This window comes from Silene latifolia, chromosome 5 (genome assembly GCF_048544455.1).
Source record: "Silene latifolia isolate original U9 population chromosome 5, ASM4854445v1, whole genome shotgun sequence".
NCBI lineage: Eukaryota > Viridiplantae > Streptophyta > Magnoliopsida > Caryophyllales > Caryophyllaceae > Silene > Silene latifolia.
Window position 1 is genome coordinate 7126890 of NC_133530.1, and position 72089 is coordinate 7198978.

Here is a 72089-nt window from a genome sequence, read left to right on the forward strand (position 1 = left end):
TCGAACTTAATCGAACTTATAGGATCTCGAATCGAACTTAAATTAAGTGACGTATAGGATCTCGAATCGAACTTATAGGATCTCGAATCAACTAAATCGAACTTATAGGATCGAATCGAACTTAAATTAAGTGACGTATAGGATCTCGAATCAACTTATAGGATTCGAATTGAATCGAATCGAACTTATAGGATCGAATCAACTTATAGGATCGAATCGAATCAAATTATAGGATCGAATCGAATCGAACTTATAGGATATGAACTGAACTTATAGAATCTGAACTGAACTGAACTTAACTTATAAGATCTGAAGTTAACTTAAATTAAGTGACTTGAAGTCCAAAAGAACAGGGCCTAAATCCTTACTCCGCCGCTAAAACATAGAAAATGCATTAAATTGGTACGTGGAAATAAGGGCGTAACGGCCTAGCACAAACACTCGAAGATTTTGCCGCCACTCTTTTTCCTTATTTCCCATCTCTCTCTTATTTATACACCTGGAATTATTTTCTTATTTTACTAATTTATTTTTCAATTTCTTTCCTTCTTTTTATTCCACCACGCAAATACTAATATCTTCCACGTTGCACTCTTCCTTCTTACACCTACCTTAAAAAGATCCCCTTCATTTATATTTATATTAATTAATTAACAAAAAAAACGTATGAATTTTAAAAACATACTCATATAACATTACACTCACTACTACTGTACTACGTTACTACTCATTTGTGTTTACGTTACTAGTACTCATTTGCGTTACTTGTGATCAGACATGAAAAACATGTTAAGCGAATTAAAGAGCGAGCATAACGTCCCCAATAGTAGTGATATTACACCGGAAAAGTGTAGGGAACGGCGACAACGGAGGATGGAGAGCAGGAGACGTACGAAATACGAGAGGCCGGTGGCGGAACAAGTGGTGGTGGCACCAGTGTGGGGGATGGTGTCGATAGCGGGTCGAATGAGAGTGATGGAAGATACGGTGATGGTTTGTATGGATTTATGTCGTCCCGAGATTGCTCAATTTCATCCTGTGCATTTCTTTGCTGTCTATGATGGTCACGGCGGCTCCCATGTATAGTACTCTATATCCTCTACCTTTTATTTATCTGTCTTATTCATTTCTTTACCTTTAATTAAAATACTTTTTATCAAACGTGGAAAAAGATAAACAAATAAACTAACAGAACCGATTTCATATGTTTTTGAGCGTTATCAATGGTGCTACTCAATAGGGGTGGTCAACAGCTTCGGGTCGGCCCTTGCTAACCCGGACTCGGCCTGCATGTGACCCGTTGATGAAACCGACCCGTCAGACCCGGACCCGCCCCAACTCGCCCCTATATCCGGGCCAGTTACGGGTCCCCAAATGTCAAACCCAGCCCGTCCAAACCGGTCCTAGACCCGCCTCACGGGTCACTTCTAACCCGGCTCGCCCCGACCCGCCTCAACCCGGCCCAGAGCGACCCGCCTCAACCCGGCCCACCCTACCCCCTTACTCTGGCCGGTTCCGGGTCTCCCAAATCCTGACCCGCCCCTTCCCTGGCCCGTCCCGAACCCAGTTGACCCGCACTGCTGACCACCCCTACTACTCAATAGTAAATTTTTGACTCAATAGTAAATTTTTGGACAAGGCAGTTTTAAGAGTGAACGTATTACTCCGTATATTTAACGTTTTGATGGCATACCATCTATGTCATATAACGGACATATCGTAGACTCGTAGTTGATGGAACATGTTAAATGACGTAATAAGTATCCTGTTGAAAAATTTTCGTTACTTCGTAGCCTATATTGAAGATCAGTCGATCTTTTTTAAGACGGCTCTATTCGTTTTAAGTGTAAAATAGATCATATAGAAGTATTATCTTATATTGGTGGATAAGATGAGAATTTATTGAAATTTATTAGACGACATGCTTTTTATCTCATTTATGTATTTACATAGTACTCTGAATTTAATTTAAGTGTTTGACAGAGTTGATTTCAATGGAAAAAACGTGTTTAGAGCATATACAATAGAGAGTACATTACCATCCTCTTATCTTTTCTTATACCCTCTCATTTTTTAACACATCAGTTTTTCTACGACCCACATTCATTTCCACTATGGTCATCGATCCTCTTGTTATATATTTTTGTGCAATAGAGAGGATCTTTTTATTCATCCTCTACCATTTTAATTATATTTTAACTTCTATTAAAAGGAAAAAATAAAATATAAATACTAAAAATGGAAAAATGTAATTGGATGGTTGACACAAGGGGCAAAGTTCTTCTTCCTCTAATTTTAGAGGAAATGGAGTCTTTCATCTATCTAAGAGGATATCCATTTTACTCTACAATAGAGATGGCCTCCTCTTAGATGACAGAGAGTGTTAAGAGGAGGGTAAATCCTTTTTATTGTACATGCTCTTATAGGTCTTAGTTTCATACCCTTAGAAAGTTGAACCCAAATAATAAACAACTAGTCTTGCTTGTGACGGCTAATCCCGTCACAAGCTTGTGACCTCTCACAAAAAGGGAGAGGGGACAAGGTGAGGCACCCCCCATGTGCTTCACACTCACCTCTCAATGGGCATTTTGTGAGAGAAAATGATATCTGTCACAAGCTTGTGACGGATATCGCCCGTCTTCAATGAGATTTTGTGAATAATAAATGTCTTTTTTGAGTGAGCATATCATCTTCACAAATGGTGGTGATAAGTTCCATTTTTGGGGAGATGTTAACTAGTTTGCCATAAACTAGGTCTAAATTTACTTTCGTCATAATTAAATTTGTCCTTTTAATGTATCAATTAGTCTCCCTTGTGACGGGTTACCATTTGTGACGGATATTTTGTGAGATAAAATGGTAATAAAATGGGTTAGTGGAGAAAGAGGACCACATGAATAGTGTTGCAGAGAGAGAAAAAGTGGGTACATTGTGAGGTAAAATGGTATCCGTCTTCAGCTTGTGACGGATATGTCATGTCTTCAATGAGAATTTGTGTTAATGTATTTACAGATAAAAAGTCCTCGCCTATGTCATAAAATGTGTGTTATAAATCAATTATTATATGGAGTATATGTATAACGACTTTATACCATAATTGCGACAATTTTTATACTATAAAAAAGAGTTATGATCCTCATTATTTTATTTCCGTTCCATTTAATCACGGGCAGCTAAGAGGTTGAGCATTTCAGCTCTTTGCACCGGGGCCCAAGGAGAAATAGGGCCCCAAAATTTTGAGCCCAATCCATACAAATAGTCAAATATTACTCCGTAATACTTAGTGTTGCATTAGCATTAGTGCATCTACTTTTCCTACTTCTTTGTTTCCTCCTTTCCCCAAATTCATTTTCTTATTATTATTATTGGGATCCGATTATTATTTAATTGGTTCATAGAATACACGGTAATAGTACACTAGTAATTTTTTTAAGACATTTTTACCATTCTTGATTCTTGTATTCTTTTTTTTGTGACAATTTTATCTATCAAATTTTAAAGTAATTATTGTATAAGACGGTTTTATATTGTAAGACGGTTTTATGGAGTAAAAACAAATCATTTATTAGCATTAAACGAATAGTTATTTTATAAAAAATGGATCATTTCATAGTGTGAGACTGTCTTATTTTATAGTAATTGGTTTTTTTTACAAATGCCTAAAATATTTCTTAGCATTTTCTATATTCAAAATTTCCTTTTTTTCTTTTGCTATGTATAAATGTACGATGATGATCAATTACTATGAGTCAGTGAACGGTGATCAATAATCTTCGTTTAGTACCCTGAGTAAATGGTAATTTAATTTTAGTTTTGGAACCTCTACTTAATATTCGGAACAGGACGTCCCGAACTCATTGGCCGCCCCTGCATTTAATATACTATTTTACTTTCATCTCATCATCTATTGAGTAAAATTCTTACCATTGGACCATTTTCAGATAGAATCTACTCATCTAAACTGTTGGAAGGAAACGGAGAGGGAAAAAATGGAAAAGATGTACGGAGTAGTAGTTAAAAGTTAAAAAGTTAAAAGTTCGGTGAATTTTTTTATTTTATTTTTTTGATGACGAGGGGGTTGAATCCCCCGGGCCCATGCATTCCCGCACCACCACATGGACCATGTAAGTCACCCCCTTTGGGGGCTGCAGTGGTCAAGTGATCATCGCCCCAGCTGGTAGTCGAACCCGGGACCTCTCAACTCCTGCATTTGTACAAGCTTCAAGGTTTAATCCGGCTACCATTGAACTAACACCACTTGGTTAGTTTGGTGAAATTTTAAAGGGTCTTGAGTTCTCCTGTTCAACCCATTAATCTCATCCTATTAGTGAGGGATATAAATGGGAAAAGACCAAACTTTAAAAAAAAAAAAAAAAAAAGATCGATCTATTCAAACAAAAATATATTGTTATATGTAACGCCCCGATTTTAAAAGAGCAAATATAAATACGAAGGGGTGTACAAACAGTACCATTATCTTATTAAGCAGCGGAAACTTACACAACGATAAGAAAAAAAGTTATTTTACAGAGACGTTACTGACGTATTTTCCCTACAGAAAATACAAGGCTACCTATAAAACGACGACAGTCTTAGAATTATAACTTGCCATTTTCTTAAAGAACTTAGCACTTTCTTACTCGTTTTTGGAATTGTTGTTGTTTCTTAGTGCGCCTCGACCATGATTGCCGCAAAATTATTCAAATCAGATTGCTCATTAAAGGCGAGTCGGTTAATATCGATTTTGTTAAACTGAGCCATCCTTTAGACACAAAGAGTAAGTCGTCATGCTCCTAGTTATTATAAACAAGCTACTTATATACATACATATATCGCATTATTATATTACACATTATTCTACATTTACATCTACATATACATATTTATATACATTCCTAAAAGAAATAATTTTACCTGTCACCTGCTACCTACCAGAGTCGGGTGACTACTATGCATTACAAGACCAGTAATACTACTACTACTTCTATCAGCTCTAAACCACTCTCACACCATATATTACATTATTTATACACAATTTCCCTTTCCCATGGTTCCTCACTCACTAAGCTTCCTAATCACTGTTTTCAGGGGTACCGACTTCTTCCGGTTCTTCTTCTTCTTCTTCTTCCTCAATATCTGAGCCACCCTCTTCCTCAAGTTGGTCATTATTCACATTGTCATCCCCTTCATTACCCTCGTTATTGTTCACAGGTTCATCTTCCTCATTATCGGATACATATATTACCCTCTCTCTTTCAACAGTGATAAGCTCCCAGGCTAGAGCCTCAAAGGTAGGGAACCAGATATCATAAAAAGCTCCTCGATGCAAATACTTCGAGTGATTAGGGATTCCATTTATTATCAAGTCCTCATATCTATCCCTGAAATTTTTCCACAAAGGAAAATTGGGTAAAGTTTTGATCAGACAATCTGCCTTAAATGGTTCACTCATCCGATATTCGGGAAACAGGGTATTGTATTCAGTCAAAGCGATTCTCAGTCGTGCTATGTGAATGGACACTTTCTCCGCTGGATCCATGGCTAAACCATAAGGAGGAGGTAGTACCATTTTGTCTTCTAAAACATATGACATTATTAAAATATCATTAGTACCACATATGTAAACAAAACACAATAAGAATAGTAATAATAATATAACCATTTAAGGCAGATTGTCTGATAAAAACTTTACCCAATTTTAAGGATAATAATGTTATTCATATTATTATTACTATTCTTAGGGGTTGTTTGGTTGCCTTCCAAATTCATAGGAATTGGAAAATCATGGGAAGTAGCTAAATGAAGGTTTGTTTGGTTGCCCAATTCATAGGAAGTAGAACTTCCTATAGAACTCCAATTCCTACATAATGTAGAAAGTCACTTACCTAGCTCCCCCTAGGTAAGTGGGAGTTCCCATATCCAACCAAACAAGATTTCTACAATTCACATGATTTTCAACTTCACATGAATTTAATCTTCCCGGGAATTCTATCTTCCCATGGTGAACCAAACGACTCCTTACTGTGTTTTGTTTACATATGTGATACTAATGAGATTTTAATAATGTCATATGTTTTAGAAGACAAAATGGTACTACCTCCTCCTTATGATTTAGCTATGGATCCAGCGGAGAAAGTGTCCATTCACATAGCACGACTGAGAATCGCTTTGACTGAATACAATACCCTGTTTCCCAAATATCGGAGGAGTGAACCATTTAAGGCAGATTGTCTGATCAAAACTTTACCCAATTTTCCTCCGCGGAAAAATTTCAGGGATAGATATGATGACTTGATCATAAATGGAATCCCTAATCACTCGAAGTATTTGCACAGATGAGCTTTTTATGATATCTGGTTCCCTACCTTTGAGGCTTTAGCCTGGGAGCTTATCATTGTTGAAAGAGATAGGGTAATATATGTATCCGATAATGAGGAAGATGAACCTGTGAACAATAACGAGGGTAATGAAGGGGATGACAATGTGAATAATGACCAACTTGAGGATGAGAGTGGCTCAGATATTGAGGAAGAAGAAGAAGAAGAGGAAGAACCGAAAGAAGTCGGTACCCCTGAAAGCAGTGATTAGGAAGCTTAGTGAGTGAGGAACCGTGGGAAAGGGAAATTGTGTATAAATAATGTAATATATGATGTGAGAGTGGTTTAGAACTGATAGTAGTAGTAGTAGTAGTAGTATTACTTGTCTTGTAATGCATAGTAGTCACCCGACTCTGGTAGGTAGCAGGTGACATGTAAAATTATTTCTTTTAGGAATGTATATAAATATGTATATGTAGATGTAAATGTAGAATAATGTGTAATATAATAATGTGATATATGTATGTATATAAGTAGCTTGTTTATATTAACTAGGAGCATGACGACTTACTCTTTATGTCTAATAGGATGGCTCAGTTTAACAATATCGATATTAATCGACCCGCCTTTAATGAGCAGTCCGATTTGAATAATTTTGCGGCAATCATGGCCGAGGCGCTAAGAAACAACAACAATTCCAATAACGAGGAAGAAAGTGCTAAGTTCTTTAAGAAAATGGCAAGTTATAATCTTAAGACTGTTGTCGTTTTATAGGTAGCCTTGTATTTTCTGTAGGGAAAATACGGCATAACGTCTCTGTAAAATAGGTTTTCTTCTTATCGTTGTGTAAGTTTCGGCTGCTTAATAAGATAATGGTACTGTTTGTACACCCCTTCGTATTTATATTTGCTCTTTTAAAATCGGAGCGTTACATTATATCTGTATTTTATTAGTCTATAAATTAACCTAATTTTTTGTCATTAACTTTCTCTCTATTACCTATCCATTTCGTAGTAGTGATTGGGATTTTGACACAGCAAACAAGGTTAAACTAGACGAATAAAATTCATAGAAGACACTTCAATCACCACCTTAATTTTTTCCATAACCTAGTTAAATCTAGTCTATTTTTGTCCCCAAAATTAAATCTTTGGGTATCAATTACTCTCACATTTTGTACTCCCAAAATATTGTTTATGAGTTTTAAAATGAAGCTTAAATAAAATTTCAAAAATCGATTTAAACCTACACAAAATGTATCCCACTTACTTCGGTTTATCCTTAAATTGAATTTAAAGTCCGGTAATAGTCACTTCAGAGTAGAGGTGTTAATGAGACGTGACAGCTCGCGAGCAATTCGAGATCGGCTAGTACGAGCCCGACTCCGGCCCTAGCATGGCTCTGGAGCTTAACGAGTCAAGTCGAGCAAACGCTAGCTCGACTCGAAATGCTCGCGAACGACTCGAACTTGTGTGATTAGATAAGACATTGCTCATATGTTGTAAAAATATTCTATCATGATTATATATTTATATCACACAAATGAAATGTCTGACTAATTTGTCAAATATTTTTACATATAATCTTTCGAGCCTTATTATTAAAATTGTCGGAAGAAAAAAAATCAAAGAAGTAACAATTATATAAAGGCTCGAATTGAGCTCGAGTGCTCGAACTCACATTAAAGCTCGCAAGCTTGATAACGAGCCCATTTTTTTCAAGCCCGGGTAAGCTCGAGATCGGCTCGAGCTTTGGTTCTTGAGCACAAGCCAAGCAAGGCCAAACTCGGGCTCGACTCCCCTCGTTAATAATTGACGCGGTGTATCCCTGAGATTTGACATTTTGCATGAAATACTCAATTTTTTATCTGGTAAAGTTTAAGAGGCCATAACTTGTGTTTACGTAATATGATTTGGAATTTTTTTTTTGCCGAGTTTAGAACTCGTGATCAAGAGATATGGTCACTCAAAGTTTGTTCAGTCAAAAAAACTTTGACATACAAACACTCTTAGTCCCGAGATCTAAATACGACAAGTTTTGTTTTTCAAATCGTAATTCTTGGAAAGACGACTGATTTGAGAAAAGAATAATTGTCACTATCTAAACTCATAAACACGAGTTGTGCCTTCTAAAAGTTTTTTGGATAAAAAAATTGATTATTTTGTGCAAAATGTCAAACTCAGGTACCAGGTGAATTTTCCGTTTTAAATAATACTCCGTATTAATTATTTTTATTGGTTTAAATGAGCGTATTATGTCGCCAGTGAGAATTGAACTAGTAATTGACCTCTCCCTCTTTTCTCGGCATTTGTGCCAAATCAAAGGACAATAAATGACCGAGACCGAGGGAGTATTAATATTACCGTATATGTGGCTTGACTAAACTGGTTTTCAACAGGTGTCAACACTATGCAAAGAAAAACTCCACACGCTTGTTAAAGATGAACTCATGCGCATTACACCAACACCATGCGCCATCAACAATCATCCTCAAGTTTCCGACGAAGAAGACTTGTTATGGAATCAAGCACTGAAGCGAGCTTTCATGAGGATGGATGACCTTGCTCTATCCACCTGCGCTTGCGGTGTCGCTGCCGCCGCCGTGCACGATTGCGATTGCGCCACCTCCACCGTCGGATCCACCGCCACCGTCGCCGTCGTTACTCCTGATAAGATTATTGTTGCTAATTGTGGCGATTCTCGCGCGGTGCTTTGTCGTCGCCGTGCTCGCGATTTTCCGCTTTCTGCTGATCACAAGGTTTGTCAATTTTTGTCGATTTCAATTGTAGATTTTGCCTAATTTATTTGCTGTTTTGCTCGATTGATTCGAATGTTGCGATTTTTCTTAGGGTTTTGAATTGATTGTGTCGGAAGATGCTTGGCTATTGTATACTGTATTTCAAAATGTGATTTGATGTTGTTAAGATACTTCCTGTGAAGTTCATGTTTACTGGGGAGTATTATTTAGGATATTTGATGGATAGTACTTGAGAATTGAGATTAGTGTCTTGCATTTGCAATTGTATGCTAATGTTAAACTAGAAGGGAGATGATCTTTTGATGATGTTCTCGGCTTAGCGGAATGCTACCTCGTTTCTAGGTCGGCCTGTGATGCTAGTTTATAGGGGGATGTGTAATGCACAATGATTTGAACCTTTTTTTTCCTCCATAAAAGGCATGGAGGTTTGTATGGAAATGTCAGATATATGTTTAAAATCAGACGATTTTTGCTTCATTAGTTGTCTAGTAGTAAATGCATTTTCCGGTAACTTGATGCTTAACTTTAGGAAAGGGTAGTGACGGAAGGATGGAATGTCTCTAAATTAACTCAACTATATAGGATGATAATGGCCACTTCAATGACTAAAAGTTTATATATGGTGGCAATAAAGGTTTTGCTAAAATGATTGTGATGTATTTGGGAGTAATGATTAAATCATCAACTTTGTTTCAAACTTATGTCTATGAACCCTCAAGAAGGAAGTCCAGCTCGAGAAAGATGGGAAATCCATGGCAAACTTAGATAGCGCCAAGGAAATTTTTAGATCGTTCAAAGGTCTTGAGAATGAAATCTCCATTTTACTGTTCTTGTTGTGTGGCAGAATCACAATGTTATTTCCTAGAGCTGTGTAATGTTGGTCTTTCTCTTAATCCTAGAATTTCAAGAGAGGATGTACGGAAACCAATGATACAATATGAAATTAAGGATTAATTTTCTCCCTCCTCGAATTGCCCAACATCCATTACACTAAGCAAGTGGATAGATCTTGCGGTCTTGCTAAAACTAAATGTATTTTCATGAACTCACCATAGCAATATTAGTTTACCTTCAAAAGGAAAAAAGGTAGATGCAGATGCTTAGAACCATCTTTCTGAGTCATGTGATCGAATGGTTTGGGCTAAAGAATACGGTGTTGAATTATTTTCAATGATTAAGAGGGGTTATAGTGATGCAAAAGTTTGCCGATAAAGAACATTGAAGTTTGATGAGATCTTACCATTGTGGAAGAAGTCAAGAGCAAGGTGCATTTCTTAACAAGCAAGAAATTTTGGTGGACCATGCTTTGTTAAATCACAATCTTTTGTTATTCATGAGATGGCACCGCCGTCTACATCAAAAGCTTTATCCACGTGTCTTGTTCACCCTTTGAAGAATTTGTTGTGAAACGGAAGAGAGTTGAAGGAATACGGTGTCATCAATCCTATTCTTATTTTAATCACTCTCAAGAATGCATTTCACCTAACGCGAGCAAAGTGCTTGAAGCAACAATCAAGATTATAGGTTTAATGAGAACTTTCCTTCTTGTAGGGATCTCATCCTTTAATAAGGTGTAAATCATTGTGTAGTATTAATTGAAAGGTTTACACAATGGCTTTATTGAAAAGGCAAATGAACAAGACCATCATTTTGCTCAAACTACTCGTCTTCTCGTTTTTCTATTATATTCTTAGTGGCAATTTAAGAAGTTAATAAGGCAAGATAAGATCAATTCATTTCTTATAAACAAAAAAAAAATGGAGTTGTGCATAGGCATGATTATGTGGGAACTTCTCCGTTAAAGAGGATTCATTTTCTAAAGGAGTGTTTTAGCGATGGCGGTTTGTCTCAAATAGAAGGTTGAATACACGAATTCTTTGTGTCAACACTCGATTAAGTAGAAGGATGAATCGCCTTCATTAGCACAAAATTGCGTACGAGAAAGTCTAAGAAAGGAATACACGCTAACGAAGCGAAACAAGAAAAAGGTATTTCTATTTAAGTCTTCACACGTGGATTCATATTGAAATTTGTTTTATTTTTTTTTAGTTTATCAACAAATAAAAGAATTTAAAGCGGTATATTGGTCATATGGGAAAACTTTCATATAACTCAAGTTTTTATAGTTTTCTTGGTCATATAGTGACTCCAATAACGAAAAGAATTTTACTTGTTGGGATCTCATTCTTTTCTAGGTTAATGAAAAATCTTCCATGTAACTTAAGTTTTTATAGTTCTTGGGAATATAACGGTAAGACAATGAAAATTATGGGTTAGAGTAAACTTGTTCAATGCATTAGGGCATTTAAGCAACAAGCCACTAAATAGCGGGAGTGATCTCGCTTTAGTAATTTTATAGTTATTTCGTTGTAAAGAAACTGATAAGTCTATTTGAGATTTGTATCTTTGTTATTTCCCGTTGCTCTAAGGAGGCGAATTAACCAGAGTAACTTTGGGATAGATTTTTAACGATTGAGATCTCTTGATGCTGGTCATGGAACATTGAAATATTATAAACATGTAAGCTGCTCAAGAACTTTTCACGTTGTTCAAACATCGTCATCAATTCCCTGCCACGAGGAAAGTTAGTCTCTAGAAAAGGAGATGAGGCATAAGCGGTAATGTGGCCACTCTTTTCGTTATTGGAGTCACCATTAAGAATGCACTCCGTATTTAGTAAAAGGATGGGCTTGTCTTTGCTAAATCATCAAAATATTACACTTTCATGATATTGCAACCTCATAAGAGATTCAAAAGCTTTGAATGGAGATTTAGCAGGTTTATAACTAGTTCTTTCCTTACCTTGGTCGCCTTAAGGTGTAGTTCATTGAAAGAGTTGGTTAGTAATCTTGTACTCCCTTCCATTCAATAAAACCATACCATTTGCTTTTTGCTCCAATATTATGAAAAATGGATCACATATAGATAGTTTATCAAAATGCCATTTACTTTATCACCATGTCACCCACCCTACCAAAACACTATGAGTATGTAATTATTGGTCATTTGGGATGTTTATTTTTGCTATTTTAGGAAATTATGAACCAAAAATGGCAAGTGGTTTGAATCCAGAGAATGGGATGGAGTATCAACTACGTAGTATTGTTTACCTTTGATGATCTCAGGGGTCGTTTGGTTGCCCACTAAATTACACAGGAACTTTAATTCATGTGAATTGCAAAATGGGTAGGTTGTTTGGTTACCCCAATTCACATGAATTGGAACTTCCCATGAATTCCAATTCCTCCATAATGGAGGAAGTTACTTACCTAGATCCCCCTAGGTAAGTGGGAATGCCTACATGAATTACAATGCCTATATGTAACCAAACAACATTTTCTAATTCACATGAATTCTAAATTCATGTGATATGACACTTCCTAGGCATTGTAAGTTCCCGTATGTAACCAAACGACTCCTCAATGTTTAGGAGGATGGCTGCTAGCGCTGCTAGTTTGGAATTTGAGTGTTCAAAGGCAATGTTTCCACTCTTTCCAGCCATAAACAAGCTAGTTTGTCACTGACTCAATTCCTCATTTATGCATGATTTCAGCCTTAATGAATTATGATACTCTACTTCTGAGAAGTTGTAAGGTAAGAAGGGTTCAAATGCAAGTTGTGATTTACTCATCCTTTCCTTGAGTTAATTAAAGGTGGATTAACCTATGAACGTGGTGTATATTGTTCACTACTAGTGGCTAGAAATGGAAATACTTCGCAACAGTTTTGAAGACTGAGATCTATTCGTTACTTTACTTTCTTAAGTGTTAGATTCAGTTGGCAAACATAGACTAGTTCTCATTAATACATCGAAGGATTACTGGCAGTCAAGTAAAGGTTAGATGGTCACAACAGATAGTACCTTATTGGGGGTGTTTAACATTGAAGGACAAGAAGTGTATATCGTATTCAGTCTGATATTGAAGATTTGCAGAATGTCTTTGTGTTCATCAACCACAGGGTAATTACGCTATTTGGTTGCTCTTCCCCGGAATTAAAATCTTGGTTGCTCTTCCTGCTGTTTCTGTCAAACAATGTAGTTATCTCTTGCTTTATGTACATGTAGGCTGATGAGGTTATTAACAATAAGACCCTATTCGCGATACTTGGTATCATTTATCATTTATGTGTTACATAAAGTCTGGACATGCTCAACATCAGGGATCATCATATATAGTTTTATCAAGTTTAGGAAAAGAGGAAAAAGTTGGTCAGGGCTGCAGCATCTCCTTCCCCAGATACATGCTTCCTTTAATGAATCCACTATGTCTGGAATCTTTACTACATATTTTGGCTTGATAACGGATAACCATGATTATAGTGAAACCTTGAGATTTTTGAGCCACTATATTTATTTGCATTTGTCAATTCTCTTATGCAAGAATCTGTGGAATTACAAAAAATTAATTAATAACTTGCCTTGGGTGATAGCCGGATAGGCCTGATGAACTAGCAAGAATTGAAGCTGCGGGTGGACGAGTAATGTATTTGGACGGGGCTCGTGTTCAAGGGGTCCTCGCAATGTCCCGTGCTATAGGTAAAGTTTTTTGCCTGTCTGTTATTTTCTTCTAGTGCTAATGTTTTTGTGACCATTTGCCATGTAGTACTATCAATGACTCTCACAGCAAAGTTATGATTCAGATTCTTTTGTAGACTAGCACACATATTTTCTCATTCTCATTACTGTGCTGGACGTGTGTGGCTTTATCTTGTCAACAGACTGCATTGTCTGCATTTGTCTTTCCTAAACATAGATTGTCGTCGTTCATTGGGACTACCAATGATTGAAGGAGTGCAGTTTTGCCAGTCTCCCTTGGCAGTACATGAATCTCTGTCAAACCACGGGATCCTGGGACATTAGGCGATTATATTTGTGTATGTATTTTCCCTATTATCTGTGCTAAGCAATTATAAAATGGCCTTGACAAAATTAAAAGAGCCATATCTTTCAGAAATCCAAGCAATTGCTTGGATTTGTGAAAGATATTGCTCTTTTAATTTTGTCAAGGCCATTTTTTCGGCAATCCTAAGAGGTTATTTTCTCCACTTGGATGCTTTGTCAACTTAGAAGATGAGGCTTTTAGTGTTGGTGCTACTTCAACACCCTAGTTAAGTTTTAGTTGTTTCCAAAAGCTCACATCTTATTCTTAGTTGATAGCAGAATAACACTTATTAGCTGAAGTTTTTTCCCTAACTGTCTCTCTCTCCTGTTTTCCGTGAGAATTATTTTGAACGATCTTACGATTTAGCCATAATTTCAATTTAATATTCATCAGCTCTTTTAACTTAAAAGTTTCTGCTGCCGTGAGGCATCTGAAAGTTCTGCATAGTTACCATACAAGCAAACCTGCTTGTCCTTTCCCGAGTCTATGGCATTCCTAAGCTCATAATGACACATTTACTTCTAGTTTTCAGTTATGTTAAGGCAAACAGTAATATTTGTTGTATCCCCCGCTAACTATTATGACGCTGGTGTACCCAAAATCTCGACCACTCCTAGATTCTGATACACAAGTACAAAACCTTTCTCATTCTCTGAAATTTTTAGCGTGGAGGGGGTAATGCAATGGGACTTTATGTGGTTGGTTTCAGCTTAAAAATATTTAATTTGGGTGCTTGCATTTCCGTTTCTAAAATTCATCATCATTAATATTTTAGTTACATCCCATATTAAAGATTACCCTCACTTTGTAAACTCCACCATAAGTTACTTCAGTGCTTCATATCTAGTCCCATACACGTGTTCGACATGAATACACGATACCTGGTAGGCTGGTACTCAAGGGTAGTGGTGTAACCGAGCCGAAATCAGCTCGAACTTGGGTGGAATTAGAATTGGCTAAGGTCCAGCTCGACTCGAGAAATTTGACCTCGAGCTTGGCTTAGAAGTCTCCAAGCTTAAAAAGTTAAAGCTTGGAATTAGCTCGGAATAAAGATTATTTTCCTTTCTTTTCTTTCACTTTTTAAATCAAATTAAAAATAAATATATCTTAAGATAAATGTAAGTATAAAATACTTTATCAAATATAATAAAAATATAATCATAAATGCTAAAATTACATTTGATTAAGTTCAAAATCTTTGAAGAATAAATAAATAAAAGAGCTTCCAATCCGAGCTCTACAAAGCTCGGATTTGGTTAAGCCAACTCGGATGATCGATTTCGAGCCGAGCTTTGACCGAGTGCCTCTACGAGCCAGATCCTATGGATATTCCATAGGATCTATACCTGACACATAAATACGACCCTTCTCTACATCTTCTCTGTCTTGTTTGGATAGGAAAAGAAAAGGGAAGGGAAGGGAAGAGGAGGGGAGGGGAGGGGAGGGGAATGGAGGGAGGGAGTTTTCCTTCCAAATCTCTCCTTTGTTGGAGGAAGTTTAATTTGGCTTGTAGAAGAGAAATGGAGGGATCATTTCTCTCTTCCCTCCAATTCCCTTCACCTCATTTTGCTAACCAAACAAAGGAGATTACATCCCTCTCCTTTCAATCCAAATCCCCCTATCGAAACACGTTCGTCGCTCAGATGGAAAGATGGAAAAGTTGGTTTGTGTAATGCCCCCATTTTAAAATAGCAAATATGAAATACAAAGGGGTGTTCAAATATCTATTATATATCGGAAATTTACAAAAAGTAGAGAAAAATAAAATATTTACAAAGGGGTTACCGCTTGTATTTCCCTTACGGAAAATGCAAGGCTACGCTTATATTATTAGACGTCTTTGTCTTACTACCGTTACTAAAAGCCATTTTTTCTTTACATAACTAGTAACTACAACTACAAGATCCAAGCAAGTCCCACATTTTATGTTACATTATTTATTTAGAATCCTCAAAAAGGTTGCTCACACCAAGCTTCGTAATCACCACTTTAAGTGGTAGTGGCTTCTTCTTCCTCCTCCTCTTCAATATTTGAAGCACCCTTCTCCCTCAAGATGATCATTATGATTATTAATACGACTATTATCCACATTATCGCTCACTTCATTACCCCCATTATCACTTACATGCTCATTTTCGTCATCGTGAGGTATATAGATAACTCTCTCCCTCAAAATATGTTTAAATCTCAAAACACCATTATCTTAGCATGTGCCCATAAATTATTCCCGTGTATAGTAAATTCTATCTTAAGAGTCATATATATAATTCTGATAACTAAAAAAATTGATATGCTAATAATGTAGGATCAGGTCGTATAATCGTAAGATCAGGTTAAGATTCTACTTTAAACAAATTTCAGACAAGTTGAATCGTAAGATCCTACAAAATTAAGATCCTATCTAGGATCGGGATCAGTCGCCACTTTTTGGATCGTAAATCGTAAGATCCTACAATCTGGATCGGGAGGTTTAACAACAATGGTCATGACTTCGTCCGGGTCCGGTCATATCGAGTCATGACTAAAAACATGGTTTTTAGTATCGGTAGTAAGACAAAGACGTCTAGACTTTTAAGCTTAGCCTTGTATTTTCTAGAGAGGAGTGTGAATTATTTTATTTTCTGTTATTTTTTTAAGCTTCCGCGGTATAAGAAATTTGTATTTTATATTTGCTATTTTAAAACCGGGGCGTTACAGTTTGCACGACAAAATTTGTGGAAGAAATTGGTATAGTAAGGTCTTTTAACAATTTGGAGCCCTGGCTCACCATCTCTCCATTTCACTTTGAAAACTCAAAAATATTTCATTTTGAATTTCAGTATTTATTTTGAAGGCATGCCTGTACGCCCCTTTTGCTCTTACTAGGACAGAGTCGTCGCGTCTCAGAATGAGTCATGACTATTCCGGTACTTGGTTATGTACCTGTGTTTGGTACTCTTTCCTCTTTCTCGAGTCTGAATGAAATAAACTACACCCTTGCCCCTTGGATGTGTTGGCAATTTTCCAAAATCTTCGACTATAACCCAGGTCTGTAATAGTAACACATATTTCTTTACATCTAAGAGGTGTGTGATTATAAGCGAAGGTGCCAGTCATGGACTCATGCCATGGTTGCGGCAAACTTATCCATATATTTTTTCATGTTTTGATATATTAGTATTTCTCGCTTGTTATCTGTCTTCACATAAAATGGAAACTAAACTCTGAAAGGGCCCTGAAAAAATGCGGAATGATAGGACGGAAGTGCAATCTGCTATCCAGATGGCTTTTCGTGTTCTTAACATCATTCTATTAGAAGTTCAAGTTAAAACTTTTTCTCGTCAGATACATCTTTCAGTTGTTAAGTTTAGTTCTGTATTCATCGTGTCTTAGATGTGAGACGGGCTCATACGTGAGACCAACCAAAAACTTTTATGTACTTCTCATTCAATTATAGGGTTGGTGAGTTAGTCTCATATGTAAGACCGTCTCATATAAGTTTTTGTACTCTTTATCTTGCTCATTATATTTACCTGAATCACTTTCTCATTTGTCTGTTTTTAGCAGGGGACAAGTTTCTGAAGCCTATTGTGATTTCAGAACCCGAAATAACCATCACGAGACGAGATCCAGAAGACGAGTGTATAATCCTTGCAAGTGATGGGTTTTGGGATGTTATACCAAATCACATAGCTTGCAAGGTAGCTTTACAGGGTCTTCAAGAAGCAAATATTGCCATTGATAATCTGTTGGATGCTGCTTGCACGGGTTTGGACGAGGAATGTCCCACTCTAAGCGCTCGAGTAGCAGCCCTTCTTACGTGTCTTGCCCTGGGAAAAGACAGCACCGACAACATCAGTGTCATCGTGGTTGACTTGAAGAGTAGATAGAGCTCGCAACCTTAACAGACCAAGGTAAAAGTTAACTGAAATTGAGGTAGTGCTTTGATGTATAGAATATAGAAGCCACCTTACATATAAACTAAGAAGCATTGGGATGGGACTAATTTGTCCGAGTAGTTTATATAAAAAGAACATATAAATTTGTCAAGAGCGACTTCTTTCCGGCATTAGCATTTGTAAACGAAAAATGACTAAAACTCAATGCTTTCTGTTAGCTTTCTTGAAGGATTTTCACTGTAACTGATGTTCTGCTTGGGGTTCTAACTCGCCTATTAAGAATGGTTGTGATCGGGCATCACCATGTCGGAATAATGAACCACAGATAGTAGACCTAACAAATGAGTTGATCAGATAAATTCTAGGTTGTATCTGGTATTACTCTATTAGTTTGGACCTTTTAGACCACAGTGTAACCGACTGGGTTCTCTTTTATCTAGTCTAGTCTCTCGATTATACATGAGCAGATTTGAGGGCTTTAGGTAGAGGGGCCAGTCCTCCATCGTTTGGCACTTCAAGCTCCCTTCTTCCAAGTCATTTACATGCTATTTACTCCGTACGAAGTATTATTGTTAGTCACTGTAGCAGAGTTGTGGACTTGTGGATTTACACTTTCCAGTGATGAATGGTTTATAGCATGTTCTTCGCTTGCTTATTTTGCTAGTTATCACTTCCTTTTATGCAAGTTCCGCCACATGCTGTGTTTTCGGGGTGTTTGTTGTGCGGAAGCATGAACACCTCGTGTTGGGCCTCTGTGTTCACTGCTCATAGTAGTACGATATTGTCCGCCTTGGGCCAAGCCCTCACGGATTTACTCTTGGGCTCCTTTCCAAAAGACATCGTACTATTATATTTTATGGCACTTATAAAGATGAGCTTTCACCTTTACACTACCGATGTGGGACATGAATTTACAAACACCCCCCCCCCCCAAAATAAATGGTTAGATAGTTCATTTCAAAAATGTAAGTGTGCATGGTTTGTTACTCGCATGGTTTTAACCCGCTAACCTGCTTATCTTTGTGCTACAAAATTTGTTACTCTTGGCCCGTTTCAGGTTTAAATTCGTATTTGATTACACAATGGTAACACTATAATTTGACTGCCTTGAAACAAAAACGAGTGTTAACATTGTGTATGGTAATTTTACATGTTAAGACATATTTCATTTTTACTTGAATATCCGCACATAATTTCGCTTATTGACTACCTTTTTTGTTGATGATGTACATATCTTTAGTAAATCAATTGCCATTAATAATTTAACTAATCTAACGTAAAACCTTTTACATAAGATTTGCAATAGAGCAAGTCTTCCTTAGAATGAGTCATTTTGGGCTGAAACAATAAGACGGGGTATTGTGATCACTTTACAGCCAAATGTGACCACTTTGGGAAAAACAGCCACCATAAGTTGTACACTCTAGTTGGACCATTATGGTCACATTTGATCATAAAATGGTCTCAAACACGTTTTATTATTTGAGACGAAAATAGTCCGTCTGAAACAAGAATTTGCGTTGAAACTTTTTTAGATATCAGACTAACAAAATGACAAAACTACTAACAGCTGGCCGACGTGATTATAAACAAGCAATACTTGTAAATTGTACTCCGTAATTTTGATGGTATGTCCAAACAGTTAGTCTTTTAAAACGAATTCGGAGCAGTTGAGTGACGGGTAATGCCACTTACAAAACGGATAGGGGATAAGGCAAAAGCACCCCACATGTGCTTTCCTCTCTCCTTTATTTGGGTAATTTGTGAGAGGAAATGATATCCGTCACTTCAAAGTAACGGATACGTGCCGTCTTTAATGAGATTTTGTGATGTCCAAAACCAAAATGCACGCATGTAAGCTGTAATGTGTCAATACGTGTGTACAGAATTGTCAACTTAATGTGTCACCAACGTTGAAGAATCAAACTTGTTGGTCTCACACGATTATTGTCACTTGTAACTTTCCACTTATTACAGCCAGTCAACCAGACACATTTATGCACCTTTACGCATCGACCTTGAATTTCAGACCTCTCTAGTTTTCCACATTTGTGATAGATATTAGATAATATCTCTTATAAGCTTGTGACGGGTCAAATAAAATACACATGGGTAAATAAAGACAAGTCATATGTGATTCGTTAGACACTCATTTTTTGTTAAGAGTAAATCTCCAGAGAGACGGTCTCTCAATACTCTCAATAAGCTTATTGAGAGACAATTTTAAGAAAAAATGGCACTAAAGATAATAAAATAGGTACAAATCATGGTTAAAGATAAAATGGCTACATTTATTATGTAAATAGGTACGAAATTACTACTCCCTCCTATTCCAGATAACCGTCCCATTATGAAGATGACACAAAAATTAAGAAAATGAGTTTAGACCACACAAAACGGACAATTGGACAGTTATGTGAATAGAAGGAAATGGAATTGAATTTGAACCACACAACACTTACCAAAAATGGACAATGGACATTATTGTGAATAGACGGAAATAGACAATGAGACGGTTATCTGGAATAGGAGGGAGTATGTCACGATCAACAACAAAAGGGTCACAAAATACAAATAAAAGGGTACGGAAGACTGATCTCTTAATAACTTATTAAAAGACCGTATCTCCTAAGTTTTAGTATTTTGTTTTACCTATCCATGTGAGAGAGACTTAGTGTTTTTTTCACTCCTTTATTTTTCTCGAAGGAATTTCAGTTCCTCTTCTCTAAACCATTGTAGTTAGTACATGTAATGACAACAACTTATCTATATACGGAGTAACTCATTTGATGATAATAATTAATGGAGGTGTAAGATTTATAAACTACTTTGAAATAGTTGTACATTACGCAAAGGATTCTATTTAAGAACTTGTGATTTAACGCACAAGATGATGCTTGCTTTTATGGTCAACAATCTCCCACCAAAGTTGGTTGATATAAGTGATCAAGACTCGCATCTCTTAAACAAGTGGCTATAAGTTTTGAATGAAGGAGTCTCTTATCGATTAAGGACTTGTTTGGTTGACATAAGGGAACTAAAGTTCCCGGGAACTTCAAATTCACATGAATTTCCAATTCATGTGAATTCCCAAAAAGTGTTTGATTTGCATGTGGGAAGTTAATTCATGTGAGAAGTTCCAATGACCAAGGGGGGCTTGGTGAGTGACTTCCCACATAATGGAGGAAGTAGATTCATGTGGGAAGTTCTACTTCCCATGATTTTGGCAACAAAACAACATCATGGTTTTACACTTCCTAGGAAGTTTAAAATCCCATGATTTTAATGGGCAACCAAACAAGTTGCCTTTTAGTACCTCATTTTTCAGTACCTCGAAGGAGATTGTTCGTGAAAAAGTGGAACGTGGAGAAGTTCGTGTTCATCATATTCCCTCGCGTTATCAAATTGCTGACATTTTCACGAAAGGGCTCACCTTGATTCTTTTTGATGATTTTCGTGACAGTGTCAAAGTCCAGCAACCTCCCGTTTTGACTGGGGAGAGTGATAGGATATATGCAAATATATAAATTATTTTGTATTAGTTTGTTACCTTCTTTGTAGCTAATTAACTCCTTAATTTTAGCCTAGAATATATTCTTGTACATCTATATTTATACGTTGAATCAATAAAAGTTAAGATAGGCATTATCTTCCTTCAAGGAGATATTCCAGATCACAGGAGTGGAGAATGGATACCACTTGACTCAAAGAATCCTTCTAGACATCGAAGCTTGCTTTCCTTTTTTTCACTGTCTTAGTTTTAGTTTCATCCCTAGAAACCTTAATTCAGTGGCCATCGACTAGCTAAAAGGGCCATGGTTATGTAAGACGGATTTCCTTTATAGCTGCCAAAAAAAAAAGGAGATACTCCTTGTCAAAAAAAAAAAAAAACTAGCCAACCATCTCTTAACAGTTTTAGGCCCTGTTTGGTAATCAGCAGATTGATATTAGCAGAAGCAGGTTGGTCAAGCAGATTATAAATGACAGATTGGATTAACAGGTTTGACTAGTATATTTCAATTAGCAGATTTAGTAGAAGTGTTTGGTAATTAGCAGATTTTGGTTAATTGATTGTTGTATTTATGTGTAAATTGTTGACAGATTCATATTTCACAATCTACTAATGTGAATATGCTAGGTAGAGCAGCATATTGGAAAACAGTAGATTGAGCTCCAATCTACTCTGTCAATATGCCATTTATCAAACATTAAAAATAGTAGATTGGTAAGTCAAACATGCTAAAAGCCTTGAATATGCTGAAAATTTTCCAATCCACCGTTTACCAAAGACCCCCTAATATTAGTTAATTTTTATTGTCAAATTAAATTAGAAATGACAAAAAGTCATTTAAGGCCTAGAGTTGAAGGTAAAACTATTTGATCAGAATGTTTGCCATCAACCGCTAATGCTGCTTTAATTTTCGATTTATTGCTATTGAAGTAATACCTTTACGGGTTTTTTTTCTTCAAAAAAGAGTCATTTAATTCATTTTTAGATTAATTTGGATAAGGTTAACCTTAATTTCGATTTTAGGTCAAAATATTATTGACTTGTGTGTCAATTAATTGACTCAACAACATTCATTATTTTTTAGTAAATAAAGTAGTGAGAAAAAACTCATAAAATTGGAGTCTTTTTATAAGAAAATAAATCTCTTTTAATTCTGTCAATCGATTGTAAGAATAATTCTTCAAATCTCTTGGTTAGTAACAACTAAATATAAATCTCCGTTAAATTATTTGCCAATTGGCATACATTGATCTCAAAAATATTGATAAATATGAAGCATTTATAATTTATTTATACCGGATTTTCAACTTCTTATTCTGCACCGTTCATAGCCTCACACTTTTCAAAGTAGATTATATTAGGAGTATAGTATGTTTTAATTTCATGAAAGAAATTGCCAGAAATATAATTTCGACTTTTTATTTGTATAAATATAAATACATTAATTAATTATTTTCATATATCTAAAGTGATATAAAAAAGTACATAACCTATCTCCACATATTAAAATAGCATAAGAAAAGAGTGAGTATTAAATATTAGTCAATAATATCGTTGCCGTCCAACACGTTGATTACGTCTCAGTCATATCTAATGCGACAATGACCCATTCGCACATACCATATCACCACCCCATGCCAAAAGAAATACTACTCGAGTTTATAAATTGGTATACAAACATCACTTTCCATATACCCCAATTCTTATTTCAGACCAAGGTATCCGTCTTATTAATAAGACGGATACCATATTCTCTCACAAAATACCCATTTAGGGTGAGTGGAGAAGCACATGGGGGGTCCCACCTTTGTCCCCTCTACCCATTTTCTCTCACACAATGACCCGTCTTAAAATCCGACCCGTTTTAAGCAAGACTTACTCTTCCATATAAAATGACCTTGGAATGATACGATTCTCAAGTCGTATCTGCCAATTAACAAATCCCATCAAGGAATTCAATATTTTGACTTAGTGAATATATAAAGTTGAAGATATTTTGGCATTTTATAATATAGCGACCTTAATTATATGACCTTAATTCAATTTAGTTTAGCCCATCAAATACCTTGTTTTTTCGGTTATAATGGAGCTAAACTGAATTGAATGGAGTTGAACTGATAAACTGAACTGAAATAGGAGTAATTTGTGAAGAGACTGACTGAACTGAACTGAACCGATTGAAGTTAACTAAACTGAAATGAGCTGAAGTTAAGAACTTCTATAGTCCTATACATTATACCAATAATTTTAAGGTACGACAATTGTACCGTATAATTCACAAAAATTAACCATTTTATAATATATAGTGACCATTTTATGTTATAAAATGGTGATTTTAGAGTAATAAATAAGTGGTCATTATTTATCATAAAGGGTGACAATTTACCATAAGATGGTCAATTTTTGTGTCATCGCACGGTGCTACCGTCATATAGTAGAATTTATGTATTATAACATGATAATAATAATCTTATTTAGTTCATAAATTATTTTAATACTGACAGTAAATTATACTTTATCCCAAAATAAAATTAGTTTAACTTTTGTAATGGAGCTAAACTTTGGCCATTAATAAATTTAAAAATAATCAAAATGTAACATGAAAATGAAATATTTATTACATTCATCTTAAATAATTTTTTCAGAAAAGTAATTTTTGAACGAGAACTTTTATGGAAATGGAAAAAAAAAACTAGTCAAATTGATGGTCGTGTCCTAAAAACTGTGGAAGTCAAGTTAGAAAGATTATTTTCGGAAATTTTATTTAAGAATGTAGGAACAAATTGCTACTATTTACAAATTACACTCGTAATACTACTAGTCAGTAGTCACCCCCTGGCCCCTACTATATACTAACTGAATAAATCTTCTCAAAATTTCCCCCTCCAAAAGAATCTGCTTAAATAAGGAACAAGACTGTACTTTAATAAATTATTATTTTTTCATTAATATATAATATTTTCTAAACTCTAAATGATATTGTGTATTCGTCAGTCCGTCTTGCTTCAGACCGCCTTATTTCAGACCGCAATAAGACCTCTCGCAAGTGAGAAGCACATGGGTGGTGGGACACCCCCATGTGATTTCCCACACACACCCTAAATGGATTTTTTGTGAGAGGAAATGGTATCCGTCTGGCCATTTCAAACGGATATAGCGGTCTGAAATAAGAATTTGTGCGTGTTCCGGGTGTAATTCCAGAGCAGTTATATGGTACCACCCGTGCTTGTAGAATGACGTCTTTAGTTGAATCCTCCTTGCGGTCTCCTGAAACGATGAACAAACTGAGGGCTCGGCTTTGGACCGAGCGAACTCACTCCGACGCTCAAGTCAGTAACTTAGAGAGATAAGTTGTTGTTACTTGGTGAAGTATATATTGTAGAGAGATAAGGAAGATATTACTGAGGATGAATAGTGATTCTTAGGTTAAATTGTGGATCCCTTACTCAATGAGAGTAGAGGAGTATTTATAGACTTTCACCTTTTGTCACGTAGTGGCCAAGTGGCTAGCAGGTGGAAAGACTGATCTACCCCTCGGCCGAGGGACCCATGGCAGGCCGGCGGGCCCTGTTGACTCACCGCCGAGGGGTCTTGGATATGAGTTCGCGGATATGTGCCCATTGCTAGTTGCCCCGGCCGGACCCATCTGTCAGCCGATTGTGCCTCGTCTTGATTAGGGTTGTCTAAGCCGTTGACTTCTTGTGGATATCTTTGACCTTGCTCAATATGCCGATCGGCGGGTGTGCGAATATGCCCCATCAATTTGCCCCAGGCGTAGTCTATGCCGTGGTATGGGCTCCGATGTATCCGAGCGTATATTCTCGCGCAAGTAAAAATTTTCTCGCCCGCTTCTTCTACCTCGGCTTGTTTCGCTTAGGCCGTACCCTATCCCCCTCCACATGGATATGTAATGGACATCCGATGTGGAAAAGAGAGAGACGTTGGCCGAGACCAGGGTTGAGAGTGGACCGTTTGGCAAGTAGATACCAAGGAGCGTGTTGAAGAAGATACGTCGATTGGCATTCTGTCAAGGAGCGTGTCCCAACCGCCGTTGTAAACATGTTAGCGTATCGGTCGTTGTGGCCCGCGCTTCCGGCCTTGGCCGAGGGAATCGGGGTTACGTCGCGACGCGTTCGTATCTATAGACCATTATTGATTGCGTCCTCGTTCACGCTCGGTCTTAATTCGCCGAGGTGTCGTTGCGTCTCAACGGTACTTATACATTCTTAAGCTCGGTCTTAATTAGCCGAGGGCAAGTCGTGGTTCCCTCGTCACTCTCGGTCTTAGTTAGCCGAGGTGATCGAGTTTACGTTCTGACTGCCGTTGTAAATATCTAGGCATATCGGCTCGTTCCCCCGTCGCCCTCGGTTTTAATTAGCCGAGGTGATCGAGGTTTTGGCTCGATTGCATTTACCGGCTCGTTCCCCCGTCACTCCTGGCTTCGGCCGAGGTGATCGAGGTTTTGGCTCGATTGCATCTTTCGGCTCGTTCCCCCGTCACTCCCGGCTTTGGCCGAGGTGATCGAGGTTTTGGCTCGATTGCATCTATCGGCTCGTTCCCCGTCACTCCGGCTTTAGCCGAGGTGATCGAGGTTTTGGCTCGATTGCATTTACCGGCTCGTTCCCCCGTCACTCCCGGCTTTGGCCGAGGTGATCGAGGTTTTGGCTCGATTGCATCTTTCGGCTCGTTCCCCCGTCACTCCCGGTTTTGGCCGAGGTGATCGAGGTTTTGGCTCGATTGCATTTACCGGCTCGTTCCCCCATTACTCCCGGCTTTAGCCGAGGTGATCGAGGTTTTGGCTCGATTGCATTTACCGGCTCGTTCCCCCGTCACTCCTGGCTTCGGCCGAGGTGATCGAGGTTTTGGCTCGATTGCATTTACAGGCTCGTTCCCCCGTCACTCCCGGCTTTAGCCGAGGTGATCGAGGTTTTGGCTCGATTGCATTTACCGGCTCGTTCCCCCGTCACTCCCGGCTTTGGCCGAGGTGATCGAGGTTTTGGCTCGATTGCATTTACCGGCTCGTTCCCCCGTCACTCCCGGCTTTGGCCGAGGTGATCGAGGTTTTGGCTCGATTGCATTTACCGGCTCGTTCCCCCGTCACTCCCGGCTTTGGCCGAGGTGATCGAGGTTTTGGCTCGATTGCATTTGCGGCTCGTTCCCCGTCACTCCGGCTTCGGCCGAGGTGATCGAGGTTTTGGCTCGATTGCATACCGGCTCGTTCCCCGTCACTCCGGCTTTAGCCGAGGTGATCGAGGTTTTGGCTCGATTGCATTTACCGGCTCGTTCCCCGTCACTCCGGCTTTGGCGAGGTGATCGAGGTTTTGGCTCGATTGCATTTACCGGCTCGTTCCCCGTCACTCCCGGCTTTGGCCGAGGTGATCGAGGTTTTGGCTCGATTGCATTTACCGGCTCGTTCCCCTGTCACTCCTGGCTTCGGCCGAAGTGATCGAGGTTTTGGCTCGATTGCATTTACCGGCTCGTTCCCCCGTCACTCCCGGCTTTGGCCGAGATGATCGAGGTTTTGGCTCGATTGCATCTTTCGGCTCGTTCCCCCGTCACTCCCGGTTTTGGCCGAGGTGATCGAGATTTTGGCTCGATTGTATTTACTTTGTTCCTGGGCCTCCAGCTACATACTTGCTGAGGCTCCCCTTCCGGATCAGTTCTTCAATGACATTCTTCGATGCGGCGAGTTATCGTTAAGTGGACCCAGTGTATGGCCGTGGTACTCGCGATCGGCTCGTGTCACCGTCACTCCTCGGCCTGGGAGGTCTTTCCCCTTCGACCCTCGCTCTTGCTCGGGCGAAGACCTCGCAAGCAGAGACTCGAAGGCCTCGGCATGGTCGCTTGGCATGTGACCATACCGACATGTGAGACTCGAAGGCCTCGGCATGGTCGCTTGGGTCACCTTCTCCTTTGTATGATATGGGCGGCAACTTTAGCTTAGTCGGCAACGGGACGTCAAGGACATAGTCATTGAGGGGCTGTCTGACCACGTGTCAAACGACACGCGGCGATCGGCTCCTTGTATCCTTAATCCGGCTCCCCTCCCCGTGGCGGGTCGGGCTTCTTCTCCGACTCTGGTGAGTCGGGCTTCTTCTCCGACTCTGACGAGTCGGACTTCTTTCACTCCTCTGAGGCAGGCCTCGTCGGTGCCGCGGCGACGCTGTCCTCCTGCGGGTGCGGGAAGGACTTAGGTCTACCACCGGCACTCGGGCTCCTCGGCGTCTTGACGGGGCCGCTTCTTCCGAGTGCTCCATTCAAGTCTCTTGGAGTCACATTCGGGCCCTGGTCTCTCGGACGGGTTCCGCCGCTCTTGTCGGTGTGACGGTGTGAGCGGCGTGCGACAATTATGTCCGGGAGTAGCTTCGGCTTTCTTTGCATCAACCACATGTCCCATGATGGTGACAGTCGGTGGCGGCGGACATCTTGTTCCTTTGGCGTCCCGTTCGTCGTATCGGTGATACTGGCCGGTGGGGACTGCCCGATTTCTGAGTTGTGGAATGTGTCGTCTTGGTAGAATTTGTTTTCCACCAACACCTTCTCTGGTTGTTTCGACATCTTCTTAGCTTTTTGGGTGGGTTTTTGTTTTGGTTTTTTTTTTTTTTTTTTTTTTTTTTTTTTTTTTTTTTGGGAATGAATGTGACTAGCTTCTAGTGTCTATTTCCCACAGACGGCGCCAATTGTTCCGGGTGTAATTCCAGAGCAGTTATATGGTACCACCCGTGCTTGTAGAATGACGTCTTTAGTTGAATCCTCCTTGCGGTCTCCTGAAACGATGAACAAACTGAGGGCTCGGCTTTGGACCGAGCGAACTCACTCCGACGCTCAAGTCAGTAACTTAGAGAGATAAGTTGTTGTTACTTGGTGAAGTATATATTGTAGAGAGATAAGGAAGATATTACCAGATGAATAGTGATTCTTAGGTTAAATTGTGGATCCCTTACTCAATGAGAGTAGAGGAGTATTTATAGACTTTCACCTTTTGTCACGTAGTGGCCAAGTGGCTAGCAGGTGGAAAGACTAATCTACCCCTCGGCCGAGGACCCATGGCAGGCCGGCGGGCCCCGTTGACTCACCGAGGGGTCTTGGATATGAGTTCGCGGATATGTGCCCTGGTGCTAGTTGCCCCGGCCGGGACCCATCTGTCGGTAAAGCCGACAGCCTCGCTTGAGTTAGGCTGTCTAAGCCGTTGACTTGCTGTGGATATCTTTGACCTTGCTCAATATGCTGACTGGTCAGCGGGTGCAGAATATGCCCCATCAGTGCGTATTCGTCTAATTAAAATAAAAACAAAACTGGTATAAATCTAAAAATAATTTGTTAAATCTTTTATAAGTGCTATTGTTATATACTTCGTATAAAGAAGTTAAATTTATATTATTATTTATGTGAAAAAGAAACGTTTTTTTTTAGAAAAATTAAATTTAAATCATTAGACTATTCATAAAATACACATTTCATGACTTCACTCATTTCTTTTAATAACTTTTCCAGTATTTTTTGCATACTAAAATAAAAGGGATTATATATGAAAAATTAATGAAGCGTCAATTTAAAATTTATATATAATGCATTAAAATGTAAAGGCTCTATATATCGCGGGATCTATACTAGTTCCAAATAATTAAATCAGACCATTTCATTATGTAAGACGTTGTTTAAACATTCATTTATCACTAATAATAAATGAATATTTTTTTTATAAAAAATAGTTTTATATTATAAGACGGTTTTACATAAACTCTGTAGTAGTGGTAGAACACAAGAGTCAAAACTCAAAAGGTGATCTATTAAAGAGAAATAGTCAAACCAACTCATAAGAAAAACAAACTTGGATGTTTCTTTCTTTGAATTTTGGATGTTTACTTCATAAAAAGTGAAAGATAGCATGTGTTTTCTAAGGAGGATCCAATTGGAAAGTGGGTTGTTTTTAGAATAATAAGGAAGTAAACAACAAATACTACCAACTCTACACCCAATCCACTTCTATAAATCTATAATCAAACTAAAATAAAAGTCACACACGTGGTTATCTTCTACTTGTGGTTAAGTACTACTTAGAGTTAGAGATGCGTAATTGATGGAAGTTTCTTCCTTCTTCTCTAACTATGCTTTTCATAATCCTTTATTGAATTCGGGAGGTCGGGTTTAGTGGTTAAATTTTTTATAAAATTTTCAATGAATTTAAGTTGGGTTTTTCTAACGTATGTCCTAAGGGCACACATTAATAATCCATATATGTTAAGTTTAACAACAAATTCATATAAGATATTCAAGTATATTCTCATTTTTACCATATTTAATGAGAATATTTTGTTAAGAATAACATTAAGGGATTATTTATAACATGAGTCTACCTTCTAGATTGAGAGTCTATCACTCTCTAAAAAAGGTGGCTAAAATGATATATTTACATGGTTTGCACGTTGTAGAATTGCAGGCTATTGACCTATACTCAAGAATTTATTCAGTGTGCACCAAAGGAAGCGGCCATTATTTTGTTATCATTCAAGAGAAAAAAATTAAGTCTAATTGATTCATAATTAATTGTATTTTCTAATTTTTTAATTTTTATTCAATTTGAGTATAGACAATGATTATTCTACTCTTATTAAACTCAAATCATCTTATATTCTTATCAAGTTACATTCGATAAATATATAACAACCTCTTTTTCTTTTTGTAGAGTTTCAATCTAATTGATCAGATGTCAAATCATGGCGTTAATATCAAATTTACTTTATGTGTTTATTAATTAATTGTGTTTTAGCATTTTTTTTTTCTGTTTTGAGGTGAAAATGAAGGTACAACTATTAAAAACAATTTCATAAACTTAAAATCTTATTATACACCGTTCACAATTCTATCTAAATCTGTGTATTCATTAATTAGATAACTTTCTATTAAGATCTTTTTATCATATATATGATAAAATTTAACAACGTACGATGTGGACTGTTTACTTACTTAAGTACTGTAGTTAACCAATTCTTCAAAACATAACTAGATATAAGACTTTTTACATTTGTATAATCTTTGGCTACAAATTCTAGAGTAATGCCTGCATTCTTTTTGATCGAAACTTATAGGATCGAATCGAATCGAACTTATAAGATCTCGAATCGAATCGAATCGAATCGAACTTATAGGATCTCGAATCGAACTTATAGGATCTCGAACTAAACTTATAGGATCTCGAATCGAATCGAACGGAACTTATAGGATCTCGAATCGAACTTAAATTAAGTGAGTATAAGATCGAATCAACTTATAGGATCTCGAATCGAATCGAATCGAACTTATAGGATCGAATCGAATCGAAATTATAGGATCTCGAATCGAATCGAAATTATAGGATTCGAATCGAATCGAACTTATATGATCTCGAATCGAACTTATAGGATCGAATCGAATCGAATCGAACTTATAGGATCTGAAGTTAACTTAAATTAAGTGACTTTAAGTCCAAAATAACAGGGCCTAAGATGGTCTTACATAATTAAACGATCTTTCACTCATTGGAAAAATTTAATTAAAACATTATCAAACTTTAAACATTTATCTTGAAAGAGAACGACTCCCTTCAGACACTCATTTTCGTCTGAAGGCTTCGAACGGAATATGTGACTTATTTACAGCCAAATGTGATAACTTTTTGACTAAAAATTAGCTAAACAACAAACACTAGTTACAACAGTTTATCATTAAATGGTTACATTTTACCATAAAATTAATCACATAAAACCGTCTGAAACCTTCAGAATTTAGACCTGATAGTCTGAATTGAGAATTAATGATCTTGAAAACTACATAAAAGTAAGGAATAATTGACAGGAATAATCCGACCTTTCACCAATCTTCTCAAAGTAATCCCATCTTTCATTAATCCCATAATAATCCAACCATTATACTCTATCTTCTAAAAACAAGCCATACAAAAAACTTACCTACAATAACAAGTCATGTGACCGTTTCTCACTTCCTTGTTTAATTTCCCTTTAACTCTCATCTTCAACCCCCCATCTTCCTCCATAAATTATCCCATAAACAATTCTTTTGTTTTCTTAATAAGAATACAACTTATACAAGGGATATTATGTAAATTATATATATGAACATTATGCTGCATTCAAGCCATCCCTTCGCCATTTTCCAGCTTAAGGAGTTGACATTCAATATCATGTTTACATTTACTATTCGATTCAACCCTCAAGTATTTGGCACAGATTTCTAGAAGTATTATATGGAGTATTTATTGAAGTAATAGATTCAAATAAGAAGAGAAATTGAAGTCCAAGGTCCAAATCAACACTCTCGGATTCTTAGCAAAGTAAAATCAGAGTATCGTTTTGCGTCTTGTTAAATTTCTGTCAACCCTAAACATTTGTTATGGGTTGTTGATTGCATACGCTATTCATGAATTACACTCTTAGTACCCAATTCCATGGCGGCATTTGAAACTAGATAATCGTCTTCCGTTGTCACCGAGGTGGCAAGATGTGTGTCGTAACGGTGAAGTGCGGCAAGTGTCAATCCCAGACGCCACAAACCTCTGGACATATGTTTTTGTAAATTTTGTCATTTAAGCAAATTACTCTTCCATTTTTACCCTTTTTAGAGAACCAAATTATTAAATAAGAACAAATGAAATTGTTGTAATTGAAAGAGGTTTAGACGTAGAAATCAAGAAGCAACGAAGGAGGAAATGCTACAAATTGGGTGAATTGGGTGAAGGATTGGTGGTTGACTAAAAAGAGTAGGGGAATGGGGATTGACTAATGAAAAAATGACCGATTACATAGGTAATAAGTCATATGGCTTGTTTTAAGAAGATTGGGTATAAAGGTGAGGTTATTATGAGATTAAGCAAAGGTGAGATTATTTGGAGAAGATAAGTTAAAGGTGGGATTATTGTTGTCAATTATTCCTAAAAGTAAATGAAGGAGCAAAAGTGTGGAGTAGTAGAAAGAAACAAGGGAGAATGAGAGGAGGAACTCCCTCACATGGTAGACCACATTAAACGCCTCCAAGGCTCCGAAACTCTCTACTCCTTGCAGCTTTTGCCTCCCTTTCCAACGGCCATTTCTTCTCTTCATAATTACATACTACTAATCTCACCTTCTTACTTAATCAACACCCTCTAATTCTTTCTACCCCAATTTTAATCTCAACGTTCACCCCTCCGAAATCACAAGCGCGAATTCTCTGTCCCATTTCCGTGTCTCACTTCTCCGAAACCATCATGTATTCCCCACAACTAACACCTAAATAACACCCTTGACTCCTTGAGGACCAGAAAAACACTCAATCAACCCCCCTTGATATTTTTTTCGATCCTCTGTCCCATTTTCGTGTCACACGTTTCGGTAACCAACCCGAAACCAAACTAATTACACCATGTCCTCACCACAACCAACATCTAACCAGCACCACCACCACCACCACCGCCACGTCATCTACGTAATTCCCCCAATCGCCGGCGCCGCCGTCACAGTCTCTCTCCTCACACTCCTTCTCTTCATCTACCGCCGTCTCAAACACTCTCTCTCCTCCAAGTCACACTCGCCGGAGAACCACAGCAACAACCGCCGTCCTCGTCGCTTTTCCTTCTCCGTACTCCGTCGCGCTACCGCGAACTTCCACCACTCCCGCCGTATCGGTAAAGGCGGCTTCGGCGCTGTATACTCCGCCATGGTTAACCACCGCCACGTGGCGGTCAAGCTTATGGACTCCGGTTCTCTTCAAGGCGAGCGCGAGTTTCATAACGAGATCGCGCTTGCTGATCGCTTGGTTGACTCGGACCGAGTCGTGAGATTGCTAGGGTTTGCGACGTCGAGGAGACGACGTCGTATGTGTCTTGTTTATGAGCTTATGAGGAATGGAAATTTGCAGGATTGCTTGTTGCATAAGAAATTGAAGGAGGTTATGGAGTGGAGCTCACGGCATCGGATTGCGGTTGATGTTGCGAAAGGTTTAGCGTTCTTGCATCATGAATGCGATCCGCCGATTATTCACGGTGATGTGAAACCTAGTAATGTTTTGTTAGATGATTATTTTGTTGCTAAAATTGCTGATTTTGGTCTTGCTAGGTTGAAATTAGTTGATAATTATGATACTGTTATTAATGTTAATACTAATAATATTGAGCATGAGGTTGTGATTAATGTTAATGATACTGGTAATAATGTTGAGGATAGTGGATCGGTGTTCGAGACGGAGAGTGTTACGACGACAGGGTTTGAGGATGGGAGTGTTGTTGTGGATCAGTCGCCGGTTAGGGTTGGATTAGCGGTGGAGACGTCACCGGAGACGGTTATGGTTACAACTACGCCTGAGGGATTGGAGTCGGTGGTGGATAAGGAGAGTGATTTGGAAGGGGGAGTTGAGGGTGGAAGAGTGGTGAAGAATGTGGATGGGAGTGTGAGAGGTTTAGGTAGGGATTGGTGGCGGAAAAAGGAGAATGGCGGTGGGCGGGGTAGTGGAGGGGGAGGAGGAGGGGGGTCGGAGCAAGGGAAGGTGAAGGAATATGTGATGGAGTGGATGGGGATGGAGGTTGCAAAAGACAGGCCGGATAATGATTGGAATGTTGGAGGAGCGTCAACTAGCGTGTTAGAGGTGAAGAAAGCGGAGAAAGTGGAGAAGAAGAAAGGGAAGAAGAAGATGGATTGGTGGATGTCGATGGATGATGGGAAGATGTCAAAGAAGGATAAGAGGAGGCCGGTTAGGGAATGGTGGAAAGAAGAATACTCGGAGGAACTTGCAAAGAAGAAGAAGAAGAAAAAGAAAAAGAAGCATGAAGGGGAAAAGAGTGATCATGAGGAAAATTGGTGGCCTAGAGATGAAGCGAACTATTTAGACCAAAATAAAAAGAAGACTAGAAGTAGAAGTAGGACGAGTAGTCGGAGTAGTGTTGATTGGTGGTTGGATGGTTTGAGCGGTGATCTTTGGAAAGGGCGCCATCCAAGCTATGATTCAATGAGTGGGGAGATACCAAAGAGTGGTGGGATTAGTAGCACACCAAGTATGAGGGGAACCGTGTGCTACATTGCCCCCGAGTATAGCATGGGTGGTGATCTCTCCGAAAAGTGTGATGTGTACAGCTTTGGTGTACTTATGTTAGTTCTTATTGCTGGGCGACGCCCTTTGCAAGTGACTGGCTCGCCCATGTCCGAGTTCCACAAGGCAAATCTCTTATCTTGGGCCCGCCAGCTTGCTCGTTCAGGAAAGCTTCTTGATTTGGTTGACGACAAAATATGTTCTTTGAACAAAGAACAGGCTGGAGTTTGCATCATAATTGCTCTCTGTTGTTTGCAGAAGTCACCAGCCCGCCGGCCTTCTATGAAAGAAGTTGTCGGGATGCTCACTGGTGAGTTACCGCCTCCTGAGTTGCCAGTGGAATATTCTCCGTCACATGCCTCTAAATACCCGCATAGGTCAAGGAAGAAGCTTCGGTGAGCTTTTGTTTGTTCATAGTATGTCGCCCTACACTTCATAATTTAAATGTTAGAATTTGTGATGATTTATTTGAAGAGATTACACTAAAACAAGTAAATTATAGTAGCATCATACTGAACATTGCTTTGTCTTGGATTAAGTCTGTTTTTAGACCGTAAATCAGGAAATTTCAATATTTTTGTACAGTCACGAGAATTACTTGAATAATAAAGCAACACATTTTTCTGTAATTTCGACTCTGTAATTATATCCTAAAGAGATTTGTACATTGTTTTAACATTATTCATTGATTATATTGTCCAAGCTTATAACAAATCTGCAATTCCAAACACCCTTTAAAGCCTCGAGTACTTTTTTTTTTTTTTTTCTTAGACAGTGTTCTTTAGTGAGCCAAAACCTGTTTAGGTATTGGCTGTTTTGAGTGTCCGAGAACATTGCAGGTCCTCAAAGTCGAGGGTGTCTATCAGCTTCGTTAATTTATATGCCTTGTAAAGAATTAATATCTACATATAGACTGTGATACATGTTGATCAGTGTTGTTAGATTGCATGCTTTTGAGCGAGAGCTTGATGTCTAACTCATTAACCTATAAGCTGATGAGCTTATCCCTGTAAACTGAGCTTGATTCTTTCGATGTTACTCTAGATTTGCTTTTCTGGTGTATTGGAATTTGGAAGCGGTCTGCTGTATAATTTCCGCTCATATCATTTGGAAATCTGCAACTTCACACTTCCTTGTGTTCATGTCATTTTAAGATCTGAACATAATTTTTGAAGTTCGGATCACTTGGGAACGAGCCTTTTGTGTTTAGGCATGGTTGCATCCTGTTCTTTTCTTCAAGTTTCCGGCTGTTGGGAAAAATGAGCTGTGTGATCTGTAAAGCTGTGTTCATGCTTCCTGGATTGGGCCTTCAAGTTTCGAATTTACTGGACAAGTCCGGATCTTACATAAATGTTTGTCGCCTATACGGATTTTACCTCTGAATAAATAGATAACACATCCAAAATACACTGAGCCTAAAATTACCCGAGTAACCGAGTTTATCCAAATGCATGCATGTCCAAAATGATCCCGACTCTAAATTACTCGATTTGCACCCGGTTAGGTTGATCTATTTGTCAATTTAAGTATTCATAACGTCTTCACGAGTCTGTTTAAATGGAGTAATCTTCACGTTCAGTATAGCTTCGCCTGCTTCAATCACCATATGTGAAGTTATGTTCTGTGCCATGACAACTAATAACAACACTATTCAATCCTTCACCATAGCTGCTTACACTCTTTATTCCGTAATTTTGTACAAATTCCCGTCTTAGCCCGTTTTGTTCTTACAGTTGTGTTTTACTACGATTTTGTGTTAATATTAACTCGGAGGAGATTCTATGTGAAAATTGCCAATGAAAGAAGCATTTGAACCGGACTATGTATTCCCCCATATATGCTTGCTCAGAGTCGTCCAGGAAATACATTGAGCTACACGGCTACCTGTTGCATTATCTATTCTCTAGTACGACACCGATAAATATATTCTGTATCAACCCTATGCATAAATATTTCGAGTACATTTTAAAATGGTGATCATTTGGTCCGTTTTAATTTCAGATAAAAATAGTATGTCTTAGCCCGTCTTATTCTTACAGTAGTGTTTTACGGTTTTCTGCTTACTCTGCTGGCATGACAAGCTCAATCTCATCATTGTGGAAGGAAGAGTAGAAATATGCATTACCAACTAAAATGAAGCCCTTTCTTTATTCTCATGTTGCAGCCCATAGGAATCTTTTGGGCTCTTACTTATGGATTACTCCGTATATTAGACTAATTTGTTATGCCCAACTTGTTCTATTAAGACTAGAGCTGACAAAAACAATAACACGACACGAAATGACACGAAATTAACGGGTTTGGGTTGAGGCTTAATAACTCATTTATGTAAGTGGGTCGACAAGATATTTAGTTGGGTTGGGTTTGAGTTGAGCTCTCTAACGTGAACCCGACACGAATGATCTGTTTACTAAATTAATCCTAATTTTTCTTTGATCTCTCATCACATAAATATACTTAAACTTTTCAAATATGGACATGACACGAACCCGACATGAAATTAACCGGTTTGGGTTGAGGCTTGATAGCCCATTTATATAAATGGGTCGACATGAACACGACACGATATTTAATTGGGTCGGGTTTGGGTTGGAGGGTTTGTGATCACCCGTTTACATGCGACACGAACATGAACACGAGACGATCCGATCTGTTTGCCAGGTCTAATTAAGATCACTTCATGGAAATACAGTAATGTATAGTTGAATTTATATACTTGTATTTATTAAAATTTATAATTATAATGATGATAGACTATTTAGTATATGTCATTATAACCAAACTTAAGTAATTGTATTCATTTCACTTTAAATTTTAGCTTAACAACCTGATACTTTAAGTAATGAGATGACACAGATATAAAATACGTCTGGCCCAATTCAAGATTGAAATTTTAGGCCCAGTTTTTGGTTCACTTAATTAACTTTTTTTTTTCAATTTTCAACTCGATTAGGTCTAATTTTGGACCGATCCTCACTCCTACATATATGTCACACCTATAATAGTAGAGTTATTAATTTAGAAGTCCCCAAATAAGACCGTTATATATAGTATAATGGTTTTATTTTCGCAAATGTATAACATTGCAAATGTATAATACTCCGTAACCATTATACATCACACAATGGTTATTACAAACCAATTTCTCTTTAACCCAATCACTCCTATACACTTTGTATCTTTTTTTATTGAAACCACAACATGATTATTAAATATCCATGATTGCACACACAAAAAAAAACTATTTAATTCCTATAAATAATTAGATTAATTGGTAAGAAGTTGCTCTAAATAACTTAATCAAAGATCTCGGATTCGAGCCCTAACATTCTGATCTGGCAATGCCTCATATTAAAATTCATGAGGAGGAGCTTTACCGCCTTAACGATCCTACCCAGCTTGAATCCGAACTCAACCAGATAGTTTATGCCAAAAAAAATATATTTAATACATTATCCAAAAAATATGACAACCTGGGAGTCTACGGGATCAGCAACTGAGCATGATGATCAAATCAAATCTTCTGATCAATCAATCATGATCCTAAAACATATTTAGTCAATCATCACACCAAACTAATAAGCTAAAAGATGGAGATAAAGTAGTACATTAGTAATGTACTAGTAGTACACTAGTACCCTTGTTTAATCGCAAAATTTCATTGAAGACGGCACGTATCCGTCACTGTGGAGTGACGGATACCATTTTCTCTCACAAATGACCCAAATAGAGGAGAAAAGGAAGCACATGGGGTGCCCCCACCTTGTCCCCCCCTATCCGTTTTGTGAGTGTCATTACCCGTCACTTACTCGGATCCGTCTTCAACAAGACTAACTGTTGTTTAATTTGGACAACAGATGGTCCACCCACTCCACAATTTACTTAAATATATATGGATTAATTAATATAATTAATTAAACAAAAATTAGCATAGTGTATGTTTGCTTCTTCCTTCCTCACATGCCACCCTCAAACAGCTCCTGTACTTGCTTCCTTTGTCAATCATTAAATGTAATTAAAAAATAATTAAGGCTTGTTATTATGTATGTAAAGCGAGATTTCCTGGGAATCTCCACTTCATTACAGATCCCTCAAATCCCTAAACCCTAACCACCATATCTTCTTCTTCTTTGTTTTGTCACCCTTTAAAGCTTCTTTCTAGTAAGTACGGAGTAGTTTATTGTTTAGTCGTTTTTTTTTTTTGGTGTGAAGGGAGTCATTACGGCAGTTTTTGATGGTGACAAGACTCGAACCAGGACATGGGTAACACAAGACAATAGTTTTAGCTGTTGAGCTAGCTGACATCTCCGTTAAGGTCTCTTAATATTCCCCTTTTAGAATAAAAGGTTGTATTTTACTTTCAAGTCTCTAATCAGGACGAGTTCTAATTAAGTTGTTTTTTTTGTGTTGATCAGGAGTATTTCTACCGATAGCTTAGACAATCTCCTTCGGGATACTAAAAACAATTTAATGGGTTGATCATTCCCAAGTTTGGCTTTTTCATACACAAGAGCCAGGAATCGAACACCCGACCACTTATTTAAGAGATGAAAGTCCTTACCCCTCACACCAGCCAACTTTAGTTAATTAAGTTTATTTGTGGGAAAGTTAGTAGAATATGTTTAATATATGTTGATCATAAAAAATATTCTTCGTATATATAGATGCATTTATTAATAAGGGTAAAAGTAAAATAAAATGACAAGCTATTTGGAGTAACTTTTTACTTTAGCTATCTAAAATGCTCTACGAAATACCTTAAGGTAGTGTTTGGATACCCGGAATTGATTTCATTTTCATGATTTCAATTGTAGAAATCAAAATGTTTGAATTCAATTCCAAATCCAATTCCAAAAATTCGTTTGGAGATCGCATGGAATTCAATTCCGGATTTCAATTTCTCATTGGCGTTTGGGAACTCATGGAATTGGAATTGGAATTGGGCGGGTCACGTATGGGTCGAAGTCACCAAGTTTTTTATTAGGAAAAAATAAATCTTGTGACGGAAAATATTTGCGATTAAAAAAAATCATAAATAAAAAAAATTGCGATGAAACTTGCATCACAAAAAACCGTAATCAAGTAGGGATGTAATTGAAATGACTACTATATGGTAGGAATTTGAGAGTACCAAATTTTAACTAGGATGGAATTGATAGGCAGCGGCGTATTGGGGGGGGGGGGGAGGGCACGTGTCCTCACGTGACGGAAAAAAAAAAAGAAAAAACAAAACTGAAAATCTATGTTTTCATATTTAGAATGCCTATTTTTAGCATGATGATGCTCTTGGTCTGGTGGTAAGACGCTTATAAACTTCCTTGATGGTCTCTTGTTCGAATCTCACTATGGTTAGATTTGGCTTAGTTTTTTTGTATGTTCAAAGTTAGATTTAATTAATTGAATTTCAAAATGATGCTACAACGGTTCGAACCTGGGACGTTAGGCTAGTATATTCAATGATTGTCCAAGACACCAATGCCATACTAATATTGTTTGTTAAGCATATATATTTTTATATCTATAGAATTATACACTTTTAGAAGTAGTTCCATGTAAAATTTCCCACTGTCTTATAAATAAAGATTATGGTACTCTTTGGTTAATTTTTTTACTATTTTCATGACGATAATATATAAAATTGAAGGGGTCTCTCGAATTGTTTTTACACAGGACCCCCAATTCTACCGCCGAAAATGAATATTCCCTCTAAAATAATGCACTTGGGCTTGTTGGTATTTGGTTTAGCCGTTTAGGGTTTGTTGATATATTTTTTCTTTACGATTATATTATTATGTATTGACGATAAAAAAATTTTAATGTATAAAAGTTGTCCGCAATTTTTTTTTTTTGGGTGTGCCCTCCTTTAGTCAAATCCTGCATCCGCCACTGGATAGGGAATTGAGTCCAATTCCAATTCCAAATTTTAGGGACTCCCAAACGCTCGAGTTGTCTTAATTCCGGAATTCAAATCCAATTCTAGGTTCCCAAACACACCATAAAAGAAAAATTTATGAAGCACTATGATGTAGTTTCATTAGACGAAAAACTTTAAGATGTACTCCGTATTAATGTTTCATGTGATAAAACTGTCTTGTACAAGACTAATATTTCATTTACTCCGTAATTCGGTAAAGCGGCTTAATGTTTTTTTTTTTCCGACAGTGTATAAATGATTGGGTTATCAACAGAAGATGTTTGTGATGATATTTCTAAGGCTGCAAACTTAGAGCAACTCCAACCAGGGACGAAGCTAGAGTTAAATTCTAACCCGGGCCGAAACTTTTATAAATGTAGTCTTATAGCCTATAGGAACGGAAAACGCTAATAATTAAAGAGCTAACAGAAAATAAAAATATTTTTTTATGAAATAGTAAAAGAAACTAATAATACTTTTGTTACAATAAGTATAATTTGTAATTCAACGTCTTTAGACAAGAACGAAATGGAAAATGGAGATTTTAGACACTATCTTAAGCCAAAAAAAGGGATATTAACTTAAGCCAAAAGCCAATAATAATTATGCTAATAGGAGTTGTTGATCAGCACAAATCAAAATATCCAAGTTTGCTACATGTATATATATTCTTTATATTTTGGTCTTTTGTTATCTTTTGCAATATCAAAGAAATATTATTTTATGTGTAGAATTCGAATAACTAAATATTATGAGAATGCAATTAATAAGGAAATGAGTTGTAATTATAGCATTAAATTTGGAAGCACGTTTATGGCATACTGCCTTTTTTATTCACGCAAAATTAAGCTTGAAATTGTCTCTAATTATGGTATTAATACACTATTAATACACTACTCCTTATCCATTGAATTTTTAGAAATAAATGCACAGATTTGTTTTTATCTCGCCCGGGCCATGGCCCATTGGGCCAAACAATAGCTTCGCCTCTGACTCCAACCAATGGTTGCATATAAGTATTTGCTAGCAAGTTGCAATTATTGTGTTGTAAATTATCAAGTATGTTGCTCACTATTGGAGTATAAAAATATATTACCGCATGTAAGCCGATGTAGCTTTGTCGAGTTACGTAGTTTGAAATAAAATAAGTAACTACAATACAAAACAATAAAGTAATTTATATTACAATAATATATGTTATGTGGGGTCTTGTAAGCTAAATCTTATTGTAGTTTGCTATTGGAGAATGTTATAGCTTGAAAGCATTGTTGCTTAGAAAAATGATGGGGAAACGCAAACTATAAGATTTTTTAGTTTACCATTAGAGTTGCTCGAATGACCTTGAGAGTTGTGGGGATTATTTAGAAGCCAATGATAAAATAGTCAATTTGAGTAGATGTCAGTTAGCTTAACTTGTAAAGTTATTAGGCATCGTACTTATGATGTGGGTTTAATTTCCGTCAGCATCATGTAGCTTCCTTTATACCAAAAAAAAAAGATAAAATAGCTACGCACAAAAAGACATTATCTTCAAAGGATGGTTGTAGCTTGAGTCTTGAGATGCTTAGTATAGTGGTTAAAACGGAAGTATTATTGTAAAAGTTAGCAAGTTTAAACTTTTTTTCTTTTTTTTTTAATATTACAGTAAAGTTTTCATGAGATAGAGCTCCTCCGGCCGTTCAATTTAGGCAATTTGGCATGGCCCGATCCGAACCGGTCTTGACCCCGGCCCTAAATTTCCAGCCCGGTCCGTCATTGACCCGCCATTTTAGTAAAACTAAAAATAAAAATACATAGACCCGTCAGTCCGGCCCGGTCAAGCCTGCCGCTTCCCCTGCTGGTTCAGGCCTGACCAAAAGAGCCCACCCTGCCTCCCAGCCAGCCCGACCCAAAGACAGCTCTATCGTGAGACACTATGTCTGTAAAGTGATCGAGTGTTATCCAAAAGTTTTGAATGAACAAGAGCTAGATGTGATTCATTGTGGCTCTACTCAAGTCAATAATTAAGTGCATTCACATACGTACTTCCAAAATTGACCTGGAAAACAACTAAACAAGACGTTCCAACAAAGCATGCAAAAACTTGTAATTGTAGGGCAACAAAACTTAATTGTAATAATTGTAGGATAGATAATATGACGAAAACAGGACCGTATAATAGCATGTCAAAAAGGTTATAAGATACGTGACTTATACTCACAAGTTAAATGTTAGGTTTGAGTACTATTTGCTACCCTCATCATACCATACCAAAGGTAACAACTGTTTTGTCACACTTGTCGAGCTATTTTTTGAAACGTGAATTTCTTTAGTTATACTTTATTAAAAATTATAAAAATCTGATATTCTTATAGCATTCATGACGATGAATTAAACAAAATCTCACATGACTTGTCTTATAGATTAAGAATAATATTAAAGATTCTCTACGACGATGAATAGTGCCAAAAAACAACTGTTACATTTGATGTGAGATGGAGAAAGTATAAAAATTAAGTTTTCCTATATATGGGACCTCAAATTGTCTTATAAAACGGGTCTCTCAAATTCGTTTGACGGACGCTTGATGACAATATGACATATCTCCTAATCCCACGAATAATATAGTTGCCCTTACCAAACTAGCTTAGCTAACTCACTTAATTTTTCAGTCATGTCCCTTTGACTAGGATTCTCTGTTTTAAAAAAAAAAAATTAGGCCAAATCCATAAACTAGTACCTTATCCTTATTTAGATGCTACCATTAAGATCGTTAATATAGTCTTTGATTGTCGTTTGATATTTTGACCAGATTCTGTGATGCATCCAGAATTATTTTATTAGGGTTTTAGGCTAATGACGTTTTTTGAAATTTCTTTTAATAATGCCCTTTTGATTTTTTTTTGATTTTTTTTTTTTTGATTTTTTTTTTGGTCAATCGAAGCGCGCACAAAGTCGCATTACAATAAAGGGGAGTGGGATTCGAACCTGGGACCTATTGTCCACAATGCCCTTTTGATTTTAGTTCTTGGATTATGAGAGAATTTGTTGATGCTACTTTTTTACTAGATGCGCATAATGTAAATTTTCAAGCTTGTAAATTATGTGTACCTTGTCAATCACCCTTTTTATGAGGGTGACAAATTTCGCTAAATTATTACTTTGAATTTTTCTAAAATGTGTACAATGGACACACGTTAATAATTGTTTAGCATAGGTTCATCTTAATTATATCATTAATTTAATCTAATTTTCTAAATTGTCTATGGAACCAGGTGCCATACTGAGAATGAAGACGAAGCTTCTCACTGCACCTGACTGTTGATAGTAGTAGCTTCTAGATAGCCATTGTACAGCTGGCATTGTTGACTGAGTATAACAAACTTTGACTGAGTTTGTTACAACTTAGTTTTGTATATAACTGTAGCTTGTAACAGAATTTGTTAAGTTAATACAATCAATCACAATTTTAATTTACCTTTCTCTCTCATAATTCTCTCACTAAATTCTCTAGATATTTTCATACTCAAAGCTTCATAATCTTCATCAATGGCGACTGCTAGCTTCATTAATGGCGGTCTATTAGCTTACTCTGTCCATTTTCAAATGATATCAGAGCAGGAATAGCCTGCCTCTGCTTACTTTTTCGTTTACTTCCGCAAATTACTCTGATTTTACATTCTTCTTCGAGTGTTTTTCTTCTTTGTTCAATCAAATCAATTACATTTCAGTTTTTCCTTCTTTCGTTCATCAAATTCGCGATATTTTACTCTTTCAATCAAAATGACGAATGATACAGTAAATTCTGATGCATCATACAGTAATCCTCATGATGATCCTATGTTCTTATCAAATTCTGATTCGCCTGCAATGGAGTTAGGCAACACGAAGTTTTCTGGTAAAAATTTCTTGTCCTGGAGCAGATGTGTAGTTATGGCGTTAGGAACCAAAAATAAACAAGGTTTCTTGACTGGTGCTGTGGCTATGCCTGCATTGACCTCTCCAAAGTATTCTCAGTGGATTAGGTGTGACTACATGGTCCGCTGCTGGTTATTGAACTCTATTGATCAAGATCTCAAGGAGAATTTCATTACTTGTAAGTCTGCTAAGAGTCTGTGGACTGATATTTGTGAGAGGTATGGACAATCAAACGCACCTTTGCTTTTCCAATTAAAGAAAGAATTGAGGAATATTTCACAAGGAAATGATTCAGTTGTTGAATATTTCACTAAATTGAAACGTCACTGGGATGACATTGATGAATTAGAAGCAATACCTGAATGTGATTGTGGTGCTATGGCAAAATGTTCGTGTAATTTGTATAAGAAAATGCTTGATTTGTCCGTGAGAGAGAAGGTTCTTAACTTTCTCATGTGATTAAGTGATGCATATGAACATCCTAGGTCAAACATTCTTGCTATGGATCCTTTACCACCTCTTAACAAGGTTTATTCGATCATACAACAAATAGAGAGTCAAAAATTAATTTCTCACATAGTTAGTCCTTCACAAGATGTCAGTGCATTAAATGCTTCTAGAGCTGCTGGTCATGGTAAAGGTCCTTGGAATGTTTGGAAAAGAGATGATAAGAAGGAAGAAAAGAAGTCTAAGATAGATGATAGATGGTGCTATCACTGTAATAAGAAAGGTCATCTTCCTGAGTCTTGTTTCATTAAGTTTCCTGAGTTGAAAGCTAAGTTTTTAGCCAGGTTTTCTGGTAATGCTGCTGGTGGATTTATGTCTAGTCAGCCTACTCAGGATTTCCAGTATCCTGCTGCTTCTTCTGGTTCACAGTATGGTGCTCAGTATGCTCCACAGTACAGTCAGAATCAAAATCAGCAAAGTTTTGTGGCTGCTGCACAGCATCAACAGAATCAACAGGGTTCTCAGTCTGGTTTTCTACAGCAGCATGTTCCTCAGCAGGTCACACCAGTACAGTTTGATCCTGCAATGCTGACTGCTCTTTATAATCACATGATGCAAATACAACAGACCAAGAATGATTCACCTGTTGATTTCTCGGATGCTTCAGTGAACTTTGCAGGTATCACTCTTGCTAATCAACAGGCTTGTGATATTTGTAAAGATGCTTGGATTATTGATTCTGGTGCAACTGACCACATGACTGGTCATAAGCACTATTTTGATTGTTTACAACTTCTTAGAAAGCCAATTCTAATAGGCTTACCAGATGGATCATCACAGTTAGTCACATATGGAGGTCATATAACACTAGAGTCTGGTATTAGATTGCATAATGTCTTATATGTTCCTGCATTCAAGCATAATTTGCTGTCAGTAGGAAAACTGTTGTCTACCACTCAATTGCTAATTCGATTCTTTGTGGATAAATGTGTGATTCAGGACCCTGCTTCTAGCATTCCTGTTGGTGTTGGTTTACAAGAAAGAGGCTTATACAAGCTCAAGCATAGAGTTGCAAGGCTTTCAATTGTTACTAATACAGTAGACACTGCTGCTAGTTGTTCTTGTTCTAGCTTTGATAATTGTAATAAAGATAAAGATGTAGCTCTTTTACATGCCAGACTAGGGCACACTTCATTGTCTAAAATGCAACACATTGATGTTGTTCCTTGTAAAGACATGAAGCATTATGATTGTGAGACTTGCTTAGAAGCTAAGATTCATAGATTACCTTTTGATAGGAGTATTCATAGGGCAGCCTGTAAATTTGCTCTTATTCATGTTGACCTATGGGGTCCTTATAAGATTGCTTCTGTCACTGGTGCACACTATTTCTTTACTGTTGTAGATGATTATTCTAGAGTCACTTGGACTTTTTTTTACTGAAGTTTAAGACTCAAGTAGCATCTATTTTGGATAATTTTCTAGCTCAGGTTGAGAATTTTTATAATTCTTCTGTCAAAGTGATAAGAAGTGATAATGGCACTGAGATCATACAAGATACTTGCTTAGGACTCCTGGCTAAAAGGGGTATATTGCATCAAAAGAGTGTTCCAGGGGTACCTCAGCAAAATGGTAGGGTTGAAAGGAAACATAGACATTTGATTGAAACTGCTAGGGCTATGATGTTGCATGCTAGGTTGCCTAAAAGATTTTGGGGAGAAAGTGTTTTGACTGCTACCTACATCATCAATAAACTTCCTTCTCCAGTGTTGGGTTGGAAGACTCCTTATGAGGTACTTTTTAGCAAATTGCCTACTTATGAGGAGCTTAGAACTTTTGGATGTCTATGCTATGCTCCCATCAATTCCTTGACTAAGGACAAATTTGCCTCCAAAGGGAGGAGGTGTATGTTCATTGGGTATCCTTTTGGGCAAAAGGCATATAAGCTGTTTGATCTTGATAACCATAAAATATTTGTGAGTAGAGATGTCATTTTTCTGGAACATAAATTTCCTTTTCATAATCTCAATCAAAATCCTAGTACAGATCCTTATACTTTTCTTGCTCATCCTATTGATGATGATGAGCCAAACTCCATTTTTTCTCCTAATTTGAATTCTCATACAGACATAATACCAAATAATACAAATAGTTTTTCCCCTACTCCTAATACAAATTCAACCAGTTTAAATGAAAATATAGATAATACAAATATGGGTACTAATACAGTGGTGAACACTCATATATCTGCTGCACCACCTAGACAGTCTGCAAGGCCTAAGACCCTCTCTTCCAGATTGCAAGGGTTTGTGGTCCCTCCAAAGATTCAGAGCATTATACAAAAGGATTCTGTAGATACCAACAATAATCAGTCTAATCAGGCAGCTTCATTAAATGCTGTTATTCAGACTTTTGAGCCTTCTTCTTATGGTCAAGCCAAGGGAGATCCTAACTGGGTGTTAGCAATGTCAAAGGAACTCCAAGCATTGGAAGCTAATGGCACTTGGGACCTTGTTCCTTTGCCTGCTGGTTTCAAAGCCATAGGTTCAAAGTGGGTATACAAGGTCAAATTTAGACCTGATGGTAGTGTAGAGAGACACAAAGCAAGGCTTGTGGCTAAGGGATATAGTCAAGTAGAAGGAAAAGACTACAAACACACCTTTTCTCCTGTTGCTAAGTTTGTAACAGTGAGGATTTTCTTGGCTGTGGCAGCAACTAGACAGTGGAAAATTCATCAATTAGACATTAATAATGCCTTTCTTCATGGCTTCTTAGATGAAGAGGTGTACATGCTGCCACCAGAAGGGTATGATAAAGCATTGCCAGGACAAGTGTGCAAACTGAAGAGATCATTGTATGGCCTTAAACAGGCATCTAGGCAGTGGAATATTGAACTCACAAAACTCCTTTTGTCTCATCAGTTTGTTCAGTCTAAAAGTGATTACTCCTTGTTCATGAGAAAAGAGAATGATCTGGTAACTATAGTACTCGTGTATGTAGATGATCTTCTCATTACTGGTAATCACATCAGCTTTATAACTACTCTCAAGCAATCACTGGATCAAGCATTCACTATTAAAGATCTTGGATTCATCAGATATTTTCTGGGACTTGAAGTTCTGCAGTCTTCAGAGGGCATACTGCTGAATCAACGAAAGTATGTTCTGGACATCCTCAAAGATACGGGGTTGCAAGATGCAAAACCTGCTGAATTTCCTTTGCCAAGAGGGTTGCATTTAACCACTGATGAAGGTGTTCCTCTTCCTGATCCAGAAATGTATAGGAGGTTGGTTGGTAGGTTGTTGTATCTTAATCTTACCAGGCCTGACTTATCATATGCTATACAACACCTTAGCCAATTTCTGAGTGTACCTAGAGAACCTCATTTTCAAGCTGCACTTCACGTAGTTAGATACCTTAAAGGTACTGTTGAAGCTACACTTTTTTACCCTGCTAACAATATTCTTAATTTAAGGGCATTCTGTGATGCAGATTGGGGAACTTGCAAGTTCAGTTGTAGGTCCTTGACTGGTCATTGTATATTCTTAGGTGATTCACTTATTTCATGGAAAACAAAAAAACAAAAAACAGTTTCAAAAAGCTCTGCAGAGTCTGAGTATAGAGCAATGTCTTATACTGCTTCTGAAATTGTATGGGTACAAGGTTTGTTGCAGGATTTTGGTGTTACTGTACCTCTTCCCATTCAGCTTAATTGTGATAATAAAGCAGCCCAGCACATTGCAGCAAATCCAGTGTTCCACGAGCGTACCAAGCACATCAATATAGATTGCCATTATATACGAGAACGAATTCAGGAGGGTTTGATCTGTACCAATCATGTCAAATCTAGCCTTCAGTTAGCAGATCTTATGACAAAGCCCCTGGGATCACAACAGCATCATTTTCTATCTTCCAAGTTGGGATTGCAATTCACTCCCTTTCATGTGCATCCAACTTGAGGGGGGGCTATGGAACCAGGTGCCATACTGAGAATGAAGACGAAGCTTCTCACTGCACCTGACTGTTGATAGTAGTAGCTTCTAGATAGCCATTGTACAGCTGGCATTGTTGACTGAGTATAACAAACTTTGACTGAGTTTGTTACAACTTAGTTTTGTATATAACTGTAGCTTGTAACAGAATTTGTTAAGTTAATACAATCAATCACAATTTTAATTTACCTTTCTCTCTCATAATTCTCTCACTAAATTCTCTAGATATTTTCATACTCAAAGCTTCATAATCTTCATCAATGGCGACTGCTAGCTTCATTAATGGCGGTCTATTAGCTTACTCTGTCCATTTTCACAGTCTTAATTACAACATCATTTCTTTATTTTTCTCCACACACGATTGGGTGAGAAAATATTCAAAGAGAGAGAATAAATGGAATTAGGAGTATTTAGATAAATCTTATCATGTGCCCATTGAGCACATTTTAGAAAAACCCTTATTACTCCAACTTTTAATTTGTTTCAAGTTGGATTAATATGTGGAGTATTCGTGGAGATGAGGGAGGAAGATGTAGTACTCCCTCCGTCCCGGTCATTTATTTACTTATTTTAAATTTGAGTGTTTCATTTATTTATTTACCTGTCTATATTAGACCGATTTGACTAAAAAGACTAATATGATGAATACAACTTGAAACAAATTACAAATTGGAGTAACAACTTAACGGTTGGACTTGACTGGATCGGTTTGACTAAAAAGACTTCTGCAATGATTTTTTTTTCCCCGGGATTGAACCTGACCAGAACGAAGATTGGTCACCGCATTTTTATGGACCCAGAGACCGGATCGCGCATTTTATGAACATCCCTAATCATAATCCGTACGTGAGGCGTGGACGAGTAATAAGAGTGGACTAGGCTAGATCGTTGCTGACTGTAGTACTACAAATTGCAAATACTAAATTGAACTAAAATAACCAATAAATATAGTGCGTGCATGTGCATAATAATTAAATGGATCCCCATATATTCGACTGTATCATAAGACGTGATCTCATATCTTCCCTTGATCATACAGTTCATCAAACAATCACGACCATATCTTCTAAGAAACAAGCAAAATTATAGGACATACCCCACAATCAGATTGCACCAAATAATGTTGGTTGATGCTGGTCACACCATGCTTAACACTATTAATTAAGTTATTATATTATAAACTTCAATAATGTTCCACACGCTTCCCTTGGTCCATTTTTACTTAGTACAATTGATAATTGATAATTGATAATTGACCCGTATAAACCTGTCACGTACAAATTCGTATTTTACAAATTTAAAATAGACCCGCACAATATTTTACCCGAATTCGAAATGATCATACTCGTAAACCGTTCGTCTGACCTATTTAACGGGTCTAATCTTATGCTATCTGATATTCACGACACCAAAAAAAGAATTGTTTTGCGTAGATTATTCAATTTTTTATATTACATTTGTATCTTCAAAATATTCGTAGAAATACTGAAAATAGCTTCTCTAAATCCGCCACTTGTCAACATACTTCCTCCGCCCCGGTCATTTGTTGTCCTTTGATTTTGGCATAAAGATCAAGGAAAAAGGAGATGATCCATTGTTAAATGACATGTGGACTAAACTGAGTAGTGTAAATGACCAAATTATTCATCAAATGCATTCTTAAAATAGAAAAGATAACAATTGACTGAGACACAGTCAAATAGAATATGACAACAAATACCCCGAACGGGGAGAGTATTTTTTCAAAATGTTGTTAATTAAAGTAATTAAAATTAACAAATCAAAAAATGAAAAGTCAAAAGAAACAAAGACCCATATAATTGGAAGACATGAAGAAACATCATAACTCATAAAAACTCCCAAAATCAAAACACAAGCTCCTCCTCATGTGCATCTAAATATCCTCTTCATTATTGAAATTAAATGATTAATTAAAAAAGAATTAATCATTTACTCATCTATAGTACAAAAGATGTTCCCTTTCCAACGAAGTTGTGAGCTGTCCTTCAAAGTAGATAATGAGGACAACCCATCTGAACAAGATATTGAAGATGAGATTTTGTTGGGAAATAATGCTTTATTTGGTGTATCTAACACTATTAATAGTGATCGAGGACGAGGTCGTGGTCGTGGTCGTAGTCGTGGTAGAAGATCTGTATCATTAGGAAGCTCTAGTAACACTAATAATATTAATGATGATGAAGAAGAAAAAAAGAGAGTTTTTCATAGAGAAATTGAGCGTCAAAGAAGGATGGAGATGTCTTCACTCTTTGATTCTTTGCGTTCTGTCATCCCTCCTAATGATTCAAAGGTATTCATTAATAATTCATTTAATATAAACCCATTTAATTTGACCCGTTTTAGTTTTAAGACGGATATACACGTCTTAAGAGAAACCAACTTAGTATTCATATGAGAATAGGGTAAAAAATCTCCAGATTTATTGCAACTCTTGGAAGTTGTTTAAATATCAATTTTTTTTTTTTTTTGTTTATGTTGGTCAATAATAAGCAGATTATTAGATCTTTAGCCTTTTCAGTTGTGGATTATATACATGTGTAATAATTATCTGTAGTTTGTTGATTGATTAGAGATGTAAGAACTTCAAATTTTCTAGGGTTTATGGTTAATTAGGGTTCTTTGACTTCTTTCACTTTACTAATAGTAGAAATAGTTCTCTCTCCATCAAAACATGTTTTCTTTTATTTATTTTTTCTATTATTTTTTTTTTGGGACATAATGAGCCGCAAAAACTGCCAGCTTTTGACTTATTAGACATTTTTTTCTTTTCTAACAATAATATTACTCCCTCCATCCCAGTTAATAGTTTACGTTTACTTTATTTTTCCCTCACACAATCAAGCAAATGTAAACTATTCAGCGCGACAAAGAGAGTACTATAGTGAATTAAATACTTGTCTTGATCCTGCGCTAGCAATACAAAGAGACTATCGTTCTTGCAACCTGCATGATGATATTTAAAGTTTGCTTCTTTTTTATAAACGCTTGTTTAAGATGACGGTAAAAACAATTATTGTATATACATATTACGGGCGAAGTATATATGTTGATCACCTAAAAATTCGGTAAATATTGTGTTCTTATAATAATTAAGTTTGTAGTAATACCACCTTATATAAGACTAACTATTATTTTCTGTTGTTCATTAAAGTATTTGAAGTCATTTTTTATCTGAAAATTAAAAGTATACCCGTACATTTTTAGCAGAAACAAAGGGTGAGTTACATGATGTTAATTAGTTTTGGATCTAAAATCATTTTACCCGCGTCTCATTTGCTTACATTTGATTAAAATACCTTCACAAAAAATAAAAAAGTAAGCAAATGATTGAGACGATGAATTAGTTTGTAAATTTGTAAATGATAATCAACAAGTTGTTACTCCAAATACTTAATGAGATTGACTGCAGGGAAGAAAATCAATAACTGATCAGTTAGAAGAAGCAACAAACTACATAAAAGATTTAGAGAAGAATGTCAAGGAGCTTGGAGATAAGAGAGATCAGCTTAAACAATCCATCCAATCATCTAGCTCCGGCCGCTATGAATTGGGTGGTTCGAGTGGTTCATCACCGCCATACACGGTGGCAATCCGCCAATTTGTGGGTGGTTTGGAGATAGAAATCAGTGTTAAATATGATGAAAATGAGTTTTTGCTGTCAACTGCTATACAAGTAGCTTTAGAAGAAGGACTTGATGTTGTGAGCTCCACTTCAGCTAAATTCCATGAAAGATTCATCCATAGCATCCAATGTGAGGTAAATTATCATTTATATTCATATATATTTAGCTGAAGATGATAGATTCATGCATGTTAGTCGATTTTGTACATGCAAGTACACATGTTCTCCTCGTTTCCACCCTCTAAACTTTACTCCCTTGTAAATAGTTTACTTTTACTTTATTTTGTGAGAGAAAAATAAAGCAAATGTAAACTATTTATTGCGACAGTGGGAGTATAAGTTTGTATCTTAGAAACTGTCACCCCATCCCAAGCAAACACTATTTAATTTATACTTGTAACTTATTTATACTCGTATTTACAACTTCCTCCTTTCTGGTCATTTGTTAAACCTTTTTGTTTTTGGGGTGTCTCACTTCTTTGTTTACTTTGCTATTCTGGAAGTGGTTTTGATGAATAATTTGATTATCCACGTCATTTTGATCGACTTGTCATGTAATAACAAAAACTGGAAATGACCCCTTCCATTCCTTTTGGTTTGTAAGCAAAAAGTCAAGATAAACAAATGATCACAACAGGGAGTAAACATTTTGAACATAAATCTTCTGTTAAAATATATAATCATTGCATATATATAGTCGGTATATTACTGTGAAGAAAGGTTGGTTTCGGAATGGAACATTCTTTGATTTATGAAGTAAGGCTTTTTATTCTCTTAGTTATATGAGGGTGTCTCATGCCATTTCCAGGAAATTAATATGGTATCAAAGTTCATGGTTATATGACATGAATATGATGATTTAAACTAAGCCTTTAATTATTTGCTAAATGGGTGATGTTTTGTTTGTACCGCTTTATTTAGCTCAATTTGTGTTTTCTAAGGGAATTCACATACGAGGGGGAGTGTCGAGAATTGGCTCTTCTAACTCGATTAAGTTCACATGTGAGTGTTCCTTATTAAATAACTCAATTATTGTTGTTTAGTAATAGATGAATGTTTAACTAATCAAAGTGTTATAATACATAATACGAGTACATGATACTCTATTTTATTTTTTTATAATATACTCCATATATAATACTTAGCTTGCTTGCCAAATCCTGGTTTCAGACCACAGATGAAATAGATGATGACCACCATCATTTTCAAAGATATTCTTCCTAGTATGTGCAGGTTTTTAGCATTATTTATTAGATAATGATACGGCGCCACTCGGTGGCGCCCAATTTCGGCGCCACCTTCTCATATGCAACCTATTTGTGATGTACCCATTATAATTGGGACCCCCATTTATTACATGTGAGAGGGTGGCGCCGAGATTGAGCGTCACCGAGTAGCGCTAACTCATTTTCCTTATTTTTTAGTAGAGTGACATCTCACAACCACATCATCTTTTTAACATTATTCAAAGTGATTGTGAGATATCAAAAGTTTATTACATGCTACAAATGAGAATTTGTGATTAGTAAGAGTTGTTTGCACGCATGAATGAAGTCTAGTGGCCAGAACTTAAGTGAAATTCCCAAGTGTCGGCGAACAGGTTCAAACCTTCCCAAGAGCAATCTTGTGGAGTATTTATAGTTTGAGGCTATGCTTTCTAAACATGGAACCCGGTACTCTCGGGTGGCTTACCTGACATACGTGGGTTGCAGGCTATTACGTATACCCGGGAGTTTATCCAATGTGTACCAATAAGTGGAGATCTCAATAATAATGAGTGCATCACATACAATAAATAAGGACCCAATAATAAGGGGTGCATGTGAGAGGGTGACGAGGAGATTGAGCGCATTGAGCGCCATCTGACGTTCATTCTCTCCTTTACTGTTTTAGTTGTATCATTGTATGTATTACTAACTCGCTCCATTCTAAATTTTCCGTCTAGATATATAACATCCTTTAATTCCGAATATTTACTCTTCCATGCAGATCATCGACGTAACATGCATTGATTTGAATCGGCTGGAGCAACGATTGAATGACCTTTTTCGCAGACCGGGTGATGATCAATAGCCAATTAATTCGATTACAGGATTTCGTACTCACATTGTTCAACTTTTGTACATATTTTTCTTAAACTCGATAATCATTTCTGTTATGGCATGTACATCACTATGTTAGTGTGTGTGTTTATCCGATTCCAGCTAATTGTTTGATACGGAGTACACTTTTTAAAATTTAGGTATTGCTTCATTTTTTGAATATGATTTGTGTGACTAAAATTTAATGTATACGGAGTATTTCATTATTTTGTGTGACTAAAATTTAATGTTGAGATGGTGCGATTCACTAGTTACGCACACCCATTTACATTCCTTAATCTTTAAACGAAAAAAAAAGAATATTCTATATGGTACCCCTTAATTTTTCGACTTTCTACATGGTACCCCTACACTTTTAAAAACATACATGATACCCCCTAATTGTTTTCATAATCACTAAGTGTACCCCTAAACTTTATTTTTCGTCAATTAAACTCAGTTTTAGGCGTTAATAAGTAATTACTTGGACGCGTAAACTTTTCGTCAAAATTTGGCAGGGGATCAATAAACTTTTCGTCAAAATTTTTTTAGCCCAGATATAACAATAAATATTATTAGGATCGAGATGGATATTAAAACACAGGTTTTTATAGGAAAAAAATTGTAACAAGGACAATATTGTCGTCCACACAACGACTTGGGTATATGATGTCGTGCAAGTGTGCAACACAACAACTTATGCTCTCTCTTATGTAAACTCGTTTTCGATAATTTCTTTCAACTAACCCTTTGTTAATGTTTTTGCCTTTAATCACCCTAAAGAAAAGAATTCAATACATGAAGAACTGAAATATAGAAGGTCTTGTTTGTAAACGTCATAAACTTGTGATCTTTCACAATTTTCCTTCTTACTTGCATCTTGTGAAAGGACACAAGTTTATGATAAAAAATGTCCATCACAAATGATAATTTATGTTAATTTGTGTTTGAGATATTCTCTATTTCACTTATTTATTTTTCTTTTTCTTTTTTATTTTCATCAAAAAATATTTTAATTAAAAATAAACGAATGATCAAGAACGACTACATTTTGCGGGTTGCTAACCGACCACTACTGGCCAGTGGCCATCGACTTCATAGTCAGTCAATGCTCTACGCTAGTCAAAGCATTGACGTAGCACGTGGGACCTACAATTTTTTTTTTTTTTTTTTGAGAAGTGGACCTACAATATTTTGATTTAATCCGTTCATTTTCAACTGTGCATTTTGCGGCTCTCTTTGTCCAATAGATAACGTGAGCGTCTCATAATTACCGTTTTCATTGTTTTTACATAAAATAAAAATGTCAAATATTTTATAATAAGATGAGATTATTTAATAACAAAATGTTACGTGCCTTATCTAGAGGTATCTTAAAACGAATGGAGATTCGATACACTATAAAAAAATGAGACCCTAAATATAAATGCATAAGTGTGATCATTTCAAAGTTTGCATTGAATTTAATCAATTAAGCTTGTAAATTATGTGACCAAAATCGAAGGCCCAGTTTTGGCGCCCGTGATTATCCATGGCCTTAAACGCCCCTAGGTCACCATTTCGACAAGTCTCCTGATTTTGAAGGTTAAAGACCATAATTCTTGACGCACGACAAGAGTCATACGAGCCCATAATAACCCGTTGTTTTAGGGTTGAAACCCGACTCAACCAGTTCAACCCAACTTAGTAGCACATGAGCGCATCCATCGGACCTCCATCTTAACTAACGTTTTTTTACGATAAAATATAGTAAAATCATATATTAAAAGACCTTAATGCTCTTATTATAGAAAAATAGTTGAAGGAATCGAAGTTATTTAGGTAAAATATTACTTAGTTTTACCATAATACTTATAAAAGAATTTTATATCAGAATTATTTTTAACACTGCATCTTTTTCAATATTGCGGAATTATTATAGATTTGGAGAAATAATAATAATACATACCCTGTTTTCATTTTATCCATGGTGAGGGCATTATATGTCGACGATGGTATTGTATTATAGTGAACCTGTACATTAGTCATTAATTAGTCAAACAACAAAATCAAGAATCAAGATCTACTATTTTTTTCTACGTTGGACCAAACAAATAAGTAGTAACGTTAGTAAATAACAACAAATTTCATCTTAACCTTTATCACTGAAAATGACAAGAAATATTATTTACGTAACATGCAATAAACATGTTGATTTGTTGGTGCGTGAATACAGAGCTATCAATAATTCTCTAAAATAGCTGCGGCCGTTTTATGTCTCTCTTTTAAACACACATGAAAAGGTAAATAATTATATATAATCACTTAATACCGTCTCTTATAAGTAAGTTTTTGTATATGATCATTATCAGTGGCGGAGCTAGGATTCTCTGTTAAGGGGCGAAAAATTTCAGCGGGAGCAAACTGGTAATGCTATAGAGTAAACCTCGGAAAATTTCGAAAATTAACTAAGAAATTCGAAATATATTACCAATTTCCAAGGGGACCAACCTTGCAAGCCCTCCCTAAATCCGCCACTGATAATTATCAAGAAGTTATTAAGGTGTAATAATAGTAACTATGTTTCCTTGCGAGATAAAGGCAAGAAAAAGACATTATCAAACTATATAAATCGAGTTTTATTGTTTTTCAAAGGGTTAAATGGTAAATTCTTTTAGTTAAAAAATTCCTTTCTAAATACTTAGTATCTAGTCTGGACTGATATCGAGTCTGTATCCATATTAACAATTTAATTGAGGACAAAAGTTTCTCCTATCTACTTAAAAATGTAGTATTTAACTCGTTTTAGTTGGAAAAAAAATGAATATCTCCATTTTAATAGATACCAAGTTCCTTTCTTTCTGGCTTAATTTCAACTCATTTCAATTCAATTTCATTCAGTTTAGGCCAGCTCCATTTAATTCAGTTCAATTCAACTTAGTTTAGCTCTTATATATCAGCCTAAAAGAACGGGGCCTAACTTGAAAGTTAACAAAAATAGTTACGAGTATTACTTTAAAGTTTGCACATACTTTAACGAGGCAGTAATATAAGCAATTGAGTAAGATTAATGGTAAATCAAGCAAAATTTTAAGTAAATTGAGAAATGATCCTCTTCATTTACTAAGACTTTTTTTTTTGGGTTTCTTTTTCAGTTTTAGAGAAGAAATTGAAAGGATATATTTGGTGACCCGACATTTAATCCATTATGGATTATAAAATAATTTTATAACACCTAATTTAGTTGATTTGAGTCAAACTAGGCAGCCACGTGTAAAACCTCAAAAATAGCTCAACTGTTCATATATAAGCACGTAATGAAATCGTTCTTTTGCATGATTTGGGAATCGCATATAGGATCGATTCAACAACACAGTCAGACAGACAGACAAGCCGAAAGTTGGTGAACTAGCTACTAATGCTTAAATTATTTGATTCACATATCTATTTGATTGAATTGAAAATATTAGAATCCCAATTTGTTTAATCACTTGGTCTTCGAATCTTGTTTTGAAGAAATACTTCAATATAAAACCATTATATGATATTAATATTAGCAATTTGTAACATTATACAGAGTATGTATTAGTTATAACATTTTATGTATTATTAAAGTTGTCAGAATCGAGATTTTATTTTGAATCGATGAGATTGAATCGTTAGAATTGGATCGTATTAGGATCATACAAACTCATTGAACATGGTTCTACAACACCGGATCGTAGGATCGCGCGTATTATGATCCTACTTCTAGAAAACTTCAAACCCAAATATGATCGTAAGATTCTACAACCATAATAGAATCGTAAGATTTAAGAGCGGTCAAGCGTTTTTGAATAGTAAAATCGTAGGATCAAATCGGAATTCTGATAAAAATGTATATTACTAAGTAGTTATAGATGTTTAAATTAATACTTTCACATATCTATTTGATGGAATCCAACATATTCGCATATATTTGACCTCGTACTTGGCTAATTAAGAAATTAGCCTTAATACATAAGAGTAATTACTTGTTTCTTTAATCGGGTTATGTTAATTTCTTATTGTATTAAACTACTACTCTCTTTTTAATTTAAACCAGTTTCTCATACTATAAGGCTGCCTCAAGAAAAGGGTAACTTATATCTGTCTCATCCAACAAATTCTTTATATTTTCAATCTGTTATGAGAATTTTTTTAATGAAACGTAAAGAATATATTGAATGGAAGGAAAGTATGAATAAACATCATACGTCACTCCTATGATAAGTGGTTGATTTTGATTTTTCCTTATAATTTAAGCTCGCCTGCTAGCAAGACCTGATAAAATTGAATCGTTTCGACTGATCCGACTTCAATAAGCATAACCGACACTAGAACCGAGAACTCGAGCTTAGGTTGACTTGTAACATGAATGTTTTTTGCTGCACAATGACCATTGTCCTTTAATAACTTAATATAATAACAAACCCTAAAATGACCCAAATCTGAAATGATCCGATCCAACCTGAATTTTTGCAAACAAAAATGACCTTGGTCCAAACTCACCCAACCCGCAGCCAGCCGAGTCGTTAACCCGTTTATTTACCAAATTTATTGTCTGCAAGGGTAGAATTTAGTGGTTAAAACCTGATTGAAATTTCTAGGGATCTCAGGTTCAAACTTCCCAAAGAGCAATATTAGCTTGTGGAGTGTTTACGACCTCAAACTATATACCTTCTAGACTTCGAGTCTGTCACACTTGGATTTCTTACCTGGTATACGTGATTTTGATGTTGTCACATATATCAAGGGGTTCACCTAATGCACAATAAAAATAGCGACTGCGGGTACCCTTTTCAGAATAATTAAAAAAAAAGTCCATAGCACTACACTAGAATGATTGTCAATAAAGCATAACTCTTACCCCCAATCGTATAATCCCTCGTACATACATCAATACCATCATTTTCATTAAATCATCAAAGGGTCAGAAAAGATTGTGTAGCTAAATAAACATATATGAGAAATGTGGAGCCCCAAGTAGATAGAGAACCCTTGACTCCTCCTATTAATTAATATCGTCATAAAATATAAATATATATAACACTCTTTTAACAAGCTAAGATATGACAGATCTCCTTCTTTACTCTTTGTATTAGCTTGTAGTATTAATCAGTATTTTAGTCAAATAAATACAAAATTGTAAAAGAAAATGTTTCCTAACCAAAGAACAAATATGCTTTCATTCCAAACTTCTGATAATAATGGAGACCAAAATGATGATAATAATGTACAAGATCAGATTTGGAGTGAGTATGGTGGTGCATTAGATAGGGTAGGAGCCTCAAACCCATCTAATAATTCAAGAAAAAGCGGTCGAGGAAGGGGTCGAAAATCATCAGGATCCTCAACTGCTATAAATAATGTTAGTGCTGATGATGACCAACAAAAGAAGTTGATGCATAGAGAAATTGAGCGTCAAAGGAGGAAGGAAATGTCTGATCTTTGTGCTTCTTTAAGATCTGCTCTTCCTACTGAATATATTAAGGTACACAATATTTTATATTTTATTATTTTGGATAATAATAATTATATGGAATTTAATTTGAAAGAATATGTATTCATTTGGGTGATCTATTGATCTTATTTTTTTTTTTTTTTTGTTGTTGTATGTGGAATTTTTTTATTAATCTATATGTCACATATATGTGGTCCTAGGGTTTATTTTTTCAGTGACCTAGGGCTTCCATAACTTTACTAATATGTTCTTTTTAGATTCTCAATTATACAACCTCACCTCTTGGCTGACTAATAAGATAAATTGGTAAAGGGTTGTTATAGCTTAACCAGATTTATATCTCGGCTTTGAGTCCTAGAAATGCAGATGTGTTAGAACTCATGAGGGAAAACTTTACTGCCCAAGTGATCTTACTTGGCTCAAATCCAGACTCAATTGGATGGTTTACACCAAAAAAAAAAAAAAAAATAGATGGACAGATAGTATCGGTTATTTTTGACTATATGAAATGAGAATCATTTGATGTAATTTCTAAACGTAGTTTTCATGTTGGCTCATTCGGAAATAACCTTGTTATTTTGATTACACAAGGGTAAAGAGGCTTATCATCAATTTATCCTTTAGCTCACCTTCATGGAGCTCTTGATTGGAAAATGTTTTGTTTATTTATTTTTGGTTTTTCTGTTGTTGTTGTTGTTGTTGTTGTTGTTGTTAATATTAACCTCTATATATAATTATTGATGGGGAATAGATGGTTATTATAGGGAAAGAGATCTACAAGTGATCATTTAGCAGAAGCTGTGAATTACATCAAGGACTTAGAGAAGAATGTAAAGGAGCTTGGTGAAAAAAGAGACAAAGTAAAGGCATCAATTGGATCGACAAGCTCCAAAGAGAAAGGCGGTGTAGGTGGTTCGAGCAACTCAACCCCATCTCCGGGGACTGTGGTGTTGGTTCCTCGTCTAGGTGGGCTTGATATAGAAATCAATGTTTGGTACGAAAATCAAGTCTTCTCTCTATCGACAGCCCTTCATGTGATCCATGAAGAAGGACTTGGTATTGCAAGTTACACTTCCACCAAAATCGATGATAGACTAGTTCATAACATAGTCTGCGAGGTATGATTGGTTCTCTTCTCTTGGATCACAATTCTCATTTGAACTTTGTGCATCATTTTGGTAACTTAGTATATGAAGGTGTGATTTGAGCATTTAGCTTACTAAAACATGGTGATTTTCAACGATACATATGTTGGTATTAAATTACAATTCACATGCGAAACAGTTGGTCTCTCTTATATCAGTGGAAATGTGATCATTTTATGATAAAGAATAATCATCCGCAAATTCTTATATATCAGATAATTAAAATGGTTACATTTCTCTGTCACATGCTCATGACGCGTCACAAAGGAGAAATTTGTGCATGTGAGAACGCCAATTTCGACTGTGGTAAAAAGTTTAATTTGTTATTGTACTCTCAAATGTATGTGGTACTCTCTCTCCTTCAACAGATTGTTTACATTTGATTAAAATCCTCCTCACAAAATAATAAAAGTGTAAACATGCAGTTGAAACGGAGGGAGTAACTTCTAAGAATAATAACTTGATGAGTTTAAGTCAAATACTATCAAACTTAAGAACCCTAGTAAAATCTCTTACTCAAAGAAACATAACTTGAATGAAAGCCTCACACAATAATAAAACATCCATGCATTCTTCTCATTATGCATGCATGTATGTGCAACTCAAAACATAAATAATTGAACTAGACTATCCGTGGACCATCTAATATACATGCACGTTGCAATAATAACTAATTATCGAATGAAAATGAGGAAATAAATTAAGAATATGCCTTGAATCGGTTAAGTTCCCTTAGCTCTTATTTTTTCGGGACTTATTCTACATCTGTTTTAGAGAGTACTATATATTCTCTAATTAAGTGATAAGCTAGCTATATTCTTTTAAGTTTGTACTCCTCAAGATCAATAATATTTATCTCTTGTATGCTTGTTGACGTAGCGAATACATTGTTGATGATGAACCATATTACATTTGTGGTATTTAATTACGTTCTTAATTATCTTTCTTGCATTTGCCATAAGAGTAAAGAAACACTCCATAATAAGAATAAATAGGATAAATGTATGATATGTCAGCGAGGTCTTAGTCCAGTAATTACGATGAAAGATCTGTATACGATAAATAATACTCCCTCCTATTCTATATGATCTTCCACATTAGTTTTGGATCAACATTTAGTGGAGTGGTATTATGTGGAGGAAAATGAAAGTATGAGAGAGAATGTGGGGTTACAAATTATATTAACCATAAATGATAGACAAATAAGGAAAGTAGAAGATCTTTGTGAATTTTCCGTTTTAGGAAATGTGGAAGATGTTAGTGAATAAGAGGGAGTAATACTCTAGTACTCAGTTATTGTCAACTTCATCATAGTTATTATTTGTTTCAGGTGGGTGACATGGCATGCATCGACATCGACCGACTTCACCAGAGATTGATCTTTCTTGTCTACTAATCAAGTTATAAATTTGTAGCTGGTTAAGTTATTGTTTCATCATCTGCATCCAAATTAAATTATGTGTGTCAAATGTGTCATCATAGTTTACTAGACTAGATAAAGTTTGTTGCAAGCATTTGGAATAGTTTTAATTACTATCGTATAAGATTTATAAGAATGATAATCTACTAATGTGTACGTTTAGCGACCTAGCAACTGTCTCCCAATATATAGAGCTCGAGTTGCTTTCTGTTTAGTCTTTATATTGGTTTACGTGGATTTGAAATGACACCCCCACCCCCCACCTCCCACCCCCCTCATTTGCAAATCCTACTTTTATTTCTCTTAATCCCTTTCCACAATTAATCATTTTTGCATCCATGGATCATCCAATTAATTGTGTATTTTTCTTAAGGATCCCTAATAATTAATTATCTTAATGGCAGACAAATTATACAAAAGTTGACTAATTTTGTTGATTTTTGAAAGAAACAATATAGCGAATATTTCGAAGGTTAACATGTCTTTCGATTAGATTGACGAGCTTGTGTAGATATGACAGTAAGGTGGAGTTTACTCTTGTATCTACAAGTCACGTCAATGAATCCTCAAGACAAGCTACTAACATCTGATTTTGTATCTACAAGTCAGACCAATGAATCCGTCAATTGGTACTTCTTATATTGGTTACATTTCTTGCACACTTGGTTCGTTTGTCGGTTTTGAAAGTTGAGTGCAAGTCAGAATGGAGACTACTTGGATAAGTAATGGCTTGACGATCGAGTGTTTGATAGAAGTTGATTTTGGTTCTTGTTGTACAATTTCGGTCAACATAGAGATTGTTAGGACGATTTGGTGATTTAGGAATTGTGTCCCGATATATATGACTCGAGTTGTTTTGTGTTTGGTCTTTGTATTGGTTCAAGAAATTGTTAAATTTCCTTATTGTCTTTGTTTAGGATATAATTTTCCTAATTGTCTCGCTCGGTTCTTAATTAGTCTAGGTATTTCATTTTAGGATATAACAAAACTATATAAAGATCGTTAAATTACCGTAAATTAATTAAGGACAGGGAGATAACTGGTCAGCACAATATTATGAGAGTCGATTTGTGAGGTTTTTTCTATGAGGAAGTCTCAATTTGTTTAGAACTCAAATTGGTTAATGTTAGTTCTACTGTGTTTTTTTATGGAAAGATTAATTCATTAATCAAATGTCAAACAACAGTTATAAAAGATAGGTATAATCGAAAACAATTCTAAGAGAAGGCAAAGACAAAAGTCCTCTTGTAAAACTAATGATCTTAAACCATGATATGACATTCGGCTCGTCCTTGTATCGTTCTCTTCATGTAACTTTTAAGGGGATCCTTCTTTCGATTCATTGATGGAGAAAATTTATCTTTTATTGGCACCATAGATCGTCAACGAATAGGGTCGTATGTCGAAACATGAACAAACCGCTCTTATCTAAATTTCAATAAAAACTAAATCCTAGAAAAACATAAAGGGCAACAAAACTTTGTAAATAGAGACTGACAACGGATCTCACCAATAGGAAAACTTTTATTGATTAATTTATAACTTTTCATACTAATAATTGATAAATAAAGCTATTTTGAGGCTTACCATCGATTAATTGTCGATGGAATCCCCGGATTTGATTGATGGAGCTTAGAGTTTTTTAGAGAGAAAAAGGAGATAAGAGAAGTTTTTTGATAGTGTCCCAATTGCTTTCACACTTGTTAGTTCTGCTGTCTTTAGAGATCGAATGAGTTTTCTGATCTAGGTGAACTCAACATCATTTGTCTTTCATCTATTTGAGGTAGTCTTATTGTCTTTTAAGATTACCGAATTTGTAAGTATAATTGGATGAGTAGTACTTTTGGCCACCATAGTGAAATTTGCTCTCTGGATCATGTGGATGTTGTAGACACCGAAATTTTATATTTTGGTAGAAACTTATTGGATGATATATTTATTATTCAGAGATAATTATCATTAAAGATTGTGATAATATCCTAGGATAATAGAGAATATTTTCATCTTGCTCTTTAAGCTAACTAGAACTATAAATACAGCTGTTGTGTTTAGGGTTTTTTTTTTGGTGAAAGGTTAGGAAATTCCATTAAGCTCATAAACAAACTATTACAAACTACCATCTAAGGTACAATTCATGAAGCATAAATTAGCCAATCAATATTTAATTGACTTAATCTATGTTTCATCACTACTCTTTTTGATACATTTAAGCCAAAAAATAGAACGAGTATGCATAATAATGCTACTAATCTATTGAATTACACGAGCTGGATGGTAAATCATTCCTTCAAGCCTTGCCTTGTTCCGTTGATGCCAGACAGCATAGTATAGGGCTTGAAACCATACAATCAGTACCTTCTTCTTCACTTGTGCCCATGGTTTGGTCTGAATCCAGGTAAGTAGCTTCTCGATGGGCATTCTGATATTCAACTTACAGCTTAATAATCCAATCAGCTTTCTTGTGTAAGGGCAGTGAACAAACAGATGATTGTGAGTCTCAGCATAGGTACTACAGATACAACAGTCAGAATCAGGAGATATCCCTAGCTGCATTAACTTATCCTTTAACAGCAGTGCCTCCCTAGCAATTAGCCAGTTAATAAAGTTGTGTTTTGTTAAACACCACGAATTCCAAGTGATCTTATCCCATGGAACAACAGGCTGAGGTTTCCAGATCCATTCATAGCCACTGGTAACTGTGTATCCTGCAGGTGCAGCTAGCCACTGACTAGAATTAGAAAACCCTCCTGCAAACTTATCTCGAACCTTACATATTCTCTTCCAACTCCATGAAGTATCTGCTTTTGGAGTGTAAATGTTCCAGGGTACCCCTTTCATATAAATGTGGTGTACCCATTGAACCCACAGGCTAGCAGGATTACTATAAATCCAAAAAGACAGTTTACAAATGGCAGCAAGATTCCAAGCATGACTGTCTCTAATACCTAAACCTCCTTCATGTTTTGGCACACAGACTTTTTCCCAACTAACCATAGGGGATCTAAGATATTCAGTGGATCCATCCCAAAGGTAATTCCTACACAGGCCATCAATTCTCTTTAGAACACTCTTAGGAATAATAAAAATAGTAGCCCAATAAGGTGTTGTTTTAATTCTCACTAGATGACAATTCAACACATATTATATATTTTTAATGACAAAAGGTGTTGTTTTAATTCTCTCTCTAGTTTTCTCTCCCCCTTCTCTCTAAAAAACAAAACCCTAAATCCTCCCCCTTTGCTGCCGCCGTTCTCCTCCTTCCTCCCACCGCCACCCATCAACCCCCTACCTTGGCGCCGGGGATGGGGTCTCTCAAGACCTTTCTCCGGCGACCCGTCTCCTCTCTTCCGATTAACCCTCCTCCCCTTTCTTACCCACACCCGGTTCTGGATCATACGGGTCTGCCCGTTCCTCTCGGTCTGCGTGGTGTATGTGGGCTGTTCGGGTCTTATCGGACGAGTTTGTTGAGGTGGTGTGGCGGGTGGTGCTTGATCGGCGGTGTTGTGGGTTGGTAGGGAGGCGGTGACTTCCGTTTTTTTCTTGTGTTCCGCTTTGTTTCCTTTATGTTTTTGTTTAATTTCCGCTTTCGTTTTTGTTTCGTCTCTTTTTCCGAGGGCTCTGTCTCCGTCTATCGGTGGTGTCCTTCTCTCGGTTTGAGAGCTTTCGTTTCTGGTTCGTTTGCGGTTTTCTAATAAGTCGTGAGAAGATCGGCGTTGTTATAGATCGTTATATGGTTTTACATATTTTGTCCGATTCATGGCTACAATCAATCACGTCAGAAGAAATGGATACTCGTCAAGGAAGATTCGGAGATCCTCTTATGGATGAAAGCCTTTTACGGCGAATCGATGATAGAGACTCTGTTGCAGTGTTTCATTCTTTGAACAAGAATTTATTTCCTATGGTTGTAATCGATTTGTATCCGATTGAGCTTGGCATATGTTGTAGATGTCGTATGACTTTTTATTAATGATAATGATCTTTTCTCAAAAAAAAAAAAAATAGTAGCCCAATAAGAGTAAAGAGAAGTCATAACTGAATTAACAAGAGTAAGCCTCCCAGCATAAGATAACTTCTTAGCAGCAAAACCTCTAATTTCATTGTGATCTTCTCCACCAAGCTAGAACAATGCTTAATACTCAGTGTGCCAGCAGAGATGGGAAGACCCAAATACTTAAAAGGCAAAGAACCTTACATATAAGTTAAATGACTCCGTCTTTCCTAGTACCAAATTGTAGTTAGGATGGAATAAGTCAGAAAATGACCTCATCATCTCCCTACGAGATTAAGTCGATAATACCCTCGCAGCACTATCAAAACCTTAAATCCCTCAGAGATGGAGTCAAGAGAATTACAGAAATTATAACATTCAATCTTTCAATAATAAAACTCTTGTTTTTTATATTATTTTGTTTCTCTTTATCGTTTATCGCAGGTTCATAAGTTGTTATGGTTTATAAATTGGCACACTCGGTGGGATCATTCGCTCTTTATCTTTATTCTCAAGGATCAAATACAGTAGAAGATGTTCGAGACCAAGTTGCAAGCGACATCAAAGTTTCTACAACCAGTCCCGAAGGGGCTATTTGTAGGCACGGAAAATTTATTAATGCGCCAAATGAATAAAATAAATTAGTTATTTTGACCAAATTTTAACTTAATTTAATTATTTTGTCCCGATTAAATGAAATATGGGTCAGTTCGGATTACAAAAGGAGGTATTCGTATAACTAAACCCGGAAAGAATCAAATTTGGGCCAAGGTTGCTAATAAACCCACAAATTGACTTGTGATCACCAAAGTTCAACATGGAGATTTGAGACTCTATAAATAGAGTTCTCCTCATTCAATTGATAGGTTGAAAAAATCATAATTGCAAAGGAGATAGAGAGAACAAGGTACACATTCCTACAAATTCTTTCTATCAAAATCATTGCAAGCAGTTAACAAGCACATCAAATCGTGTTGTCTGCATTGAAGATTCAATCACAAATTCAAACCTTCAAAAGAGATTCAAGTCATCACGACCCTCTCAAGAAATCAAATCTGCATCGCGCGTAGAGCAATTAAAGTTGTCTACACGTCCACCCCTCACGTTTACCGCGTAAACATACCCCCTTACGACATATTAGAATTAGAGGATACATTAGAGATTGTACACGTACTTGGATACTTTTGATAATTATTAATAAAATTTGTTTGTTTCCTTATTTTGTATTTCAGCTATCGCACTGCAAAATTTGATGTTACAAATTTGTAAACCATAAAAATTCGTACCTGCGATAAACGATAAAGAGGAACAAAATAATATGAAAACAAGAGTTTTATTATTAAAAGATTGAAGGTTACAATTTCCGTAATTCTCGTGATTCCATCTATAAGGGATTTAAGGTTTTGTTAATGTTACGAGGGTCTTATCGACTTAATCTCGTAGGGAAGATGATGGGGTCGTTTTTTGACTTATTTCAACCTATCTACAATTTGATAGTAGGAAGACGGGGTCCTTTGACTTAATCCATCTCCTCTCTTCAAACCCTAAATACAATAGTTGTATTTATAGTCTAGTTAGTTTAGAGGGCAAGACGAAAATATTCTCTATTATCCTCGATAGTATCACAATCTTTAATGATAGTTATCTCTAAATAATAAATATATCATCCAATAAGTATTTACCAAAATATAAAATTTCGGTGTCTACAGATGTAGCTAGTGATTATGCTGATGAACCACAAATCTCCCTTACTACTAAGAGAATAAAATTATCAACTAGTTTTCCCGCCTAACTTACACTACTCTTTAATGGAACAGTCTAAGTTGGGCCGCCGACTTTTACTAAATCAAATTTGCTTTTGCGTCAAGTCTAACGTATGATTTGAATCAATTGAAAACCTATACATGGAAACAAATGTATGCTTTGACTTTTCGAATAATGCAATCCTATACTACAACCTCTCAAATTATGCAATCTTTACAATATTATTCCGAAAATATACAATCACAATCAATTGTCCCTAATATATTAGGCAATTTTACAACATATCAATTGCACTCTTGAATTATGAAATCTTTATTTTAGTAATATGGACTATGGTGTATTTTTTAAATAATGTAAACAATTTTTATGTATTTTATTATAGGAAATAGAAAGTGAAAATGTTAGTTTTAATAATTTTTAAATCGTCTTTTTAGACGCGTAATATATTATTTTTTCCAGTTTTCTTAATAAGGCTAATATGTTTTTTAACTAGATTTTACATTTAACTTAATTTCATAAATTAGTTTCCCTTATCGATTTAACATTATAGTGTTATTATTAATAGTAAACTTTCTTTTCTATCTCCTTACTAATATTATATTTACAGTAGTATATTATAACATTAAATTAAAAGTAGCTTTAATTTATGCAAATAATTTTATTAAAAGTTCTTCTTTATAAATTTCATCTTAAAAATACCGTACTATAGCACGGGAGCTACACTAGTATGCATCAATTTAACAAGAAAATGGGTCAAATATACTCCACTCTTATTCGAGCACTATCGGTAATTATTTGTTGAACTCGATGAGAAGAATACACAATACTCCGTACATGGATACGTATCCTTAGGTGTAAAATGCTTGTGTCTTACAAATCTCTTTTGTCCCTTAAAAACAAGGACAAAAGACCTAATGATGGCATTATATAATAACTAATGCTCGAAAGTTATTTGTACGAGTTCAATTAACCTAGCTAGCAAATCAAGGGATTCGATCTTCTTTTAGTATGTGTAATGAATAAACCTACAAAGTGGCTACAATTAAACATATGTGAAGTTGTGAACAGATACTCAAAGCTGCTAAACTGAATTTAAACTCCTAAAAAAATGACAACCACCATAGAAAGAACAATAATTAATTCGTTTTGTTAAATAATTATCATCATTATTCTATTTTTTATGCTTTAGTTGGGTTAGTGGCATTGTCTAATTATCCTTTTTTAAATATATGAAGTGGATGGCATTTAAGATTGATTTTTGATCCGTTATTCTTATGTAAGCTCGAGTTCATTTATAATCAGTATCATGACTCATTAAATAAGAATATTATTTAGTTATAAAAAAAACCGCTTGCAAATTTATTAAGCAAAACCATCTTACATAAAATTTGTAATTTTCGATAATCATAGTCGTCTTTGATTCCTGCTAATTAAATCGATCATCAAAACATCACACGGAAAAACCCTATTGCGTCGGTCCTAAAGCCCCTTTGTGTCGGTTGTATTGCGACATAAATCAAGGGGTCGCATTTTTATTTTTTAAATTTTTATCTTATTATGCTTTTACTTTAGTTTCATAAATTCAAAATTTTATTTTGGTGTTTTGCAGCTGGTTTGACTAATTTTGACTTTGGAATTGTTGTGTCCATGTGATATGCACAAATACTATCCTACAACCAGTTGTATAATAGCATTGTACAACCGCCTCAAAGTTGTTGAGCTCTTACACAAAGTTGTTGAGCTATTTTACAAGTTATAGAGCTATTTTGCGAAGTTATTGAGCTTAATAATTATTTTGGTAAGCTCAATAACTTTGTACCATAGCTTAATAATTTTGTTAATAGAGCTCGACAACTTTGTAACAACGCTCAGTTACATTAACTAAGTCGTATATACAACCAGTTCTATAATACATTAACTGATGAGATATGTGGGTCATTTTCACTTTGGTAATAGGCCTTAAGATATCACAAATACTATCCTACAACCAGTTGTATAGTACCATTGTACAACCGTCTCAAAGTTGTTGAACTCTTACACAAAGTTTTTGAGCTATTTTACAAGTTATTGAGCTATAGTACAAAGTTATTGGGCTTAATAATTATTCTGTTAAGCTCAATAACTTTATATCATAGCTCAATAATTTTGTTAGTAGAGCTCGATAACTTTATAACAAAGCTCAACTATATTGAATAAGTTGTATATACAACCAGTTGTATAATATATTAACTGTAGAACACTACAACAAATAAGAACAAAGGCGACCATATAAGCCATTATAAATACAGCGACTAAGAACCGTCGCCCGCACTTGGTAGCTAGGTTTAGTCGCCTTTGGCGACGGGTCATAGTCGCCAAATTTGGGGACTGATTTTTTAAAAGCGGGCGACAGATACCCGTCATCAAATTGGCGACTGATTATACTCTTCAGCCGCCAATTTGGCTGCTGTCATTAGTCGCCAATTAGAGGCCACGTCACCTCCATATGGGGCCAATTGGCAACGAGCTTCAGTCGCCAATTTGGCGACGGGTATCTGTCGCCATTTTGACGACTGTTTTCAGTCGCCAAACTGTCGCCATTTTTAATTTTAGATCAGAAGGTTGGCGACTATTTTCCGTCGCCATTTGCCCAGTTTCAGTCGACAATTGTACATGTTTTTTAGCCTAAAAATCGTTTTTGGCCTAGCCAAATACGTGAAAACCTGCAAATAAACCAACAACACCAGTAGAGAACACATGGGAAGTCAAACACGACCAAATTTTATAAATAAAATCTTGTTTCATACACACAAGTACGAGTTTTGGTGCTCTAACATCATCCGGCAATAACATTTTCTCTAAAAAACTACATAACCAGGAAACTTGCTCCCGCTCCACTACCACCTCCATAATTAGGATCTCTAAGATCCTTTTCTTGCTGGCGCCACCCACTGTTGCAATTGGCGAAAAAGGAGTTCATCCTATCCATTTCCTCTTTCATCCTCCTTATTTCTTCATCTCTCTCGGCATCCCGCTTCTCCTTGGCGCCTAATTGAGCTTGGAGCACACTTACGATACCCGGGGTATAAGGTTGTTGTTGGGAGAAAATTGACCATCTTCTTGTTGGAGGGTCGTAGTAAAACTCTTTTACAGTCCCGGCTCCGTACACATCTCCTCTTTGGAACCCCTCAACAAGATCTATCAAATCATAGCTCGTTGTCGTCAATGTCTGGGTTGTTCTTCTTTCGGATAAGGAATCGATTATACAAAATTGATAAAACGTTAATGGTTAGAGGTTACTTGTCTAAAAATTGTTAAAACATATACTTATTACATTAAGAAATGTTTTTTTTTACACTTACATATAAGTCTCGATCTTTTGCCTTCGTAAAGATCAACTTGCCCTTGCTTGTCCTCTTTGCGTGAGTGTCAACAAAGAGATCTACAATCGTGGGCATCTTGCCCTTATTCTTCTTGGCCTTCCGGAAAAAAAAAACAAGGAATTGTTACTCAAACATGATAACTAATAAGACTAAATTAGAAGACTATTAAATTAAAAGCTAAGACTAATAACTTACACTTGACAACACTCGATCATGGAAAGATTGAGACCCTCCGTAATGAGTAGACTTAACTTCCGCGTCCTTTTCTCATCCTCTCTTGTTGATTTTGTCCCGGGCCGATGCTTCCTTGAACTCAGGACTGTTCCGGTACTTGGTAAATTTCTCATATGACGTACCTATAATCAATAAAATATCAACTATTAATATAGTTTCAAAATATGTTATGAATTTTAACTAATTACGGGTATTAAAAGGAACTAAATACCTTTCATGAAAGATGGCGTATTCTTCCTCCTAGACACCTTATACATGTTGTCCTTTAGCATCTTCTTGTCAATGTCATTATACATTTGTCAAACTAGGCGCTCAAGGTCGGTTGGCCAATAGAA

At 36.3% G+C, this 72089-nt stretch overlaps 4 protein-coding genes across 6 annotated transcripts; all 4 read left to right on the forward strand.

Annotated features, from left to right (window-relative positions):
- Positions 1-696: 696 nt before the first annotated feature.
- LOC141656577 (putative protein phosphatase 2C 75) lies at positions 697-18108 on the forward strand. Of its 3 annotated transcripts, XR_012548529.1 has the most exons (5): positions 697-1080; positions 8716-9075; positions 13507-13612; positions 13795-13950; positions 17502-17587. XR_012548529.1 is itself a non-coding variant. In XM_074463526.1 (4 exons), the coding sequence occupies exons 1-4, from the start codon at positions 778-780 to the stop codon at positions 17825-17827; spliced, it is 1095 nt and encodes a 364-aa protein (XP_074319627.1). In that variant the 5' UTR covers positions 705-777; the 3' UTR covers positions 17828-18108. The 3 variants fall into 3 exon arrangements, 2 of the variants coding, with proteins under 2 accessions (XP_074319627.1, XP_074319628.1); XM_074463526.1 differs by lacking the exon at positions 13795-13950 and having other exon boundaries at positions 705-1080; positions 17502-18108; XM_074463527.1 differs by lacking the exon at positions 13795-13950 and having other exon boundaries at positions 859-1080; positions 17505-18108.
- Positions 18109-32304: 14196 nt separating this feature from the next.
- LOC141656578 (receptor-like serine/threonine-protein kinase At2g45590) lies at positions 32305-35032 on the forward strand. The gene has a single exon (XM_074463528.1). It carries the CDS (start codon positions 32745-32747, stop codon positions 34800-34802), a length of 2058 nt encoding a protein of 685 aa, XP_074319629.1. The 5' UTR covers positions 32305-32744; the 3' UTR covers positions 34803-35032.
- Positions 35033-50507: 15475 nt separating this feature from the next.
- On the forward strand, positions 50508-54445 carry LOC141655853 (transcription factor bHLH36-like). The gene is made up of 3 exons (XM_074462878.1): positions 50508-50964; positions 52084-52431; positions 54286-54445. Exons 1-3 carry the CDS (start codon positions 50626-50628, stop codon positions 54367-54369), a joined length of 771 nt encoding a protein of 256 aa, XP_074318979.1. The 5' UTR covers positions 50508-50625; the 3' UTR covers positions 54370-54445.
- A 5034-nt stretch (positions 54446-59479) lies between these two features.
- On the forward strand, positions 59480-62379 carry LOC141654746 (transcription factor bHLH118-like). The gene is made up of 3 exons (XM_074461863.1): positions 59480-59868; positions 60603-60956; positions 62314-62379. Exons 1-3 carry the CDS (start codon positions 59533-59535, stop codon positions 62377-62379), a joined length of 756 nt encoding a protein of 251 aa, XP_074317964.1. The 5' UTR covers positions 59480-59532.
- The last annotated feature ends 9710 nt before the right edge of the window (positions 62380-72089 follow it).

Excerpts from the sequence above, each read along its gene's own strand:
- LOC141656577 (XM_074463526.1), top strand. The coding sequence starts at position 778 with ATGAAAAACATGTTAAGCGAATTAAAGAGCGAGCATAACGTCCCCAAT. Across the intron at positions 1,081-8,715 it reads ATGGTCACGGCGGCTCCCAT|GTGTCAACACTATGCAAAGA; the intron begins GTATAGTACTCT and ends GGTTTTCAACAG. Across the intron at positions 9,076-13,506 it reads CGCTTTCTGCTGATCACAAG|CCGGATAGGCCTGATGAACT; the intron begins GTTTGTCAATTT and ends CTTGGGTGATAG.
- LOC141656578 (XM_074463528.1), top strand. The coding sequence starts at position 32,745 with ATGTCCTCACCACAACCAACATCTAACCAGCACCACCACCACCACCAC.
- LOC141655853 (XM_074462878.1), top strand. The coding sequence starts at position 50,626 with ATGTTCCCTTTCCAACGAAGTTGTGAGCTGTCCTTCAAAGTAGATAAT. Across the intron at positions 50,965-52,083 it reads TCCCTCCTAATGATTCAAAG|GGAAGAAAATCAATAACTGA; the intron begins GTATTCATTAAT and ends GATTGACTGCAG. Across the intron at positions 52,432-54,285 it reads TCCATAGCATCCAATGTGAG|ATCATCGACGTAACATGCAT; the intron begins GTAAATTATCAT and ends TCTTCCATGCAG.
- LOC141654746 (XM_074461863.1), top strand. The coding sequence starts at position 59,533 with ATGTTTCCTAACCAAAGAACAAATATGCTTTCATTCCAAACTTCTGAT. Across the intron at positions 59,869-60,602 it reads TTCCTACTGAATATATTAAG|GGAAAGAGATCTACAAGTGA; the intron begins GTACACAATATT and ends TGGTTATTATAG. Across the intron at positions 60,957-62,313 it reads TTCATAACATAGTCTGCGAG|GTGGGTGACATGGCATGCAT; the intron begins GTATGATTGGTT and ends TATTTGTTTCAG.